The sequence below is a fragment of the Vanessa cardui genome, chromosome 12, assembly GCF_905220365.1.
Source record: "Vanessa cardui chromosome 12, ilVanCard2.1, whole genome shotgun sequence".
In the NCBI taxonomy this organism is placed as follows: Eukaryota; Metazoa; Arthropoda; class Insecta; order Lepidoptera; family Nymphalidae; genus Vanessa; species Vanessa cardui.
The window spans coordinates 9,129,930-9,202,018 of record NC_061134.1 but is presented as its reverse complement, the minus strand read 5'-3'; the positions used below and the strand labels follow the sequence as shown (position 1 = coordinate 9,202,018).

General features: G+C 31.7%; 3 protein-coding genes and 1 non-coding gene across 5 annotated transcripts in view; 2 read left to right on the top strand and 2 right to left on the bottom strand.

Moving 5' to 3' along the window:
* Nucleotides 1-11,601, bottom strand: part of LOC124534398 (alpha-amylase-like) — a 13,503-nt gene extending 1,902 nt beyond the window's left edge. The window contains exons 1-8 of the mRNA XM_047110258.1: nucleotides 11,371-11,601; nucleotides 10,118-10,272; nucleotides 5,634-5,805; nucleotides 5,172-5,287; nucleotides 3,445-3,634; nucleotides 2,385-2,558; nucleotides 1,018-1,149; nucleotides 240-440 (exon numbers count right to left, since the gene is read on the bottom strand). Of these exons, the coding sequence (XP_046966214.1) occupies nucleotides 240-440; nucleotides 1,018-1,149; nucleotides 2,385-2,558; nucleotides 3,445-3,634; nucleotides 5,172-5,287; nucleotides 5,634-5,805; nucleotides 10,118-10,272; nucleotides 11,371-11,535 (1,305 nt within the window). The 5' untranslated portion in view covers nucleotides 11,536-11,601. The remainder of the gene's footprint in view (nucleotides 1-239; nucleotides 441-1,017; nucleotides 1,150-2,384; nucleotides 2,559-3,444; nucleotides 3,635-5,171; nucleotides 5,288-5,633; nucleotides 5,806-10,117; nucleotides 10,273-11,370) is intronic.
* On the top strand, nucleotides 4,041-4,202 carry LOC124534510. The gene has a single exon (XR_006966742.1). It is a non-coding gene; the product is annotated as a U1 spliceosomal RNA (small nuclear RNA).
* Nucleotides 11,602-18,177: 6,576 nt separating the features above from the next.
* LOC124534424 (F-box/LRR-repeat protein 4) lies at nucleotides 18,178-37,808 on the bottom strand. Of its 2 annotated transcripts, none has more exons than XM_047110298.1 (13): nucleotides 37,450-37,808; nucleotides 37,149-37,242; nucleotides 36,840-37,032; nucleotides 35,990-36,150; nucleotides 30,555-30,679; nucleotides 25,096-25,248; nucleotides 24,170-24,267; nucleotides 23,271-23,380; nucleotides 22,217-22,372; nucleotides 21,104-21,269; nucleotides 20,393-20,578; nucleotides 19,549-19,618; nucleotides 18,178-18,572 (listed from the first exon to the last, which is right to left on the bottom strand). In XM_047110298.1, the coding sequence occupies exons 1-13, from the start codon at nucleotides 37,666-37,668 to the stop codon at nucleotides 18,462-18,464; spliced, it is 1,842 nt and encodes a 613-aa protein (XP_046966254.1). In that variant the 5' UTR covers nucleotides 37,669-37,808; the 3' UTR covers nucleotides 18,178-18,461. The 2 variants fall into 2 exon arrangements, with proteins under 2 accessions (XP_046966254.1, XP_046966255.1); XM_047110299.1 differs by having other exon boundaries at nucleotides 37,149-37,307; nucleotides 37,450-37,583.
* A 257-nt stretch (nucleotides 37,809-38,065) lies between these two features.
* LOC124534125 (splicing factor 3B subunit 4) lies at nucleotides 38,066-41,405 on the top strand. Its single transcript, XM_047109820.1, has 6 exons — nucleotides 38,066-38,227; nucleotides 38,358-38,441; nucleotides 38,750-38,847; nucleotides 39,359-39,535; nucleotides 40,500-40,684; nucleotides 40,914-41,405. The coding sequence occupies exons 1-6, from the start codon at nucleotides 38,194-38,196 to the stop codon at nucleotides 41,365-41,367; spliced, it is 1,032 nt and encodes a 343-aa protein (XP_046965776.1). The 5' UTR covers nucleotides 38,066-38,193; the 3' UTR covers nucleotides 41,368-41,405.
* The last annotated feature ends 30,684 nt before the right edge of the window (nucleotides 41,406-72,089 follow it).

The window sequence follows — 72,089 nt, the reverse complement described above, 5'->3', positions numbered from 1 at the left end:
ATTGTTAGTAATAGTAATAAATATTGGGCAACATCACATACATTACTGTGATCCCAATGTAAGTAGCTAAAGAACTTATGTTATGGAAAATCAGAAGTAATGACGGTACCACAACACCCAAACCCAAGACAATATAGAAAACTAAGGAACCCGGGACCTCGGAGTGGCGTACCCATGTAAACCGGTGTACATAACACTCGACCACGGAGGTCGGTTGTTATTGTTGTTATTGTATTTACCTGCAAGGTTTGTTTCAATTCGACGTCATTACCATTGAATACGATAAAACCAAGTCGACCCCTCGCGAAAGCAATTTGCTTGTTTCCATTATCCCACCAATGGCCAATGTTGGCATCACCGACGGCGTTCCTGAAGGATATCATGTTGTATATTTGGCGCCATCGATGCTCGCATACCCAACCGTTACTACACGTATCATCCTGTTAATAGCAATGAGATTCTTAATAAAAACATAAATTATAGCCAGCTAACAAAGCCGTATTTATTCCATACACGTCTTGTACTGGAATTTTGTTGAAAACTAATATAAGGAATATGCAGTATGAAACGTTTTCAATTTATATTTTCGTTTTCATTAGCCAGGGAAAAACGAAAATTCAAGCTCAAAAAATGATATTTTAAACAAGAAAATATTCTTAATTGGATTTTTAAGACTGCAAGAAAATTTCATAAAAAGTTTTATTCAATATGCAATAACTTTAATAATAGTAGCGAAAAACTTTTTTAATCCTCTGGATTGTGAGAAAATTAATTTTTTTATAGTTAAAAAGTTATCTAAACATAAAAGTTAACTGTTTTCATTAGTGAAATCAGATAGCTTTATAAATAAAAATATTAGAGGAGATACGAATAATCACAAAATATTGGCAAATCTGGATCCTTAAATTTACATTATTACAAACTGCGTAATAAAAAAGTCTAGAACGCCAAGTTATACTCGAAACCAACCTATGACGATTGGCATATTAATAATCATAAAATAACAAAAAAACTTACGTCATTAATGTATGGTGTGATAATATTTTCGTTTTCATCAGACGGCGGGCCTTGTTCACTATTATCGAAGAAGTAACTACTCATGACACGAGGTTTTCCATATGGATGTGCTAGTAGGAACGCAATAGCTGCCTAAATAAAAAGACACAAGTTACTAAGATTAAGCGTAAATCATTCAGTTGTTTTCTTAGTTTCCTTGGTGGTTGGGCTTTGTGCAAGCCCGTCTGGGTACCACCCACTAATCAGTCATTCTACCGCCAAACAACAGTAATTAGTATTGTTGTGTTCCGGTTGGTTTGGTGAGTGAGGCAGTGTAACTACAGACACAAGTGACATAACATCTTAGTTCCCAAGATAAGTAGCGCATTGGCGATGTAAGGAATAAATATTTCTTACAGTGCCATTGTTAATAGGCGGTGGTGACCACTTACTATCATTTGATCCAAATGCTCGTTCGCCAGCCTATATAAAAAAATGTCTGAAAATATATGAAGATTTAATAAAATATTTGATATATTACCAAATGTAATACTTATTTTAGCGCAAAGATATTGAGACAAAAATCAAGATAAGTATGAGATTAATAAAAACGTATAAGTACAATAAAGCCATTTAAGACAAAATCGAGAATTCCATGAAAAATCCATCATAACGTAGGAATCCCGGCTATTCTTCATTACTTGTTAAACATAATCTTTATTATTTCTTGGAAATTCTAATGCTATACCTTATTTAGTCTCCCTCCCTTGAAAATAGACCTTAGCTCAGTGTAAGATAATTTCCAGACATTTTTCTGCGATATAAACTCGGAGTGAAAGTACCTATTTTTTGTCAGACACTTCTTAAAAAAAAATGAACATAAGCAATTTTGGTCTACATTGTTACAAAAAGTAGTTCCCGCATATTTGGATAAATTGGATTCGGTATCAGTTTTATGTGTAGCAGTTCAATAATATTTTATTGCAAAAATTTGCATACAGTTCCAAATTTCATCAGAGATAAAAAAGAATTCGACTGTCTGCCGTTTCACCTGATAGTAAGCTTACATGCAGCTTAACGTGGAATTTGTATAAATTAGTCTACTGAATCTACTTATAAAATCTTTCTTTTTCCAATTATGTACAGTACATACCGTACATTTAAATAAAGAAATGAAAAAGCTGTTTTATTACAAAGTTAGTTTAATCCCACATATAAATGAAATCTCATGTGCTTTCTTCCACTTTATAATTCAAATCGTGCGTAAAGAAAAAATTTAAACGAAACTTGCATTTGCCAACGAAAACTTTGAAGACTCGAGGTAAAATAAATATAGAATCTTCCTCGAGGTGAAGAGAGGTGTTTCATAGCCGATTCTTACTCCTTACCTTATAAGCTTTAGATTCCTTATATGTCAGAACATCACTGCTCCTCTGAGTATCATGGTTGTCGATAAAAGTTAAAGCTGATTCACGAGGCAATAGATTCCAATTTTCTCCCCAAGATATTAGCCATTTCATTGCGTTTTTACCGCGGAAAACATTCGTCAGTTCCGAACCAACCTTAAATAGAAGTACATCATTAAAATATTTGGAGACTGTGAATATATTTTCATATTTTTCAAAACAAAGACAGAACTTCAGAAATTAATGTCAATGTGTCGCCGAATGTGAAAATTCCTTGACCTATTTGCAAAAGAATCTCTTACAGAGTTCAAATTAAAAGCAACCTTTGTTAAAAAGCTGGTACGACAGAAGGTACGATAACCTTCCATAAAATACAACATATTATTTTATTTAGGGAAGCTGAGCAAATCATCTACCAGATTTTAAAATACCTTTGTCGTAACTGATATAAACCACTTATACCACCAGTGCCTTTCCCCAAGGATAATGTGTCCCTCGTACCAGTTATAACACTGACCCATTAAATTTTTGGAGACATAACCATAACACAATATTAATAATTATTACTTCATATACTTTGCAAATAAAATTAATCGTTTGATCTGTATTCTGTATCAGAAAATTAATCTCATAAAGGTATGCTGTATTGGAATACTACAAGTTTGATAATTTTAGTATTCCAAAACTAGTTAAATGTAGTAAATTATAATACAAATGATTACATTAAGAAATTTAAATTCTAAATATATATCAGATAAACATAATTCTAGAAACTGAATAAATGTCTTGATTGTGCAATAAGAACTTATTTACCTGCATTATTTCTTTCAAAATGTTTAGCTTCTAAATAATTTGTATAAGCTATATTTACAATAATACCTGATTTGACACAACCTAATATGAAACAGCGTTCAAAATTTACAACTTTTCCTCGATTTCAAAGTAAGAATGAGCTCTTGGTAATTTTTTGAATATAGCATCACTTGGATATTTACAATTGATTTCTTTATTTTAAATTTATATGTATTTACAAACTCCTTACTCTGAATTCTGTGACGTCACCTAAAGGCGTGTACTCCTCGGGATGAATTGGTTCTCCATTGTTGTAAATAACCTCTTGGTAAATATAAGGCCTCGTTCTTGGAACGAATCCATATTCAGGGTTTAAATCATTAAGCCGCTTATAAATCTCTTTGAGATCGCTTGGCCACATGTGCTTGGCTGCGTCGATTCTGAAGACATTATTGACTAAAAGCTTAATAATGAGGTACTAATTTTACTGTAATGTTCTTTTTAAAGCGAACTTAAATAGATAGATCTATGTAGGTTTTAGTGTAGAAATTGAGTGTCATAGTTATATGAGTATACAGAAAAATTAAGTCTTTTGTATAGTTGTTGCAGTGTGTAATAAAAAGGATAACTTAAATAAACTATATCCAGTACTCGGTAGCGTTAGAGCTTAGTTGATATGCAGAGATTACAGAGAGATGACGATGAGAGCGCCAGATGTACTATCACGTGACGCAATTTACAACCGCATTATCTAGATGGCGCTGTACGTTATATGCTGTTTTCTGAATCGCGCTGGCCAGATTTTCGCGTGAACAATGACTAGCCCGGGTTCGGGCCGAATATAGCATACTTACCTGGCGTAGGGGACACCGTGATCATGAAGGCGGTTCCCCCAGAGCGAGGCCTATCCATTGCACTGCGGATGGGTTGACCTCTGCGATTATCCCTAATGCGGATAACTCGGACGCGTAATTTTTGGTAGTGGGGACTGCGTACGCGCTGTCCCCCTTATTAGCTCTCAATAAAATACTAACTAAGAATAGCTATATGGCGAAATATTCATACGCAATAGATTATCTAATCATAGCCCATGTGCGTATAACTACTTTGAGTATAACTCTTGGGGCATGCCAATAATATCAGTTTAGGTTTAGTATCAAAACCGAAACATATTATGCAATGTTTGACAGATAGTATGCTCCGCAGTACTTTGATAATTTAAACAAACCGAGATTAAAGAATTTTTATTAAGCTCATTTTAAGTATCTAAAGCACCAAAATTCTCAACACCAGATCCGGACCCCGGAATCCGGTATTTCCGAATTACAATCCCTACTACTAATGTTATAAAATATTTACATGAATATTTAATTAAAAAAATAATCTAGCAGTCTCTTCGCTTCGCCAATCACTTAATCACCGAACTAAACTAAAATTTCACAAATTAAAACAAGTTATCAAGTTTCATTCAAAGTTTAAAGCACAACGTAAATCCCAGTCCTTATATTACTACATACAACAGAAATATTTAGTTAGTTAAAAAGCGCTAAAAACTTTAACGAAGATCCTGGTTAAACAGTTATATTACATAACTTTATTATTGGTCTAGAGGGTATAATACGCAGCATTTTTATTAATTACATACCTTGAATGCCTTTTTGTCAGTACATTTGTACATGTATATATTTTAACAAAAAATATGTACATTTTTGGTCATAGCAACCTTTATATTTAAATACTTTTATTTAGGTTCACCTGTTAAGTTCAAATGTGGGTCAAATCTTGCAATCGAATTTTGAACCAACCGACAACATTTTGCTCGCATGTATTTTTGGTACTGACAACAAAACAATCAATTTGCAATCGTTTTTATATGATTTTTTTTTGCTTTATTGTCGAATTAAACTGTGTGTATTATTGTTTCTTTGTATCTTAAAAGAATATAGTCCAGGGTATTAAAATATTTTATTATATTACCTAAAACCAGCAACACCGAGTTTGATAAGTTTATTGAAGTAGCGTACTATTTTCTCGCGTACATATTCTTCTGTTTGATTCAAGTCCTTTAATTCCAATAGTTCACAGTTTCGTACCTGAATTAAATGAAATAAATCATTATTTTGTATATTAATTACTATTATAATGCATCAATTTCTATTCGTTGATTCCATTTTTGAATTATTATCATTATTTACCCAAGAGGATAAGTTTGGAGTATGTGGTTATATTTTAATAGATTTAGTTATTTTATTGTAAAGAGTATTTATTGGATTATTGTAATTTCTTCTCAGTTGTACCAAAAGTAAAATGTAACGATGTATGTAATTAAATTTAGATAATCTTGTAAAATGTAATTCAAAAGTTCTTTTACGAGCCTAAATGCATGAAGTCTATTTTGATTTTTATAACTGAATTTAATTAATTATTATATGTACCAACCTCATTGACATCGTAGTAGTTCCTGATTATACAATGCGGATAGTGAAAATGTTTCTCGATGTATGGGACTCCCGTGTAATTATAAGTATTGAAGTCTGCCGTGCTCCCACCGGTGCCGATATTATCTTTGTGCCCGCCCGTCATATGATTAACGACAACATCCGCGTAGATTCTAAAAACAAAGTTTACGAAGTATATTCAATTAACTTTACTAATCAAAGATAATTTCTTGTTCTTGATTGAATTTTTAATTGAAAGAACTACTCTACCAATTTCAATAAAACTTACACCAAAAGATTGTCCGCGTTTCGGAAAACAGTTTTACTATATAACATTATTACAAACTATTTAAAACTGTTATGTAACCAGCATGAATTGTTTGTTTCAGTAAATTATCTATTACATATAATAAAATTGGAGTGTATGTTTGTAATATTAAAATAGCCCTTTCATACTCAACACTACTACTATATATAAGGTACATATACCAAAATATTCTTTTTTACAATTTTTGTTTGTCTGTCTGTCTGTTTGTTCCGGCTAATATCTGGAACGGCTGGACCGATTATGACGGGTCTTTCACTGGCAGATAACTGACATAACAGGGAATAATTTAGGCTACATTTTTTTTTTTGTTAAATTCAAACGCGTATAAGGTCACGGGTACAGCTAGTATTGTATAAATAACAGCGTTATAAGAAACATTAGTACGTATAACATTAACATATGTTAATTCTGTACCAAGTTATCCGATAGATACTGAAACATCAAAAATTGTAACAAATCAAAACTTAAAAAAATATCATAAAAAGCTAGTTATACAAGCCAGCACTAACATTATTTTGTTATCTGTATCTACCGCTATAACAATTATCTTCACGTCTGTACATAACAGGTTGTTTAACATGCAAATGACGCGGTCACAATGTCTATAGAACTCAAATACATATCATAGGAATACAAGAGTACAACTGCGGTATGACATGTTAATATTACCAAATACATCTAGTACATAATGTGTTTAAAGTTACTTCCTACTCTTCATTAACTACTGAATCTTCGCTAAGAAAGAAATTTGAATAATATAAGGAACTTGAAAGGAATTTGATTGGGAAATTTGGCGGACGAGCATATGGCCCATCTGGTGGGAAGTGGTCACCACCGCCCATAGATAATAGCGCTGTAAGAAACCTTAACTATTCCTTTCAACTCAAATGCGCCACCAACCTTGGGAACTAAGTTGTTATGTCCCTTGTGCCTGTAATTAAACTGGCTCATTCACCCTTCAAAACAACAATACCAAATACTGTTGTTTGGCGGTATAATATCTGATGAGTGGGTGATACCTACAAAGACGGGCTTGCACAAAGCCCTACCACCAAGTAGTTTAGTTTGATATTACTAACAATCCTGTTAAGTACTGAGACTTTGGAGTATATCACCATATAATTTGACAGATTACCTAGGTAGTTACGTTGTTGCCGTACGAACTAATTTGGTTTATAGTATATCTAAAGTAATGACACCTTAACTCAATATTTAATTATATCAAAAGTAATGATATTTAAGTAACCAAACAATTACATATCCGACTTAAAATATAAAAATCCAAAGGTGAAAGTACAAATATAACAGTGTGAATTAAAATGGTACGATTATCGTATGATGTGCCCATTAGCGGTCGTTAATAGATTTTGTTATCATATTTAGCTGCTAAGTTTAAGAGATTTAAAGAATATACCTATATCATTCTCTTGATAAAAACGCATTATCAAAATAAGTAAAAATAAATGTAATAATAACAATAAAGTATCTATCATCGTGCTTATTGTATGAATGTTTGGACTAATTATATATTTTTTTAAATGACGATAGTAGATTAAATGTATATATGAAAACTACCCTGCAAGGCTTAGTTGGGTTAGGATATTTGAGGAAGTTTAGAGCTTATTCCACAACGATACTTTATTGTAGGCTGGTTACACATTGCATGCATATGCATTTTTTCATTCGATTCATGCAGGTTTTCTCACGATATTTTTTTGCCACTGGATTACTAACTATGATCTCAAGTACAGCGGATTCCTGTGGTAAGGTATGGTACTAAGGTATTTATTTGTATGTATGTTGATTACTTGCTGATACGCCTGCAAACTTAATACAATTAAATGAAGCGTTTGAAGACAGGACAACTGCTAGTATTCAGATATCATCAATTTCATAAATCATTAATGACTGGTATCAATGCAAATTAAACACGTACTTTAACAAATCAATTGATCAAATCCCAATAAAAATATCTTTGCCTACATATGTAATTATGCATTTTGTTGCTAGAGGATTCTATCTGTCAGAAATTGATAAAATATCATATGATATCGATTATTTATATAAGTTTGTAATTCATTATATTAATATCTTAAAAAAGGATTTGATTATTATTACACCTGTATGATCGATGATTTATCAATCTCGATTATATTTAATCGTTCAGATACAGATACCGTTCCAAAAGAAAATTCACGACTAACTGTAAATTACTTGCCAGAACTCGCTTTTAGGAAGATGTTTAACTAGATTATAAAAGTAGTACCCGTCTATGGAATTATCTAAAGCAGTAGTTCCCAAACGTATTTTCCTCGTGGATCACTTTCAAAATTTTATTGATTTCGGTGGACCCCCTGCTATATTTCTACCTCATTTTTAAAGTCGCCAAAGAATAAAAATTGTGTCGCTTCTGACTTCTGTCCCTATATTCCGAAAGGTCAAATAAAAACGAAAAATAGTAAATTTTCTAACACTTTACTTATTAAAAGAATAGAATTATTTACAAGAAATAATTAATATAAGGGTAATATAACTATGCTTACAATTTTGCTCTTTACTATCAAAAGCAGATAAATTTTCGTGGACCCTTATTAACATCTTATGGACACCCATTTTTTATTCACGCCTACGTAAGCCCCCATCATGACTCCCGTGGTCCCCTGAGTCACCTGGACCACTTTGGGAATCACAGATCTAAAGTCTTATTACAAATTTATACATATAATAAAATTGGAGTATCTGTTTGTAATATCAAAATAGCCATTATCTACTCAATGCATATGTATATTATTTATATACTGTAGGTAAATATACCAAAATATTTTTTTTCCAATTTTTGTCTGTCTGTCTGTCTGTTTGCTCCGGCTAATCTCTGGAACGGCTTGACTGAAATTGACGGGACTTTCACTGGCAGATAACTGATATAATAAGGAGTAACTTAAGCTACAATAATATTTTGTTTTGTTAAATTTAAACGCGTACAATGTCGTGGTACTAGTTTAAAATACATTAGAAGGCAAAAGTATGTGTATCTACACCAGATCACAGTAATAATTACATATAACCTTTTTCAATCACAAGATAACGTAAACCAGATTAACATTTGACAGCGAAATGGCGCGATCATTGGCATCAGAGCTTGATTAATCTGATATTCATTAGGGCTTTGCGAAAAAATGGCGGTTAGAACGTCGACCAAACTGATATCGGAATTTTGTAAGTTAAATTAATGTGGATATAAGTAGTTTTTTAAAATAGTGAGTCGAGTGGTGTGTACACCGGTTTTCATGTTCCACTCCGAGGTCCCGGGTTCGATTCCCGGCTTAGTCGATGTAGATACCGTTTAGTTTTCTATGTTGTCTTGGGTCTGGGTTTTGTGGTACCGTCGTTACTTTTGACTTTCCATAAAACAAGTGCATTAGCTTCTTAAATTGGAATCAGAGTAATGTATGTGATGGTGTCTCATATTTATTTATATTATTACAAGTAATTTTATATTGAATAGGAACTGTTAGTAGCTCACAGTATAGCTGAGCTATTAGCAAATATCATAGATACTATTGACCAAGGTTTGTTTCTTTGTGCCTTCCAGGAGTAGCCTACCTATATGGATATATAATACTTATCGTATTAAGAATCTTCCACGGATACCGTGATGTAGTGAAATAATTTATTAACTTGTATTTAATTTATAACGTGCTTTTATTTAAATGATGAGTGGGCAAATTACATTACAAACACAATGCAGTAGATCTTCGAGAAATTCTCAGAAGCAGCCGAAAGTTTGGGAAAAAGGTAAAACGGCTGGCCTGTGCCTAAAATCTTGTCGGGTTAGAACGATCAATCGGATTAAGAGTTTGCGCACATAATTATGTACTACAATGTATTAAGATGACATTAGCCAAGATAACACTCTCATCAGAGTTAATTATATCCAATAAGTGTGTTTCCATACCTGGTATCAAAGGTGGCTTTAAAAATGGATAATATTTCTTAGTTTCAATGTGTTTGCGCTACGCTGATTCTTTTATTCGTAGGTGACTTACTAATTTTGTTTTTATACATCAATTTTTTTATCATATTACTTACTAAAAAACTATTTATACAATAGTTTAGACAATAGCTTTTTAAGATAAATATGATCATTATAGGCTTACCGTACACCGACATTGTTACATCTTCTAGTCATGTCTAAAAAATCATTTTGGTTACCGGATCTCGTTATCAGCTTGTAGGACATAACTTGGTAGCGTTCGTACCAAGGTCTTTGACCATTCTTGTGGATTATCAAGTTTTCGGAGGGCGGGGATATCTATGAAGCCAAAGTTAGTAATAAATTAAGACAATAATAATGTATATTTACATATCGTAGTAAGATAAGAGAGTATTAATATAAATCTTTACTGCAATATTGAGAGTAAAGGTAAATAAAATATAGTAAATCACATTTTCCTTATAAATATTAACTAATAGCTTTCATGGTTTCACACGGGTAGAATAATGTTGTAAATAAAACATCTGTAGACACATAAAGACAAGTTTTTTATTATTGTCATATGGCGTTTACATTACTCTGCATTAGAAGGACCTAAGCGCCAGTCCGATGATAACAAACCAAAACTTTAACGCAATCGAATTAAAATATAATCAATGACATTTAACCTTTTTTTTCTATTTCAATAACACAAGGGTCCAGTTTCAAATAAAATAAAGTAGAATAAGTCATAATTTACGATTAATCGTAAGTGAGTAATCTGAGTGAGTAATCTGAGTTTAAACTCAGGTTATTTTTTGCGAGGTATCTGTAATAATAATAAGTAACTATCATCAATGTTACAATTTGATAGAATTGGCTTAATCGCATGCATAGATTAAAATCGCATAGAGTACAACACACAAAACTAAATTTTATATTTATTACGAATATCTGTGTATAGTTCGACACACGACGACAAAATTCGTAAAACCGATCACATCCGAATTGAGTACGCTATCCCAAATTATCAAAATTTATTTCTCATGCGAATATGATCTTTACTCAAACGTAATAACTTGTAATATCATATGACCTAATATATTCGTCAATTTGACGCGTCCATTTACATGCACTTACTTTGTCTGACGCGCGAATCTATAGCGACGAATAGCGTCGAATGGCGCGATAGGGAGCTATTTCTATTGGTTGTGTAAATCGACAGTAATCGGTTTTATTTTCATTCCATTGCACTTGATGATGATGCTACATCTAATTTGTGTCGTACTATAATAAAATCTAGATTGCTTTAGCAATAAGACCGCCTTTGCAAGCTCTTATTTTCTTGTCTTTGTTGTAATTGTTCTCTTTATTTGTATGTCCTTTCATTGTGTGTGCAATAAAGTATTAAATAAATAAATAAATAACCTCAATTACCTGTACGCCACCGAAACCTTTAGGTGCAAGAAACCGCTCGCATTCATCTGCAACGTCACGCCATTTCCATTCGAATAGATGAACAATAGTCGATCTATTTTGTAACATGTTCGTTTCATAACTACACACTCCACTCGTTAAAATCAATATATAAAAACACAACATTATTACAAGATCGCAATTTACTAAGATGTTTTAATTTAGTAGCCACATTCGCGTCACATAAATGTATTTTTATGCGATTCAGTATTTCCAGCTCATATACTATTTACCTTTTAAAATAATTTTAATTATAACAATTCGATTCGTTTCTACAATAACACGAATAATCACTTATAATTGTTTGGAACCAATTCATTAATTTGGGGTTCCGTTGTATTTTTTGTAAAACTTTTATATATCTTAAAGAATAACTCTGACGACCTCCGTGGTCGAGTGGTGCGTACACCGGTTTTCATGGGTACGCCACACCGAGGTCCCGGGTTCGATTCCCGGCCGAGTCAATGTAGATTATCATTAGTTTTCTATGTTGTCTTGGGTCTGGGTGTTTGTGGTACCGTCGTTACTTCTGATTTCCATAACACAAGTGCTTTAGCTACTTACATTGCGAACAAAGTAATGTATGTGATGTTGTCTCATATTTATTTATGTGATGTTACAATATTTAAAAAAAAAATAACTGTACGGGTAAATATGAATCAGAGTGTTCTCATATCTAACTTCAAAAAATAAAGACTTTCATACAAAGATACCCATACCACTTCAAAACCGACCCTATTTTATTTTATGTATTATATTTTCAGTAGCATTACCAGTACGTCAACGGTCAGTCAAGCAACACGATTTTATAAGGAATAATCTTATAACAAGTATACGAGAGAAAAGAAAACAAAATTGAGAAGGGTCACTATCTGGTTTTCTATACAATGCGAGTTCTTTGAAAACCCTATTTACAGTCCCAACTGATTTCACTAATGTGATGAGAAACATTTTCCGACAGTTGTAAAAAGGTTTTACTTCAATAAAAAGTAAATAAGTAAACTTATTCGAGTACTGAAGTAATTATTTACATTCGTGAATTGTACCCATTTTGCCCATTAGGTCTACTAACAGGCAGATAGAAAAAAATAAAAATAAAGTGGTATTGGTTTGAGTTACTTGCAAATAGCCATAACTTATAAGATACTAGGGACAAGCCCCGGCTTCGCCCGTGTGCCATACTAATACTAAATATACTACAGAATTTATTTATTTACGACATCGACATTAGAAATTTCTAAGATTATCAATTTTTTCTATACAATATTGTCCATGTATTATATACAAAACCCTCCTCTCAAATCACTCTATCTATTTAAAAAAACCGCATCAAAACCGTTGCGTAATTTTAAAGATCAAAGCATACATAGGGACAGACAAGCAGCAAGCGACTTTGTATACTATTTGTATAATGATGCTATTATTAATACGGAACCTAAACGTTATTAAGCTATTCACGTAATTATGCATGGAATTTAAACTTCATTAAACAAACCTGTTTCCATTTATTGTTTTTAATTCGTAAGTAACGAGTAATTCATTAATGAATAGGTATCTGTTATATTAATAATAATAATAGATTCATGTATAACATATTTCACTTAAAAACATACAAATTACACACTGTGCTGTTCGCCAGTTCTATTGCTATTACTTGGCTTGACACGCTACCGTGTGTCTAGATATGATACACAGATACAGCTTTACAACTTATCCAAACATAAAATAATAAAAACATTTCATTCAAAATACAGTAAAGCTTGTAGGACAAATTATTTTGTTTATATAGTGGTGTTATGACATTTTATTTTATTCTGTATCATAATTCATATCACATTATTATTGCATATTATAAATACAGCAGGGGTTTACTTTATTGTATATAATTGTAATTGTAAATAATTGATCAATAATTTGTAAAACTGTAATTAATATTATTTTATATGGCATACCATTTAATACTGGCATTTAACACTATTTCTTATTTTAAATATGATAGAGCTGTTATTAGAAAACAATTGGACGATAGCGTGGCATTGTAAAAAAAGATAGAGAGATACTACTGAAATTACAATAGACAATTCTGAAAATAAACATTGCGTATGTAATATTTAAGATCAAAATAAACATACAGACATAAAACATAATATTGATTGCCTTTTATTATATAAGTTGTGCAAAAATATTATGAGTTCAAAAAAAAACAAATAATTTATTTCAATATTTATTAAATCGAATAGTTCATTACAACTAATCATAAGTACTTACTTAAACTATGACTGAGAGTAAAATATGCGTCACCATCATATTTCGTACTAAGAAAGAAATGGATACAATTTAAATAGAACAAAAGAAAGACGTGCTTGTTAAAGTATTAGAGGCTGGTATTGGCATAGTATTACCCAAAAATAAAAATAACATTGGTTAGTTACATATTCAGTGCCTCGATGACACTTTACTCGTGAATATAGAATTAACGATTTACAAGTGTAGGCTTCGTCAGAGATTGGTACCGGCAGTCCTATTCTGTAAGAGCTCATTTCGTATCTCACTCGTGAATTGTTGAAAACCGAATTACCACGATACGCTATTTTGATGACGCATCCGTTAATCGTTATGATTGACATTTCACGACAATGTTCTACAGTGAGTTTGCTATTACAGAAACGCTCTACAGGCCTTTGAAATATACACCGAACATTAAACAGAATATATGAAATAAAATTGAGAATAAATCAGTCCATTTTTAACAATAAAATTATATAATTTAGAAGAATTAATTGCACCTCCTCCCGTAGAGCCGGATAATCTAAACTACAATTATGCAGACTTTTAACGCTCATAACTAAAAATAAAAACATACAATAGTTGAATTAATATTATTATCGCCTTATTATATTATCATATCAAAAATATAATTATACAAAGTTGCCAGACGAAAATAAGAAATATATTTATCCATCAAGATCATCTTATTTCCTTGTCATGGTTTTAATAAAATTATTAAACTTTTTATTTATCAATGTGGCAACATTATATATATTTATAGTTCATTCCACCAGTAGAAATCCTACAGAACAAATGACCTCATTTGTCGATGAGCACAGCTAGAGGTAAGCGAGACGAATTGGGTGAGTCAGACTATGTCAAGAAATATTTTGGTCACTAAAAGTCACACATATAGTCTAGGAGCTCGTCTCGTGGAATGAACTTTAATAGCACCGCGCGAGGTGTTTTTATCGCAGTCACTAAAAAGCGTCAGCAGCGATAAATAGGTTTATATAAATATATACATCAAGTACGCAATTAACTCAAGTAATGACATACATATGCAATAAATGTATTAACACCAAACATTGATTCAATATAATAGAAATGGAAACTATATATAAGATTTAGATATAGTATTAATTAAATGAATCAGCTGTTAGTTTTACTGGGTAGTGGGTACTATGAACAAGTTTAAATTAATCTATGGTATATAACTAAGTTGAATACATTTCTTGTTTTTTATCAAAGTGACATATAACAATGAATATAGAAAAAATAACCATCTCTTGAAGTATCAATAATGTATACATACATATGTTTCTTAGAAAATTTGAGAATTTATTAAACTTGTATACTTTCTTTAACAAAATATAAATATATAACAGACGCTACATTTATACATTTTTTTATTATACATTAAGTAATATCATATGTAAATATTTAATATTTATATTTAAATTCTAATTTGACTCTGGCAGGCTTTATATATCAAATATATAAACGCTTATACAATATAAATTGACTTTTGAAAAATTTTACCTATAAAATAACAGCAAATAGTTAAAACTATTAAGTACCATTTTTGAATAGATTAATGAACACTTTACAAATGTCATTGTTAATGCTTAGATTATAAGATTTATAATGTAATAGCACATCCCTGCGTATTGAGACAGCTCTATCTTTTTTATTATCTATTACAGTTGATAAGAAAGAAAAAGAAGAAAATATGTTTTTTTACAAGTTTATATTGCATACAAGGATATTGATGATGAATCTGTTGCACACAATCATATTCGACCAGACAAAAACATGCTATCCCTTTCTTACCCAAAATACGAGAAAGAGAGCAAAACTTTAAGATATTTAATTTGTGTTCCACTAAATTTAATGCTTACGTATCTATGTCCTTATACTATATCTTTTTTTTTATTACGAATTGACGTATTAATATTGACTATTTGTATTGAAATTTATCAAATTTACAAAAAAAACTAATTCATTCTCACCGAAACATTGGTTTTGACAACAAAAAATCTTTACAAAAATTAGACATAGTCAATTATAATATGCTTTCATTATAATGATGTTTTATTTATAGTACATTTATAAAGTACTACAATTTAATAGGAATTTCAGACGATTTACATTTATGTAACGGTAAAATTTTGTTCAGTCTTCATGTAAGAAAAGATTCTAGAATTTGTATCAATCAGAAATTCACCACAATGAATAAAATTTGCTATATTCCAAGTATTTATATTTTAATTAGATTATCACATTATCTTAAACAGATATAAATAATGCCAACCATATGGGTGGGAATATTAATTAATGCTTCGTAGGTTTTAAAAGATAGATAAACCACATCCAAATTGACTCATGGGAACAGATAAAATAAACAATAGCGAACGATTAGAGTTCCACTGTAATACAATTTTTTTTTCTATAACATTATTTATTGGACATTACAGCACGAACGTAAGCTAGGTTGCGAATAGCAATCATATGGATTTAATTTAATGTTTCATCATATAAAATACTTGAATTTATTTCATTTATTTCCATTCATTATAACAGCTGCTTACCGCGCATTTATAGCAATACTATCAGTTTTAGCATGTGTTTAAAATTTCATTATAAATCCGTCACTTAAAAATGACTCCACAGATAATAAAAAGGTCTTAAAACATTCCAATTGAGATAAGAATAATGTTGTTAAAACAGCATTACTATTAATGTATGATGGGCTTTCTTATGCCTGTCGTTATACAGTCAGTGAATTAACATATACATATATCCCTTTCCAATCAACGAAGAGGAAAGAAACAAACCTTAAATTTACATATGCCATGTGACTTATATATCTTTAATTATAACACCATTCCACTTCTATATTTCTGTTGATAAACTTATAATTTTACTTATACATTTCGGATAACAACTTAGCTAGTGAAACGCCCTTCTTTCTAGAATCCATGGTGAATATCGTAGATAATTCAAAATGTCGATTATATCACATCAATTGAAAGGCAAAATATTTAATTTCTTGGTTCATTCCTCATGTGATTGGAATAAGCAATTTCTTTTAAATATTTTGTTTAAGTTTTGAATATATATTGTTGGTAAAAATATTTTAATTTATTAATTGTTTCCTACATACAGAGTAGAAATTTAGCTGAGATATCGCGCCTTGGGGAAAATGACATATGTCGTGACGGAAACACGCATGGCACTCTAATATGCCGCGACGGGAAAAGTCATAACGCATTTATATGCCATGCTCTTATCCCTTCTATACAAGAAGGTTGTTTATTATATACTTCAATACTACACGTTATCATTGTTACAAAAATACGTTTATTTTATTAATGGAACTATGTGTTTTTATTTACTTTACTCAACAATTTATCTATTATCTTTACTTATAAAAATAAAATCTTTCAATAACTATCAATTTCGATGTTTCATAAGCTTTCGGTATAGTACGACACAAGTTAGATGTAGCATCGGCAAAATTTGTAAAACCGATCAAATCGATTAAGCACGCTATCCCAAATTATCAATATTTATTTCTTACGTGAATATGATCTTTACATAAACGTAATTACTTCTTGTTATATCATATGACCTAATATACATAGGCTGTTTCTATTGGTTGTGTGAATCCGCAGTAATCGGTTTCATTGCATTTTCCGATGCTACAGTTGCTAAGTTGTGTCGTAGTATACCTTTTTTATCAATCTTCTTTGTATAGATAGATTACCAGTGTTACCAGTGTTACCAAATTATATGAATCGTATTCAAAACGCATTAAATGCATTGACACCACTAAATAGAAAATGCATGTTAATTGTGTAGACGATTGAGTCTAAATTGTCATTGATGAATATGGCCTGTTCCAATCGAAGGAATAAAGATAAACCAAACTCGTATATGTATGTATATAAGTACAGTCCGGGTAAGAAAAGGTTCGTCACCTTAAGATCTATTTTCGTGTGCTCAGTATGAGCGATAATCTGCTTTACCGATCGAGCATATATGACACTGACAGACATATTTTGACAATTCAGTAGAAGATAAAATATCTAATTTAAATTTGGAATGACTAAAAGATTTCATGTATATGTAAAGCTAGACGCAGTCCAAAGATGTTACACTATTTTGAACCAAGTTAACATACTGTGTAAGTTTAATTTTATATGTACATTAATTTAAATAATTGTATTAACTATCATACGTAGAATCTACTTCCCGAACCGGTGGTAGCTTCACTTAATTGTTAAATGACGATTCAAAAGCACTTGTAAAAGCCCACTTTAATAAAGTTTATTTTGATTTTGATTTTATGCAGTTGTCAGTTTAGTGCTTTAGATTCAAAAGGTACTAAGAGTATACGACTTGATAAAGGAATGAATTTGAAAACTGACGAAGGTTTTCTTACTCTGACTGTACATGTAAAACATATAATACATTCGCTAATATCTCTGCTATATGATACACTAGAAACAGTTCTTGTTTGTAGTGTATCGTGTTCTTTCCATATATTTATTTAATAATTCGAGTATTAGCTAGTTTTTCACAAATCCATTCTGAATACCATACGATATTAGATATCGACCAATAATATAATTTCAAAGATGACCAAGATGTTTACTTTTCCATGTGTTTTCTTTAATTTTCCTAAGATTGGAATAGGATATAAAAGTCTTTAAACAGTATGGCATATGTGCCATATTGATATGGCGTATATAGCATAGGCTTTTCTTAAGTATACGTTTTTATTCCAAGCTCGGAACTAGGAACAATGCGTTTGGTGCCGTATTGAGATTGGCCGCTTGGAAGGAACGTTTTATACTAACTTGGGGGTACTGTCTTCTCCATTCGTGTACCTGAAAACATATTACGTTGTTAGTTTAGGTTAGGTAAAGGTATTCGTAAAAAAAGGTCCCTCTGAGTTTCTTTCGCCGGTTCTTCTCAGGTCTGAGGTATTATATTCCGAACCGGTGGTAGATTTTCGACAATCAATAAGAAAGTGTAAACACTTCTATTTCGAATAAAGGTTTTTGACTTTGACTTTGAATGCCAACGATACGGACACAGTACATATTTTATTCCTTACACCTACAGGCTAACCTCTAAAATGTAAAACTCGGATTGCAATATTTTTTATATACTTCTATTTCGAATAAAGGTTCTTGACTTTGATTTTGACATTGACTTTAAGATAATTACCATTAAGACATATTGAGTTAAACGATTATGGCGGACATTATTTTTAAATGTCATTAATCTAATGTAATTTCATGTTTCGCTTAAAATTTATGTCATTTACACGAATATAAATTTAGTAGTAATGATTACAGTATTTTAATATTTATTTATGATTTACAATTTTATATTTCATTTATCATGAAAGTAAATTATGTAAAAATATACCATGAATTTTAAATATACAGCCATAAGTTTAACGTATGGCAACACTAACACTAGCAAAAACAACGTGGCTTTTTTGCTCAGAAAAGAAAGATGATTTATTAAGAACTCGAAAACAACGCAAGTCTAAAATATCTGATTCATTTTTTTAATACTTAAGTAACATACCTGTGAATAAGAATCTAATTTTATTTCACTCAAGTAAACGTTCAAAAGCCGTTTTGAATAGTCCTTTTACAATGATGTTTCTAGAATAAGTTTTATTTTAACATTATCATCATTCAATTTCACTCATTTAGAATTGTTAATAACAACATTACGAAAATATGACCACTGCGCTACTTATCTGGACCTAGCATTATAAGTCATGATTTCTGAAAGGATATGGTCACAGTCAGTCAATTATATATAATAATATAAAAAATTTAATACCTGAAATTCTTGTATTTGATCACAGAAACTGACATCTAACAACTTGAGCTCCCGGCATTCGGCAAGAATGCTGTAAACAAATAATGAATAGTTAATTATCTTGACAATAAATATCAATAATATGTTTTGTTAACATTTTAATACGATTACTAGATAAACAGTATTGAATTATATGAAACTTTAACTTTAGATATCAAATTTATAGCAAATAATACTACACATACGAAAATTTGTGAGCATGGATGGTTGTATATTTGTTACTCTGTCACGAAAAAAATACTGGATGGATTTGGATGAAATTTTACAATAATATAGGAATCATCAGAATAGCACATAACAATTTATAATTATTTTATGTAATTTCGTCATAATATAACGATACAAATAAAGTACCCGTGCGAAGCTTTGGGGTAGCTAGTAGGTCATAAAAATATGATTAGTTGGTGGAAACTGATAGGTTAACTATGTTGCTCGTCTGTCTTCTTGTTTAATAATAATAGATAAAAATCAATACTTACTCGAGCTGAGATGGCTCAGTGGTTAGAACGCGTTCATCTTAACCGATGATTGCGGGTTCAAACCCAGGCAAGCACCACTTTATATATGTGCTTAATTTGTGTTATAATTCATCTCGTGCTCGGCGGTGAAGGAAAACATCGTGAGGAAACCTGCATGTGTCTAATTTCATCGAAATTCAGCCACATGTGCATTCCACCAACGCGCATTGGAACAGCGTTGTGGAATATGTTCCAAGCCCTCTCCTTAATGGAAGAGGAGGCCTTATCTCAGCAGTGGGAAATTTACAGGCTGTTACCTAGGTAGGTAACAGCCTACCAATACTTACTCAGAGCATATATCGGGAGTAACAGCACGAACTCCTAATAGGTCGAGTTGAGCCAACTTAGTCGCTTTCGGTAACAGTACGCGAAGATCTCTATCGCAGACTCCTCTTAACGCGCCAAGAAACAACTTGCGTAGTTCTCCTCCTGAGAGCGAAGCCAGCCACTCACCTGAGCCACCGGCTTGTAAGCTGAAAACAACAAAAAAACAAAATGTTATGCTAACTGTACCTCATAAAAAAAACCGTCAGCAAAAATAGGTATTAAATTCTTGTGTTGTCCGTTTAGGGTAAATATACAAATAAGTACTTCAAATACATGACAGTTGGTTAATTAAATTCAGTCAGTTTCTAAAATGCTGATTGGTTACATTTACTCCACTTAATCAAAATACTTAAAGCTCATTGGTCATTTATTGGTCCCCCTTTTGCGTTATCGTTTTCTACGCCAACGATAAGACTCGTGACGGCCCAGTTTCTTTTTATTTTATAGGTTGGCGGAGGAGCATATGGGCCACCTGATGGTAAGTGGTCACCATCACCCATAGACAATGACGCTGTAAGAAATATTAACTATTCCTTAAATCGTCATGTATTGTGCATGTAGTTACACTGGCTCACTCACCCTTCAAACCGGAACACAACAATACTGAGTACTGTTATTTGGCCAGTGGAAGATAAAAGGTAATATAAAAGTCGTGTTGTTAGTTAACTTACCACCATCCGACGTCTAATTCTTGTAAGTTCCTACAATTGCCCAACGCTCGGATGCCGACCGCCGTCAGCGAATACGACTTCCAAAAGTCCACTGACATCAAGTCTGGACAATTCGAACCTAAAGCGATCGCTACTTCATCCATCGCTGATATCATTTTACATGAACCTGCAATTAATATTTATTGTAATTATAATTAATTTAAAACTTGTAATAACTATAATTATAAAATATCTAAAGTCTGTTCGCGTTAAGAATGCAGTGAGTTGTCATTGTTTACCGGCCTGACTCTGAAAGTCAAGTTCACATTTAATTAATTATTAACTGATATTTTTATTTTTATAATTTAAATTTTGTTTATTTATATATTTATATTTAATTTATTCAAGCTATACACGTAATAATTAATGTAACCTATAGCTACTAGATGACGTTATGTCAAAATATGTAAATTTCTACATCGCGATGGGAAAATTCGCAAACGATTGTATATAGTGTTAAGAATTTTGTTGATTAAACACCCCGATTCGATTTTTTATTTTAATGTGTATTTTTTAAATTCATTATACTTAGTCTTTAAAACAAATACAATTTGTTAGAATTTTAACACAAATATGCATACACCTTTACCCTGCTGTTAAAAAAGATTTAATTGGTCAGGGGGCGGAATAAAGCCAGTAAACAATGACACCTCACTGCATTCTTAACGCGTACAAAGTATAGTACCCTCGGATGACTTAATCTCTCGTCTGAATTATTAATCAGCTTTAAATCTGTGCAATAGAACGAACCCATAATATTTTTTATCTTGTGAGTATAGAAATTATAATAGGGTTAATATATATAATTCCTTTATATAATAATTCCCTTTTTGGCAGAAAGGGAATTTCACTTGTAGTCATACAAAATACTGTCACTGGCAAAAGTAGTCATTTACTTTTCATAAAATTAATTTCAAAAACTAAAATGATATCACAAACCATTATCGCAAGAAATTAAATATAGTCAATTTAAATATTATTATTCTAAAAACTAATATCAGGCCAATATTCTCGAACATAATCTGTTAAACAAAAACAAATCTTAACCCATAAAAATAATGTATAAATTCGTACCAACATTAAGGTGCTGTAATCCCGGATTCGACCACACGATAGCGACTGCCGCTGAAGTAGTTATATGAGTTCGGTACAGATCCAAACGTTTCAACTTTGTCAGAGACGACAAACACGACCATTCTGAACAGCTTATCACTGACCGGAGACAAAGTTCTGAAAATATAACAATATTGAAAATCCTTTAAATACAAATTGGCCCAGTGGTTAGAACGCGTGCATCTTAACCGATGATTGCGGGTTCAAACCCAGGTAAGCACCACTATATATGTGCTTAATTTGTGTTTATAATTCATCTCGCGCTCGGCGGTGAAGCACCAATCCGCATTGGAACAGCGTGGTGGAACATGTTACAAACCCTCTCCTTAATGGAAGAGGAGAACTTATCCCAGCAGTGGGAAATGTACATTTTGTTATTTTACTCTTACTTTACTACTTCAAATACAAATCAAAAAGCAAATACAATGTGTGACAATCTATGAAGAATCATTGAAAACTATGTCAATTATTTTCAATTAGTTACCTTATAGTTATATTATTTGGTAGCATTTATTCTATTTGAACCGTTTAACTGGGTTTCAGTAAACAAAATAGGTACTACGAATGTTATCGAAAAAAAGGTTTCGAAGGCTGGTGACGCTTTGGCTATGTAGGGATTTGTTTATATTTCTTATAACTCCAATGACACGTGTCTATCCCATAGCTTACCATTAGTTGATACATACGTTCGTCCACCTTCGTATATAATAAAAAAGAAAATCTTTTTGAGGACCGTCATAACTTGATCACCATTGAACTTTATACTTAACAAAAATGACATTTTTGTTTTCATTTCGTCATAAGTTTTCTGAGTAATTTTGTAACTTCATATATTATTTGTCATGAAGCTGTCTGCATATATCCTTTTCCTTCTAACAGATAAAGCGTCATACTAAACTCTGATTTTTAAATTGTATATATTGAAGTATGAATACAAAATATTCTCATAGAGGTATGAAACCTTTATGAGAATATTATACGAGATGAAATAATAAAACAAACAAATGTTACATACCTTGTAAATTAGACGATGTGTCAACTATAGCTCTTAGCACTGAATTGTCAACAAATTTACAGCAGTTCATACGTAAATGTGTCAACTCAGCCCCGCTGTCTCTCAGGAAACTAGAAATAACAGATAAAATATAATATTATAGATGCGACCTTGAAACTAAGGTATTTGATGAACAACTTTAGAAAATTATTGTATAAAATATATATTACATTTCATTATATAATATTTCACTATTATTCCTGACTAGGTGTACCCGCGACCTTCAAATTCCTCTTTATTATATCAATTATCTGCAAGTGAAAATCCCATCAAAATCGGTCCAGCCGTTTCAGAGATAAGCCAGAACAAACAGACAAACAAAACTTGTAAAAATTGTTATTTTTTGTATAGATACCGTGTATACATATATGCATTGAGTAATAACTCATCACTCCAATTTTATTATATCTATAGATATCCTGTCTTTGATATCATTGGTTTGTTGATCTATTGACCGTAATATTCTTTCTGCTCATGTTAAATAAATTCAAAAATTCCTATGATGGGAGATATCTCTATACACTAAAAAACGTCACTTCCCACAGTATGTGCGCTTTGATCTTTTAAATTATTTGATATTGATATAATTAAATTAGTTATTGCGGCTTTTCCTATAAAACAGAGTGATTCAAATGAAAAAGATAAATGTAGATATGCATATTATAGTAGAGAACAGAGTATTTCAATTTTGCACATCATAAAAAGTTTTGTATTTCTCTTTTTACTTTAATTATTCAATCTAAAAGTCGCATATAGAACCTTTTTGTATATGTGTGAAACAGTAATGTACCAAGTATCAAGAATATTTGTATGGAATACTAAATAATACTTCAATACAGACTAATGTATTTCATACTCACTTGACTACATAATGGGGCTGTATCATACAATGACTGCCGCACCATGATAGATCTAGTTTTTGAAGGAATTTGCACCTCATGGACAGCGTTAAGAGTACCTTAAAAAAAAAGGAATATTATTATACACACAGGGTCAAAGTCGCTCAATCACACTATACTAAGCTAAACTATCAAATAAAAAACTGTTTTCTATTTTAAGTCGTTTTAAAACTGATACTGTTACTCAAGGCAACCTTCAGTTGTTTCAGCAGCTGTATGCAAAGTAATTCAATATTACCGATAGCATGAAGGTCATATAAACAAAACTATAAATATAACCTTAAGCATATTAATTTTACACAACATATAGCTAGTATATATTTTAAATATGACAAAATTAATTATTATGTATGGCAGGATTCCAAACATGGTAAGTCCTTCACATAATAACACAGAATACAAGACATATGTATATCTCTTTGTATATTATTAATAGTTTTAACCTGCGACTTCATCCGAGTTATATTTTTTCCCAAAAACATAGTTGATGTTTTCAAAGTTTGAAATAAATTTATAAGTACAAGTATATGTATTAAACAACTGATTTACAAAAAATACAAAATATAATCTATCGATATTAATATTTTAAATGTGAAAGTAACTTTGTCGCTCTTTCATGACCAAACCGCTGAAGCGAATTTGATGAGATTTGATAAGAAGAAGAACTTGTACTCCAAGAAAAGACATAGACTACTTTTTTGCCTAACTCATGACAACTAACACCCAAAAAAGCAAGCGAAGCCGCGGGCGACTACTAGTAGGTATACATCCTTTTGAATCGATATGGGCGAAGTCACATGCATAAAAGAATGCAAAAAGCATTACCAGTATAATTAACATATGACTAATAATTTTTAGCAAAACGTTATAAGGTCATATATACACACCTGAGATCTCACGCAGTGCCAATAAGGACGAAGATCAATGCTCCGATAGAGTATGGCATCAGATGCAAGCCGGCTGAAGTGCTTATTGACTTGAGCACAGCGACATAACGACTGCATATCCAAATATTTCATCACTGATAGAATAGTTTCATCCTGAAAGACAAAAATGTTGATTGAAAATAAATACCAATGTTTAGAAGTATTGATGGTTGTTACTCAATCAAGCCAGGACGGTTTAGAATGAAACTTTGCACAAGGATAAGGTATGGTATGATAGCACATAGGGTACTTTTTTAACCAACCCCACGCGGGAGTTAGTTAATTCTGCTACATTTAATTAGTTTCACGCAAGGATTTGTCTAATGGAACATATAACCTTAATGGAAGAGAAGGCCTTATCCCAGCAGTGGGAAATTTACAGGCTGTTACTTTACTAACTTATTTGTGTAATATCTATTATAAATTATAAGTTATTATCGATTCTAATAAAGACATTTTAGATTTCATTAGCTACTTTCCCAAGATAATAAAATCTTAAATCCACTGCGGGGCATTTTTGAAAAGTCTTTATAATAATATATATTCACAGGTTTTTATGTAACGATTTTGTTCAGGCGTTGTTGTAAATGATTACGTTTGTCACCTTGGTACGGAAATTAAATACACGGTATCCGGGTCTTTTCTTCTGTAATAGACCGTCGTTGTGGACTTCCTTTATAGTAAAATAGTTTTTTGCCTACACAACACAGCTCGTACCAATTGATGAATACTAAAAGTTTTTTTTATACTAAGTGAGAAGAACATAGAGTCGAGATGGCCCAGTGGTTAGAACGCGTGCATCTTAACCGATGATTGCGGTTTCAAACCCAGGCAAGCACCGCTGATTCATGTGCTTAATTTGTCTTTATAATTCATCTCGTGCTCAGCGGTGAAGGAAAACATCGTGAGGAAACCTGCATATGACAAATTTCATAGAAGTTCTGCCACATGTGTATTCCACCAACCCGCATTGGAACAGCGTGGTGGAATATGTTCCAAAACCTTCTCCTCAAAGGGAGAGGAGGCCTTTAGCCCAGCAGTGGGAATTTACAGGCTGTTGTTGTTGTTGAGAAGAACATTTACAGTATACCATTACGCAATGTCCAAAATATAAAACACAAAAGCGTCTTTTTCCTGTATCACTCCACCATCAAATTGTACCAAAGCATAGCAATGCGTAAGATTATTAAAAGTAGAAAAATCAATCGTTGAGGTGTCTACGTATATGAGTCTGTCAGACGAGCCTTGAAAATATTGTATACTTCTATCTCGATTATCCGAACGACTTAGTTTATCCGAACATTGGCGCGTTCCAGCCGTTCGTCAATTAGGAATTGTCAATTTAAAAAAGTAATATAAACATAGCAAGCAATTCAGTCAAATACTATTTTTAATTTTTTTTAGGTGATTTATATAACAACGTTTTATATTTTAAAATGTACGTCAAATTTTATCAAAATATACTGTTTTTATGAGAAAATGCTTTTTTTCGATTTTATCCCAAAGCACTCATATACCGATTATCCGAACTAGTCTCGGTCCCAATAAGTTCGGATAATCGATGTTCTACTGCTGTACACCTTTACTACAATATTTCTTTTTTTCCGCAAAAAGCAAGAAAAGTCTAATTTACTTCATAAAAACTCAGTAGGGCTTGTCCGGAATTACTTAGACCCAATGGACCTTCCCGGTAAAGAAGTCGATCCAACCCTCAAATAAAATACACAATGAAACAGTTCGAATGGAGTTTCAAATCGCATTATTTACATAATAAGGAATCCTTAAACAAAAGAACTCGCCATGTCGAAAGAATATGATATTGGTATTAAACCCAAGTATAAGAGTATTATTTTATCGTATCATTGTCATATTTCAAGACACGTTTAATATCAATTGAATAATTTACACCGTCTATTGTGATAAGTGACTCACAAACGCCTAGGTCAGGTTGTATTGTTATGCTATGATATACTCGTATATATAATCGTTCGTATATACGATGTTGACCTAATGAAATGATTACACTTTGCTACTTCAGTAGTAGTAATTGATGTAATTATTTTCTTTATCGCTCTATATCTCGTTTGACCTTTATTGCGAAAATGCTATTTTCATCATTGAGGCATAACAAACCCATGTATATTTTCCGCTTTTTATTATATTTCGGTTTGAAAAACAATCATTATTTTATCGTACTCTGTTGATTGCAACTGAGCAAAATAAATATAATATATGTATAAACCTTCGTTTGTTTTAAGCAATAATTAGGTGACGGAAAATAATAACATCTACTTTTATATAGAAATACAGTAAATAAAATCCCTGAAAAACGCTGCGATTAATATTTAACGTCTAGTAATAAAATTACTGGTAACTTAAATTTGTTTCGATTTATTTATTTGTTTTTATTTTATTATTTTTATGTTTTTTAGGCTCTCCAGACTTTTATATTAGTAAGTAATTATTAAACATTGCCGTTACAAATCGAACATTGTTTAATATGAAACTATTGTAATCGACATAGTTTTTGCTAAGATGTCTTGACTATGTTTTATGAAAATATAATAACTATAGTAAAAATTTTAATTCGAGTCAGTAAAATGACATTTCCAGTGTTGCAGGTTTTTAATCTCAAATAAATAGTGATGTGATAGAATCTCGACTATAATTTTGGGAATTTCGACTAAAGCACTATTACTAATTCCAGTCAGTAAAATAACAAGTGCAACTGTCACTGATACTGTTCGACAATCAATAGACATAGACATTTAGTCATGCTTTATTTTATTAAGTATCAAAGCGTTTTTTTTATTATAAATATTTAATACATATTGTATTAAATAATACGATCTTAGAAATATGGACCTTACCAGCGTATTAAAATTTCTCATTACAATATTATTACAAAGCTGGTAAAAAATATATAAAGAGGTTCAGAGGAATAAACACTAAAAGGTCAGGAAAATACAAGTAACTTTACACGATTTTATTCATTACGGTTGTTATTGATTCCGACTCCGATTTTGAATCGGTATATTCAGAATCGGAATCGATATTAGTTACATTTATAACAAATGAATATTCGTCTATGATGTGGTCGAGTTGACACATTTTGTCTTCGACTTTTATGGCATGGTTGCTGTCTCCAATTTTCAGATGTCACTTCCTTCAGGCCTTCTTCAAATAATTTTTTCACGTCATTTATTTTAAAAGTTTTATTGTTCCTGGCGACGTACCCCTTTGCTTGAGCCCAAATTAACTCTATCGGGTTGAGCTCACAGTCATTGAGAGAAATTTTAATACACTGGTAAGGTCCATATTTCTAAAATCGTATTATTTAATACGGTATGTAATAATTTACAATAAAAAAAAACGCTTTGATACCTAATAAAATAAAGCATGACTAAATGTCGAAGTCTATTGATTGCCGAACATCACTATTGTAGCGGGTAACCCTTTTTTGTATCAGTGACAGTTGCACTTGTCATTTTACTGACTCGAATTAAAAATCGTACTATATGTGAATATTTTAAGTTGCCAGTGGAAATACTCCGCAAAGTAAATAATTTTTTTAAGCATTATATACATGTATAATTATATTAACTAACATAATAAAAGAGTACATTCCGGTAGCAGCTTCACTTAATATTGTTTGTTAAATGGCAATTCAAAAGTGCTTGTAAAAGCCTACTTGAATAAAGTATATTTTGGTTTAGATTTCAGATATTCCTATCTCGCCTGTACCCACTACTATCTTCTTATACGACGTCATTAGTTATAGTGACGTCATATTTATCTATGGTATTACTTATAAACTATGTTCGCGAGTGTTTATCATGATTGATTTATGATTCAAAAAATGGCACAGCATTGCTTAAGTTGTCACCTTATAAGAAATATTTATAGGTGAAGCTGCTATGTATGTGTTGTTAATTTCTATGCGTAACGTAGCGTAAACTTATGATTAGATAAGCACCTACTATACAATTATGCATGTGATTGAAATAGCTTGGAGTAAACATCGTTTGAAGTAACAGCAGATGATATTTACTTCAAACTATTGAAATTTAAAAGAAAACTTTCTCGAAGAAATACTTGAGATCATTTTATTTTAGAACGATTGCATTGTTTTATTGAAATTCAAATACGAATTTTATATTCAGAAGGGTCTATAGCTGGAACACGTGATTCTTAGTTTTAGATTATGAAGATATATTCAAAGAGGTTTTATATTGGCAATTGTTTTCCACAAATTTTGGGACAGGGTGATGAAATATGTTCCAAAACTTATCCTCAAAGGCAGAGGACGCCTTAGTCCAGAAGTGGGAAATTTACAGGCTGTTTTTGTTTGTTGTTGTACCACTGATATGGTTTATTTGTATTTATTTATAATAAATATACTCAAAATTGAGGACCATTCGAATCACCGATTAGAGCATTTTGGATTAGCTCTATACCCTGTATCCAAGAGAATAACAAGCGTTAGTCCAGCAGTGGGCTAACTTCATAGTCATCCTAACGTGAGGATTAACAAATAACGTCATCTGTTTTATCTATCTCAAGTAGATAGATCGTGTTGTAATATCGATTTAATTAACAATTCTGGGATAATCTTTATACTCTAACACATCGTTGAAATAGTTTTCGCTCATTAACACAATTAAAAACTATTTAACAAGCAATGATAGTTTCATTATAGTATTTTTTATATTATAAGACTTTTTTATACACTGTACTCCCTAGTGAAACGAGCCTTAAAATATTTACGAAGTATTCAAAACTTTTTAATGGCTTAAAACGGAAATACACACATTCTTATCGAGAGTCCGTATCCGAAGTAATTACAAAAGTAAAATCGATAAGACCAGCATTTTGTTTACAAATTTATTTCGTATATTCACTTGAATGAAACAAATTATATGTGTTCGGTAATCTGTAAGAAGAAAGTCGATGCACACTGCAGGTCACGTGCGTGAAATGTCAGAAAGTGATATACGATTATTACTTTAATCATTTTTATACGTTTAATAATTATGATACGCCATTTTGATGTAATCCAGTATCAAAATGGCGTATCGTCGTAAATAGGTTGTCAACGTTGCAAGAGTTAGGTACGAAGTCAATTGTTATTGCCGTGCTGTTAATCATAATCATAATTGTCATAGAGGATTTTTGAGTAAAATTAAAGCTAAATATTGCCATAAAAATTTTTTTTTTTTTTTGGTGAAAGCATACTAATACCTTACACAAAAATCCACATGTTTATATAACAAAGAACATTGTTATTATAAATTTATCGTTTCTATTCTGAATAACAAATGTTAGATTCATTGATATTTGCCCTTTTAGCCATAAAGAAAAACACAACATTTCACATGAAGAAAAATAATACTAAACAACTATATAAATACAGTACTTACTGGCAATCTCTGGAAGTCACCGAGGGGCGGACCCCTGTCTATAAGTTTGTCATTTTGAGATAGAACTGTTCGATTCAAAACATTTTCGTGCAAGTTTGAAGCTATAACTCTGTTGAGAAGCGAACCTAAAACAATATAAAACATTCGGAATCATTTAATATTCATTCAATCATTCATTCAAACATTAGTCGCTGTGCTCTAAATGCGATACAGAAATTAAACCTCTTTTCCGTAGAATGAGCGTACTTCTTACTGAGGATTATCTTGTTAATTAAGTAATAATATAGTTATTATTTAAATTTTTGGGTTTCTTTTTTTATGGTATAAGTTGGCGGACAAGCATATGGGCCTACCCGATGGTAAGTGGTCACCATCACCCATAGACAATGACGCTGTAAGAAATAACTATTCCTTACATCGTCAATGTGCCACCAACCTTGGGAACTAAGATGTTATGTCTTTGTACCTGTAGTTACACTGGCTCACTCACCCTTCAAACTGGAACACTGAGTACTGTTATTTGGCGGTAGAATAACTGATTAGTGGGTGGTACTTACCCAGACGGGCTTGCACAAAGCCCTACCACCAAGTGAATCATGATAGTCTTTTTAATTCAAATAGATCAGCTAATATAAATGGACATCTGATGGTAAAAATTCACAACTACTTTATTGAAAGATAAGCCAAGGCTTATATCGCCAATATGGCACCACCCTTTGTGCACAGTATGTTATATCGGACTTTATTAAATTAAGCTGTTTGGTCATAGAATAACATAACATATGAGTGTGTGGTACCTCCCTAGGTTAAGAAACAGCCTAATCACCAGTGCCGGATTTACAAATCTGCCGCTAGTAGGCTATTAAATTTTTGCCTCCCCTTGCTTTTTTGCCAACATTTATGGTTTGTGTTCTATCTTCATCACATCGGCGTTATTAGTATGACTATAAACTAGGTGATATCTCTGTGAGTTACTAGATTATTTTTCCAACCCACTATGTACGGATGTAATATGCATACATATAATTATATTTTTTTTTAATTTCTGTAAGATAATAACAAATTTGACTAAATTTGCCGCCCCTCTAAATCTGCCGCCCTAGGCTCCAGCCTACTTAGCCTATTGGTTAATCCGCCACTGCTAATCACCAACTATTTAAAGTATCACAAAATAAACAGATTCGTATAACAAATAGCTGACAAATCAATAATTTTAATATATCAGTCAATGTTTATTTAACTTTCCCGATGTGACCTTAGACGTGTTTACGAAAACGACAGCGCTGTATATCTGTCAAACTGATGATATGATAATATTATTTTGATTTCATGTTTTAAACAGAATATATATCCAATGCGTCGATTTGTGTGGAATATATTTATAAGACTTCTAGCACAATTGACTGCATTTATACCAAAAAAACAATTCCGAAAACGTAGTTTATTCGATTAGTCTCTAGGCAAAGTCAAAAGTTTGGAATAGGATTTCAGAAGGTCATTTCGCATTATTTGGCGAATGCTGTGTCGTTAGAAGCGTCTTGATCGCCCGCTAGTTAAAGTCACGATGTCACACTGGATATGGGAACCTTAGGGCATGATTCTATGCGAAAACGGCTAACATCACCATGGTGATGTGTTAAAATGAAATATATCAATAAGAAATTGTCGTTAGGTAAGAAATTTGGCCAAAATTATTTTCTTCTTGTATAGTTTTCAAAGAGAGTTTTTCGTAGTAGTATACACCATAGATATATTAATTCATTATTTATACTTTAATTTTGTACATATTTTTATCATGTTTTACAAATAAAAGTTAAGTAAGTTTGTATTAAAAAAATGATAAGTAAATAACATTGTTATACGATAATTTCACAATATAAAGAGGAAAATAATTTAATAGGCAATTAATCGCCGGTAATAATAGGTCTTAACTAATCTACACTTAAGAGAGTCATGGTCAAGGTAAATTTTAACGCGATATTGCTAATCCTATTTTCGCGTGATTTTATAGCTAATGTTTACAATTTTTACGACACCTCGAGGCTATTTATGAGGCTCTCAATCTATTTCTAGCATCCTTAACATTTTAATTAACATTAAAGCAATTTTTGATGATTTGGGCGCCAATTCTACGAATTATGGCGTCATCGTAATCGAATTGTTATCTTCGACGTTCAATTGTTTTCTTATTCTATTAATTCTTATTCTATTAACACTAAACATGCATTTGCATTTTGGTAGAATATAATGGGAACCGCATAATCTATATAAATTAAAGCGAAATACGCACACACTGATTACCCACGAAATATCAGAAACTGTAATACCTACAAACTTGAAAGTCGGGAGGTAGGTTCCCTTTTTTAGCGGATGTAGTACACCTTTTTTAGCGGATGGAGTTTCATAAAATCCGTTTTTAGCGGATGTAGTACACCCTGTACTACATCACGGTACATCATCTACATCATCAAAAACGGATTTTATGAAACTCCATCCCTAAGGGGGTAATAAGGGTGCCTTGTATTTTATAAATTTTGCGCGGTTAAAGCCGGGAGTATGGTTAGCAACTGATAATTAAGTAACCAATAAAATGAGTTGTATTTGAACGAAAAATAGTCGAATATCGGACGAAGTGTGTACAAACAACTGTTAAAATAATGTTATAAATTAATAACTGTTATCATAATATTTTGTCAGTAAAATTGGCTGAACAAACAAAGGAGGTGTGCTTCGTTTGTTCAGCTGTTGCGGCGTCATAGGTGCGTATTATGTAACCGATTCTGCTTCGGGGAAGTTACCGCTGTGCTTAATGTTAGTAGGGAAAATTCACTTCATAATATATCTTAGCCAAAAGCAAAAGGGCAAATCTACTCCTTATTAAAATTGAATCATATTTATGGAAATTAGTGGTTACATATTTTTTTAAAACTTTTTTAGATTTATTTTTTCATGGTATAGGTTGGTGAACGGGAATATAGGCCACCTGATGGTAAGTCGCCGTCGCCAAAAGGCAATGGCGCTGTAAGAAATATTAACCGTTCCCCACATCGTCAATGCGCCACCAACCTTGGATACAAACACGTTATGTGTGCCTGTAATTAAACTGGCTCATTCACCCTTCAAACCGGAACACAACAATACTGAATACTGTTGTTTGGCGATAAAATATCTGATGAGTGGGTGGTATCTACTCAGACGGGTTTGTTCAAAGCCCTACCAGCAAGTAGAGTTTTTATATTATCATTTATATAATGGATTTAGGATGTTGATGGGACTGCCGCGATTATACAATGCGACAGGTATGTTCGCGACAGCTGATGTTTCTGACTTCTATGCCATTATCAGACATAAATACACCTTGTTGAAGAGTACGAACCAGCTCCTTCCATCCTATAGACAATAGCTAAGAGGAATGATTCTTCAATTGTGCGTCATTTTGTTCATTTATGTACGACCGGCAACGAACTTCTGACCAAATATTAATTACTAATAAAAAAATCACTAACATATACCTACTGTAAGCTTTTAATTCTTTTTGCTAACCCACTTTGGACTCTACTTGTCCGAAATAAAGTTTATTTTACTTTTATTTATTTATGTATTCAACTAAGTCTAAACGAAAAATGGAATCAGTTCATATCTAGTAACATCTAGAAGCTGTTCCGTAAACATGAGACGGAAAATATGTTCCATAAAACATACATAATGTATGTAATATTTCGTATTAGATCTCTCGAAGGATCGAATCATTGATATTCGACATGACACAAACGATTTAGAAATTTCAAAATCGATTATTTTACAAAAAACAAAAACACGACTAAAATTTTGTAGGGATATCGTGAAAATCGTATTCGTGCTCTATAAAAATCGAGATAAATCGGAATAAATGAATTAATTGATCGATGTGTATCAAGCAAAACATGAGTAAAACGATTAGACCCTTACGTCTTCACCGTTCTAATAATAACTCGCTAGTCACGTGCAAACGTGCTTGTAGTATTATTTGTACTTTAAGATTGCATAATTATAACATGATACTGTGACTCGAATAATGTTTTTTTTTATAGGGTTATGGACGATGATAGATCTCCTTAGGGATGAAATAAGCTCAATAATATAAAGATGTAAGTTATATTTATGTTTTTCCGTATTAATGTAAAAAATAGTACACAAATTTAATATGGAACTTTTTATGATACTTTTTATATTCATGACGATATACAGTTTAGTTACATGCTGCATATATATTTAAAGTTTGTTATATCAATATAGTTGAACAATTACATGCCAATCTTTCAATCGATAATGATTCAAGATCAATAAAATTAAATAAAAACTATTTAATCTCTATACTTAGTAAACCGATTTTTTTCTCTGAACTATGTAAACGAAAATGGTCAGGTTTTTATAGTGTATTTAGGCGTTCTAGCAAATTGAACGTCTTGATGGTAAGTGATCACCGCAATGGTGACCATTTAGCTTAGACATCACTTGCATTGATAATGCGCCACTAACCAACCTTGGAAACTGAGATATGATGTACCATTTGATACACTGGCCCACTCATCCTTCATACAGGAACACAACAATCGTAAGTATTGGTGCTTGCTAGTAAATTATATGATCAGTGGTATCACATACAGACCATTCACATTCCCACCCAACTCAATCAAGTCAATCAAGGAATAAATACTTTTGATTTTAAATGTTTGTTTTTTTCAGGCTTACTTAACTATCGCAATTGGATTCCAGCAGTGGAAAAGAAACTAGTAAAAACAACGATAAAACAAATCCATCCAAGATGAAGATAGGAATTGTTAAGGCGAGCGGTCAGCCGTAAATTAACTCAAACAAATGAATACGACAAAAACAACCTAACCAATTTGATATCACGAGATGGAAACAGCCGTTGAATGAAAAGATCTACTTTTGCCACGACTGGCAAAGACTGGCTGACATGTCAGCGAGACCGAAAAACTTTTAAGCCCCGAAGTGCCCCGAAGTGTCCAGATCAGTGTCCAGTCACTTCAATTAGGCGATTTCTTAAATACTTAATTACGAGATCATTATCACGAGTTACGTAAAAAAAAAAAAAAATATTCGAACGTATCAGATTTCCGTCTCATCTTCCTAAATATGTGTAAGCACGCCTGTTTACGCACTCACTAACCCACCTCACTATTACATTTGCACAGGTGGCTTTTTATTTGCACAGCAAGTAAGATTGTCGAAGTATCCAAAATTCATTAACAATGTAATAACCTAATTTTAAGGTATTGTGCTCAATTCGATATTACATCTCCTAATATTTAACGATTTGAAATTCGAATGGAATTTACCATAGAGTCACATTTGATTTTTTTTTCATTAGACATAAATTAAAAAAATAACTAATATACAACAAATTACAGTGTGTATGTATAATCACTTACCTTTTTCTATAGTTGGTTGACTTTTCTTATAGAACAGGGTAGTGTATGCAAAGTTATTCTTCATTTTGACTAAATTCGGTGGCTCTTTACCTCTCAACAGAACTGCATCTAGTTCAGTGTAGTACGGAAGTAGTCTATGATTAAATTCCAGTCTTAATATTCTGTTGAAAACACAAGAAACACTATTATTATTATATCAAAATTGTTTAACATATATTTTTATACACACATTTATATACAAAATTGTATATTACATTTTCATTTAACATACTAATTCTCAATACAACATTAAAAACAAAAATATTATGTTATTATATCTTTCATATTACTTCAATGAAATAGAATACTTAATATTAACACCTTTACTGTTAAAGTTTTAGTAATTTAATATAAATGTATTTCAACTGTACATAGGTTTGATAAAATCAGAATAATTATATTCACTCTTAAATGCAGCTTTAAAGCAAAAAAATAAATTGAAGATTATCTATTCTTAATATTATCCTTGTTACCTTATTATTCTGACATCTATAGGACAATATAGAAAAATATTTTTTCTTACACTTTGGGTCAAATTTGAAGAATAAATATAACAAAAATAAAATATTTTATACATAGACACAAGATATATATATATATGTATTTTTGTATTGTGTATTAATATTACTATTAATTAACTTGAAAGTTTTAAATTGTATACTGATATACCAAGCCGAAGTTACATTTAATATATTGATAACTATTTTAAAATAACAAAATAATTACTGTGAGAAAATCCTTACTATTCATCTAATGAGTTAACTGTTTTTTCAATATATTTACTAATGTGTGGAAAAATTAAAATATATACCTTGTAGGGAAGTTTATTTGTCTAATTGGTGGGCTGAAAATCCTAGTTGTATCACCGGCATACTCTGGCTCTCCTTCCCATAGTAACATCCACGACGTTGGCCCCAAAGCCCATATCCTAACCAGAGCACCAGGATTATAAGTTTCAAATATTGCCACTTCTAGTGGATATACTGCTCTCTCAAATGACACTTCTGTTAAGAAATTCTTAACTTTAATTTTTATTGATTTTTTTTTTAATATTATTATAAAGGTTTCCTTATACATATAATACAGTTATTAAATAAAATAGGAATATGAATATACAAACCTACAAAATCTTGACTCGGTATTAAGCTGCTATTTTGTGGCATATAATCTTTTTGGACCGACGGTGCTTCATCCCACCACGTCCCATAAGTTCTCTGAACAGAAATATCTACTTTATCAAAGTATCTTATATAAATCTAGGTTTTTCCATTACGCATCACTAAAATCCCATAAAAACATAAATATAAAAAGAACTTTTACGTATTATTCAGCTGTACCATAGTAATATAAATAATAATGATAGAAATATATAAATAATTTCTTACGCAGATATATACTACACTAAAAATTAATTAGCTCACCATAACAAAGGCTTGTGGATAGTCTCCATAATCTGGAAAATTCGAAGGCGGGCCTCGGAGATTGAATGCTGTATACGACACACTTATTTCACTTCCATACTGAGAGCTAAAATCTTCAACGTTTTGTACAAATTGCTCGATTATTTGGACATCTTTCTCATCATCCGTATAAGAATCGTCTTTGAACCATGAAGATATTAAATCTGATGCACTCTGCATTTCAGCTTAGAGTTCTATTTTATTTTTTATCAATTATAACAACACAAACAACTCTTCTCAACATCGAAACGAAACGAAATGATGAATGAAAATAAACAAACAGCGCTTCGCGCTAGAACCAAAATATTAGAACATTCAAGTTTCAAACTGTCAACAGATAAGAAATTATTATAGTAAATATATTATCTATCTTTACTATTATTCCCTACTATTATTCTCTAGTCTATTATTAATTATAATAATTCAAATACTAAGCGTAGTAATAATTAAAAAATAATTTATCTATTATCTTCAAATTAATATAATTTCTGTAAATGTTTGTAATAAGAAATTTTTGTAATCTGATCACAGAGTACTATAGTACATTATACTTGATTTATCCACAGAGCTCATAACCACTACGTTTATTTATCGTTGTCTATGACTAATTATATTTTAGCAAGCGTCAGCCCGGTTGTTTGCTGTCATGTCAATACCTCAATAAAAGTTTCCTTGTGAATATTAGTAAATAAATAAATAAGGATCATGGCTGCGGGACCTATAGCCGAAAGGAACCAAGGTAATATATACATTTTATTTAATCGTAATTTATTTCAAGTATTGTTTTTAGTATTTGAGGTTATAATCTCATCGTTCATTATGATTAAATCTCTTGTATTTTACTATTCAGTTCTATGTTAAATTTTCAGATGCCACTATTTATGTCGGTGGGTTGGATGACAGGGTCACGGAAAGCTTGTTATGGGAATTGTTTGTTCAAGCAGGACCCGTTGGTAAGTTGAGCTCAAAGCTCTGTTCACACAAGTATAAAAGAATATTTAACACTTAATCCATTATCAGTTTATAACTAAGATGTAAGATATACACATACGTAATTAAATTTTTGTTGAATATCACTCTTATATTATTATTTTTATTTAGCAAAATCTCCCAACTAAGATGGAAGGAAGTATACCAAATTGTATTAGATAACTGGACACGTAACTTATCTTCTTAAACTTTTATAAATAATATATTATACAATGTTTCAGTATTCTTGTTTTTATGGTTACAATTTGATACCTGTATGTTTTTCTTTCAGTCAATGTGCATATGCCAAAGGATCGGGTGACACAAACTCATCAAGGTTATGGATTTGTAGAGTTTATGGGAGAAGAGGATGCAGATTATGCTATTAAGGTATATCTCTACTTATAATATTGTTTGGGCTGACTGGCTATAAATTTGTACATCCTATAATTTGGTATGTAACATTTATGCTTAGTATAGATTTTTTTTTTCTTAAAAAGCAGATGGTTAGAACACTATTCCTAAGTGGGGCATAGAGTAGCTTTTATATTATCTTATTTAAATATTTTAAATTAATACATTGCATTATTTTTATTCATCAATAAGATAATTTAGATAAAATAATATGATTAAAACATTGTGCCCACTTTTTTTTCAAAATGTTTCATCTTTTACGTTATATCTGTGCATATAAATTAAATAATAAAATAAAGACAATTTTTTTTTTCTTATTTCATTTTTCCTCATAGTATGTTTTATTTAAATTTGTTAGAATGTTTAAAATATTTTATTTTTAAAATAAAGATTATTATTATCTAGAAATGATTAAAGAGATGTCATGAAGGTTAAATTTTGGAATTGTTGCAGCATTTTAAACATGTAATTGTATTATACTTTTCAGGTGATGAATATGATAAAACTCTATGGTAAACCAGTAAGAGTAAATAAAGCTTCAGCACATCAGAAGAATCTTGATGTCGGTGCTAATGTGTTCATTGGTAATTTGGATCCAGAAGTTGATGAGAAGTTGTTGTATGATACATTCTCGGCATTTGGAGTTATTTTACAAACACCAAAGGTAAGTTTAACTGTTTTGTTATATCTGTTATTGCATAATGAATTGTTAAATTTAGTAAAAGTGTATTGGAAATTAGGGATGACTTTTTTGTTTAAGAAACTTGTTTTTTAACTTTTTTATCACATTATTAATATTATTCTATTGATATATAATTTACGATTTATAAGACATGACAAGATTATCATTAAATTAAAAATTTTAATGTATTTTATTTACTACTCAAATTTGAATTAGTAGATATATTGTACTTTTGTTTGGATTGCATTCCAGACAGGCAGGTTTTGAGATAAATTCAATAGCTATAATAAATTCAATTCCGTATTACTGTACTATGTTCATTAATCAACATTGACCATTGGTTCCTTAACTTTAAAAAAAATTAATCATCTGTTACCATATAATTCATCATGTATTTCAAAATTTGTCAGAAGTATTATAATAAACTATTGAGTTACTTAACCTGAGATGGCTGAGTGGTTAGAACAGGTGCATCCTTACCGATGATATCGGATTCAAACCCATGCAAGCACCACTATGTATATGTGCTTAATTTGTGTTTATAATTCATCTCGTGCTCGGCGGTGAAGGAAAACATTGTGAGGAAACCTGCTTGTGTCTAATTTCATAGAAATTCTGCCACATGTGCATTCCACCAACCTGCATTGGAACAGCGTGGTGGAATATGTTTCAAACTCTCTCCTTAATAGGAGAGGAGGCCTTAACCCAGCAGTGGGAAATTTACGGGCTGTTACTTACTTACTAACTTATTTATTTATTTATTCTTTATTGCATCCAATCTTACAACTAAAAAATAACATTTTTGATACATAAAAGTTGCATGAGGTGCAACAGGTACTTACTATTGAGTTGCTTGACAGTTCTTCTCAATAGAACCTACAACCCAAACAAAGCTCGTAATTTTATTCTCGAATGTATTCTATATTTTTATTGTTTATTGTTCTAGGTTATGAGAGACCCAGAAACGGGTAACTCTAAAGCATTTGCCTTTATTAACTTTGCTTCATTTGAAGCATCTGATGCAGCGATAGAGGCTATGAATAACCAATATTTGTGCAATAGGCCTATTTCTGTGTCATATGCCTTTAAGAAAGATGTCAAGGGAGAGAGACACGGTTCTGCAGCTGAGAGGTGAGATTTTTAATAATTAAATCTTCTTTACATAGTATAAAAGTGTCTTACCGCTGTTTGTCCATTTGTATGCTTAAATCTTTGAAATTACACAACTAATTTTAGTTTTACTAAAATCAATGCGCTAATCTTAAAAAAAAAAATGTGTTTTCATTGAAGTTCTTTTACATAATTATAGAACCAAATATGATTGAGTTATTTAATAAATAAATTTATATTTTGTTTCCAGATTGTTAGCCGCACAAAATCCACTGTCACATGCAGATCGTCCGCATCAACTGTTTGCAGACGCACCACCTACAATGATGGGTCCAATTCTAATGGCACCACCGCCACCACCCACGCCTTCCCCAATGCCGCCACCAGGACCACCAATGAATGCAAGACCACCTCCTCCTCTACCAATGTCGGCACCTCCACCTCCACCAACCTCAATGCCCCCTCCAGGTCCTCCGCCACCACCCGGCCCCCCACCACCGCCGCCGCCATTCCATCACTTTCCACCACCGCCATTTGGACCCCCTGGCTTTGGGCCCCCACCTCCCCCGGGTGCGAGGCCCCCTCCACCGTGGAGACCACCACCTCCTTCCTTCAGGCCTCAGTTTCCTCCACGTGGACCTCCACCGTTTGGACATCCTCCGTTCCCCCCCCACCATCCGCCTGAACCGAATTATAACTACTGAATGTATTTAATTTTAAGAAATATAGGATAATTTTTTCATGAACTTGTTTTATTATTAACCTAAAAATGTATACATGTATATTTATTATAAATTTTAACCATTCCTTACATAGCCAATGCGTCAAAAACATTGAGAACTAAGGTGTGTCAGACTGTAGTTCAAATCGCTCACTACTTTTTAATTAAATATCAAGTGTTTTTGCATAGCTGTAAAATATCTGACAAATGGATGGTATATAGACAAGACGAGTCTGAACAAAGCCGAACCCAAGCGAATTTAATATTAGAACCCTAGAAGTCGTGTAGTATAGCATATGAGTATCATTTATAATAGATAATGAACAAAAATATAAATAAATGTATGGTGTACAATGCATTCACTGGATTATTACGTTTATTAAAGTTATTACTACTACTAATTTGAGGTTATCGTAGTAAAAAATTCAACATTCATTTGGGATAATTAAAATGGGAGTTGAGATTGTTAAAGCAGACTCCAGGTTTTAGCAAACCACTTTTATCTAAATTTTGTGTCAGAAGGTCCAGTCAAAATTTATTTGAAAACTTTATTGAAGTAGAATATTGGCTCAAACATCAAACAACATCAACAAAGCTTTTTTCGGAGTATCGTCCTTAAATTTTTACATTAAAATATCTCAAAGATCGAGAAAAATACGTAAGTGTGAAAGCCAGCGAAGACAAGTAAGATAATTGGGCCAGTGACAGACAGCAGTGACGTCATACGACATATAGGTAGATCCGTTTTTGCGCGAAAATTGAAATTGACATTTTGAAACCGCTTTTTTCAGTAAATTAAAGTGTTTTAGATTTTTATTATACTTGTGGTCTATCCTATTTGAAGTCCCTTAAAATAAACACAAAAATAAAAATATCGCATCTTCCCTATATTTAACGTAAAACAAATACCTACTGTTACTACATAAGTAGACAAGATTCGGGAGCTTCAATTTAAAAATAATTACAATTTATTTAAACATTAAATATAGTAGGTAGTCGGAAACCTTGTATGTGATTAGGTCGTTTGTGGGATTTTTATCCCCAAAACCAATTAACCTTTAAGTGGGTACTGACGTGGGTGTCTCACAGACGGTGACAAAACATATCGAGCCATTACCGCCAAATTATCGTAAGCGACACTTTTGTCGAAAAATCGTTTTTTATTGATACTAATATTTTAAACCGTAACGGACCGATACCTGTTGATAATTTCCTCAGAAAAAAAACCGTTACAAAGTTATAGCAAATGCTAAAATTATCGTGAACACATACGTTTTTAAAGTCTTAACGTAAGCGACAATAGGTATTTTTATCTTATTTGACTAATGACCGTTTTTTTTTAGCGTAAGCGACCCTACTTATTATAGCAACCGACATTAGTCCTTGATCGTAAGGCGCTTACTATAAAGAAACCTGTCGTGACATATTTATTTCCGCGAACGTTATTAGGATGCAACTAACAGCGTTCCAAAGGGAACGATGTTGTTGTTCTCCCATTTTAGTTGTTGGTGTGTTAGATTAGTATTGGTTAAAAAAATAGTTAAGTTAGGCCATTCTCGTTGATACGAGAATGGTCTCTATTTTGCCTAAGTTTAATTAAAGAAACAAAGAGTGGATGACAGAAAATTCCTTAACGATCTCTCAAAGACGGGTTCTTAATAGGTTAGTGAGCACACTTTTTTTACTACAACTTTGTCCGTCCGTTTATATGTTTTACATCATGCGATTCTTTTTAAGATATCTCTTATTTGTTATAGCTAATATCCCCGCAGAAAAAAAGCTATAATGAAACTGCTTTTCCCGAGAACATACAGCAAGATGCAGAGGCTTTCGTTCTTGATCCATTCTTTCCTAACAGGCAGCAACAACGATATTAATATAGACCCTACACTAACTGTGACGACATCACGGTCTGATACCGTTTTAAATTCTGAGCAAAATACCAATCCACGTATAACAATAACTCTAAATAAACTTGTTGATTATAGTGATTCTGACACTGAAAATTCTTATACTTTAATGGATTTAGATAATCAAAAAGAAATTGCACAAGTAGATATAATAAATTATGATCAAACTAATTTAGGGGATCCTGATTGCATTGATCAAATCAAAATAAACTTTATTCAAGTAGGCTTTTACAAGCACTTTTACAATTAAGTGAAGCTACCATCGGAAAATAGATTCTTCCGACAAGAACGGGCAAGAAAATCAGTAGTTACTCTTTTTTAAAATTTAAAAAATACAAAGTCATGTTAGTCAAATACAATTATTTAAATTAATATATCCTGCTTGGAAGTCAACAAGTATTAACTCCACGCTTTTTTGTCATCTATAAAATCTTGTATCGAATAATACGCTTTTTCTAGCAATGTATTTCTTACAAACGATTTGAATTTACGAAACGGCAAAGTTAAAAATGTCTGCGGAATTTTATTATAGTAACGGATACCTTGCCCCAAGAAGGATTTATTGACTTTGCGGAGTCGGAAGCTTGGCGTTATAAGCTTATCCTTACTCCTAGTGCACATACAATGATTATCACTGAAAGTGATCAATGTTATTGTGAATATACATAATATTGTTGTAAATATACTGTGACGCAACAGTGAGTATTCCTACTTTGTTAAGAACATCCCGAAGAGAGTCTCTTATTAATACAGCCTAGCACCAGTTCATTTTTGACCAAGAAGAACTAAACGGGAAGTCTTTGGATATCTACGACAATAATTCCTGCATTGATAGTGAATACTCATGGAAGCCCGCCTCACCTCAAGAGACGAGTGTTGGTCAAAGAGGATACAGAAAAATAAAACCTTTAGTGGAACGTCTTTTATCAAAAAAAAATCGCAAAGCTGCTGTAGGGAAATCTGAGCAACCTCATCCTTGTATGAATAAAAGATGTGGTAGCTCATGTTCAAATAAATTTACTGAAGATGATCAGGCTAATATCCTTGAATACTATTGGGGATTAGGTTGTGACAAAAGACACAAAAGGTTTCCTACTGTCATGTGCTAAAGAGAGGCCGATTGGCAGAAAAAGAGCTAGTAGTAATGTTGGTAAAATATCATACGATTATTTTATAAACTATAATGGACAGCCTATTAAAATATGCCAACAACTTTTGCTTAAGACCCTAAACTTATCTCAAATGTCTTTAAATTACGCTATCGAAAATGCCAATAATTTTCTGAATACCGCTTGGGAAAGCAAAAAAGCTCTTCATACTCATAATAAATCTGGTGAAGTAGAAGTCGCAGAGTTAAAATCGTTCATTGAGATGTTGCCTGCTGTTCCATCCCAGTATTGTCGCAATAAGAGCACAAAAGTATAATTACCTCAAGAATTTCAAAACATATCGTTTCTATACACACTGTATGTTGTCACTTGAAAGAAAAGAATCTAGAATGATGATTCCATCAAGAATATTTAAGTATGCGGCAGAATGAAACCATACGTGATGCTTTAGCTGAAACGAAGTATGATGCAAATAATGAGAATTATAATACTTTATTTAATTTTATATAAGTACGTTGTTATATGTATAATTTGCTTGATCTCATTATTCCAAATGATTAACATAAATATATTTTTAATGATACAAAATTTATTTTGTTTAGGCGAATCGGATCACTTTTTCTTTGAGGTTGAGCAAATCATACTAAATTGTTATATAGTGCTATTTTTATTAATAAAAATGTTAAAAGTAACAATCAGCTATAAAATAAACATTTGAAAACTTATATCATACATATATTCTCTTAATTAGATACTAAAAAGCAAAAAAACAAAAATATCCGAATCGCCCCAATTTTCGGGGTGAATCGGATCGTACACATTAGTTACTAAAACTTTTAGGTTTCTTAACACTACAGCTTTGGAATCAGTAGAAAATTAATAATGGGATCAATTTTAATTATAGACATAAAATTCACATAAATGTGGTCCTTATATCCCCCCCATATCAGCACATTTTTCGTGACACCATTCTTCGCCGGCATTGCACTGAATCCAATCCTCTGAGGGTGGATTCACGAATATTTTGGAACAGTTAATGCACTGCCAGTCTCTCTGCTTTGCAGATGAACTCTTAATTTTTATATTTTGCTTTGCTTTATTCTTCATCTTCTTCAAAGTATTTTCTTTGCCCACAAACTTTTCCTTATTTTCCTTGGTTTTATTGTCTACTTTAAATTTCTTTTTTGTTTCTCTTTCGAGAAGAAAAGTCTTAACTTAACTTAACTTTAAAACTTTAAAAAATCTTTGAGAAGCAATTGAAGACTTTAAAGATGATGGAAAAATTTCTATAATTATTTCAGCACAGATAGAAGGCTGGGCTTCGTCAAATTGTTGTGAATTTATGGATGGCACTATACTATCAAGTGGTTTTGTATTTGTGGCTTGGACACTTGAGGATTGGGCTTGTGGCTGCACCTTTTGGGAACTCGTAGATTTAACTTGGGGTACTCGACACTCTCTGTATTCTCTGATGAATTCTAAATTTTTAACCCAGGCGTTGCTTTATTCTTCATCTTATTTTGTCCTACACCTGCACAGGTGGAAGACTGGAGTTTGTCAGATTGTTGTGAACTTTCAGATGACACTGTTACAGCTACTGTTTGGGTATTTGTGGTTTTCACTTGTTGGGAACCTGGGGACTGAACTGGGGACTCTAAAATGTCTGACTCTAGATCGCCGATGAACTTGTAGTCAGACATTGCATTGGCGTTTAATGGAAATATTCCAGTTTTTTCGAAGCCTTTTGTAGCATTCCCAGCAGTGGCAGAGTTTTGAAACTTTCTTTTGAACATGCGAAGCATCTACAATGAATAAAAAATTAATCAATAATACCTTAAACATTTAATAAATCAGTTTAAAACTGTTATTCAATTCGCCCCCGATGATAAGATCCGATTAGCCCCATACTTAAGACTTTTGAAATAAATATTTTAGTCGTTAACCTCTAAGATTACACTTAAAAGAAAATTGGTTCTATAATATAGACACCCTGCTTAATAATATAAACCAATGTAGTTGAGTTTTAACACAAATCTGTAATATAGCACAAATAATTCGTAAGTACGTACCTTAGATGAGGGCCAAATTTGCGACACACACAAACGACCGAGTCACTAACGAGAGGCTTCGACATTGATCCACAAGCGGGATCGAAATTCTGCCTATGCCGGGAGGTGCAGGGTGAGAGGAGGGACGAAAAACGCCGGTTGAGTGCTTTCTATGTGAATGCGATCTTTGAATTATCAAAAAAAAACTTATTTTGATCCGATTCGCCCTGTGATCCGATTCGCCTCGGTCTACCCTAGATTCGTACCACAAGAAATACTTTATTTTATTTTAAATACGTTGATTGATCTCATTATTTTAAATGTTTGATATGAATAAATATATTTTCAATTATATATGTGACTATTTCATTTAAAAAACTTTTAAAATGCTTAATTATTTATTTACAGTTATACTTACTTGGAAATAGTCATTTTAATAGACATTTTTATCGTAAACGCCAAAATCACTATCGATTATGACAGCAAAAATAATGTAAGCGCCATAAATGGCATAAATACTTATAATTTTCGTTTTATTTTCAATTATATATTTAAATGTTTAAAAAATATTAAAGTATGCGAAATTTTTATTTCCTAGCACGCTTCTGTATAAAAATATTTAAAAAAAATCGTCTCCTGTAAAATTTGGTTTTTGTCGGTTACGCTAAAATGGCGGTAAAGGCTCGATATATGAGCCTTATTTTGGCGCCTTTAAAGTTACCCCCGCGCTCTTCTCTGTAGCTTCGGGATCCAACGCAACGATTGATCAGTCGAGCCAGATTACAGCATATGTGTATTACCTATGTTTCGAGCGAAGTCACAATATTGTTGAAAACCCTCGACGTCAAACCAAAACATTCAACGACTCAGAATCTTTATGACTTGAACTATTTGACACGACGATGATTAACACAATTGTTGAATCAAAAACTTTTACAATGTCCAAATAAAGTTGAACTAAAACCCATCGACCGAGAAGAAATGAAAGCTTTCTTAAAAAGAGCGGAATATTAGCTTTTTGATTAGTACCTAATAAATGTTGATACGAAAATGTTGTTGTTTTTTAAATTCTGATACGAAAATGTTGTTGTTTTTTAAATTCTCTTAGTAAATTAATAATAAACGGATCATATGGCGAATTTTGGTGAATATTAAGTACCCATTTCAGTTTTTTAAATAACCATCTGATAGACGTCACGTCATCATTTATAATCTGATTAAACCACGCCAGTACATAAAGGTTAAAATAAATTTTTGCTTCGTATGTTATCTATCATCAGTATTAGATGTTTTAATATATAACATACATAGATACTTCTCATTCGTAACAAAGTGAATTTTATTATTTATTTTATTAAATAATTCGGATTACGAAACATACCACACGATTTCACGAAACTTCAGTTTAATCCGTTCATTCGTTGCATTGCGATCAGCGAGCGATAATAGCCGGTCAGAGTGAGGATTAAAAACATCGTTAACTCGCAAAATGAAACACAAATATTTGTGTACGTTTGCACTTCCGACGGATTATACGTTCGAATTTATGCGATCTCTGAACGGTCATTTCATTCGGCCAGTGTCGAATCTACAAAATACAACAAAATAGTTTTACACTTTGTTAGTTATCCCTGTTGTATCTACAGCTTCATTCGATAACTAAACTAGCTTGTACGTAAAATTATCTTACTGTAGATGTATTTTTGTTTACTAGACAGCAAATAATTAATGAACCATTAAACGAATGGAATTAATGATATTTTAGGTTAACCAACAAAAAATAAATCAAAAACTATCATCCAACTCCACATAACGAGACACTGTTGAGGTTAGTCTTATGTAAATTAATAGAAAATAATACTTAAGCGGTAAATGTGAAACCTGTGTCTATGACACATAATAAAAATATTTAATACAAATAAATATATAAAAAAAACGATAAAAACTGACCAAAAGTAAAGCAAAAGCAGTTACGCAAGATCTTTAAAAAAATCTTTATGTATTTAAAATTACCAATTAATTTATACATATTGTATAAGCTTCATTCGCTTTAAATCCAAATATTGTAAAGTTATTAAAATCCATTCAGTAGATTTTTTATGACAACATTTTTAATATTGTATTTTATAACATTTTTGTTAAATTCAATTAACTACGTCATTTTAATTCAGCAGAAAATTACTTTATAGTATCGTTAAACGAAACGAAATGCTTATTCGACATCAAGTTTCGGAACATCTATTATTCCACAGATATACGTGAATAGTGTATTAAGATCGGTTTTCTTTTGTGAGCCTCACAATGATAATATCGGATCGGATCTCATCTTCAAATGGGGGATTACTTATAGGTATCTCTCGATTCGGATAAAATATTTGATACTAAGTATAACTAGCTATTTTCCTTTGTTATATTCACTTCTGGCAACATTATGAATTTTAATGTATTACTTATAATGTACCCTGAATTATTTATTCAATTTTATGGGTAGCGCTAAGTTTCATTTTATATCTGATAACGCTTTATATAATCAATATAATAAAAATATTTGTTCTTTACTTAAACGGGGTCTAAAGAATTATCAATAAAATCGCTTAAAATTACCATCGTTCGAAATTTATATTCCATTAAAAGGACCGTCAAGAAACACAAATGAATAGCGGGCTAGTTAATAATAATAATACGGTTTTAATAAGATGCATAAATTAACAAAACCATATAAATGGCGCAAGAGTAGATGCTGTAGTTATATTCGCGTGCGTACTGACTTCAACTAATATTTGTCCCTTCACGGTAACGGGCCGACTAGTATACCGGCAGGTAGGTTTCTGAGTCATTTTAAAATGACGTTCGCTTTAAATATAAAAATTAAATCAATAAATTAGTTGACAATTAGTAAATCAAGAGCGCTAGTCCTTGCCTTGGAAATCTAACACGACTGGAAAGTTTCCGAGCAAGACCAACGACATTCCGTGGCATGAGAATGTACAATTTTTCAATTTCCAAATGCAACACTCTTATTGAGGTTTTTCTCAACAGAAGAACCCAATAACTTCATCATTGGTCTAACTCAGGGTTTCAAACCAGAACATTCGTATATATCACCTAATAAGAATCGATTAGACTAGCAAGATAGTTCCATTGATATAGACACCCCATTAAACAAATTCCTTTGATAAAATTAAATCTTTTTTTTTTTCATTTAAATCATTGTCATTTTTACTTAAACAAATATTGTAAACATTTTCATTTACGTTACAAAATAAACAGACAACTGAAGTCAGTATACATGTATATACTGATTTCAATACTGCTGATTTGTAAAACGTACCTTATGTAGGTAATGTGGATACGAATAAACCTGAAGGAATCGTGAGGGAAATTGGTAATATGAAATACAATACTCGATCTTTCATTTCGAGCAATTTGACGATACCTCGCCGCTTGAATAGCGAGGGTTGGTAAAAAATAATTGTATTTGTTTATTATGCTTCCAATAATGTTGCCATTTGAGAAATAACAGTAAATATTTTGATGGTAAATAATAAATTGCGAGGGGCTGTGTAGTTAGAAATTTGGATATAAGTGCCCGTATTCTCAGACTCTTTTTCGTTGAAGTGGTAATTGTATGTGATTGTAATTATCACAGGAACTATCTTAATGTGTTTAGTGTACTCTGTGCATGCTTTAGCAAAAAGGACTCCATACAGATGTTAAATATCAAATCTGAGGGTAGAATTAACATTGACTACATTTATAATCAAAGAAAATTAATTAATAAATAAGGTAGAACAAAATAGAGTTCTATTGAAAAAAACTATTTATTTTTTTAATATTATTATAGTATATGGCAACGAATTTAATAATAAATAGGATACGCGCCCTGGCACTAATCAGATAATAGTGCGGTGATAGGATTACGGCATTGGAGAGTTTTCGTCGTCGCCATCGTAATCGTTATCGCCGGCCGTTTGACTTCACGGCGTACGTGTCGCTTTCACTGGTAAAGAAAGCGCAATAATAGATATTCACAAAACGATATCGAACCCTAAGTCGTGTTCGAAGGAATAATCTCGTTTCCAATGCGCTAAGTAATTTTTAAAACTAAAATGAACTTTGACGGCTTTGGCACAGCATACGTATATATAACTAAATAGAAAAGACAAAACCATCCCAATATTTTATGTATTCAATGGCAGACTGTTCTAAATTAAGCACATTTATAACTCTAATCTCAACATTACGACTATTGGCGTCGAAGATAGGAGGGAATGGACACTTTATCTATATCATATTTGAACGTTAAAACTTTTTCATTGGCCAGTCAGATGACACATCGTTCCGACATCAGCGATTTAGTTGTGGAAATATAGCAAAAGGCGAGCGCTGAAAATGTTTTGAGACAAAACTTGCCTTTGTGAAAGGTCACCGAACTTTAAAATCGTTCGAAAATTTGTCTTTTTTATACTTTACTATTTTTTATAAGGAATGAATAATTACGTTATAGATTTGGGTATTGTGAGATTAAATTGAAAGTGAAAAGAAAGTGTTCCTTTTAAAAGAACTGAGTTTTCTGATAAGACTCATTCTTTAATCAAATTTTACTTATTATTTCTAGAAAAGATTTGTCTCTTTGATCTATTGATTATATATTAGATATTGATACCGAGGTCTTGGAATTAAATTTGAGATGGCAAAATTTAAATCTTGCTAGAATGAAAAGATTCTGCGCTTGTGGAGTATTATGATATAAGATTGCATTAAGTTCAATTGTTTCCATTCATAATGTGGAAGTAAATCATTGTCATCATTTAAATTATTTGTTTAGTGTTGCCAGCACAGTATATATTTTTTTATTTAATTTGTGCAATTCAACTGCGTAGGTTGTATGTGGGCGACCACTTACCCTTTGGGTGTCAAAATTTGGCCGTCAAATATTAAAAATAAAAGTATATTTACGTTTTTAAAACAAGATAACATAACGTTTTTGTCCGACTATTATGACAAGAAGTTTACATGTACGTATGTAAGTTTACATGTAAGAAAAGGTTAATTACAAACGTAATTAACATTTTTAAATTAATTTATGATGAAAAATAAAATGTTATTCAAATCAAATCAAATCAAAATAAATTTATTCAAGTGGGCTTTTACAAGTACTTTTGAATCGTCATTTAACAATTAAGTAAAGCTACCGCCGGTTCGGAAAGTAGATTCTACCGAGAAGAACCGGCAAGAAAGTCAGTAGTTACTCTTTTTCAACATTTAAAAAATACAAAGTCATGTTAGTTAATACAATTATTCAAATAAATATAGTGCCTGGAAGTCAACAGGTAGGTATTAATTCCACACTTTTTATCATCTACAAAATCTTGTATCGAATAATACACCTTTTTTACCCATGTATTTTTATAAAAGATTTGAATTTACGAAACGGCAAAGTTAAAAATTTTCATACGTCCATGAGGCATACATGTAAAATTATAAATATATAGTATATATACAGTTACATAGTTATGCATATTGACGATACGGGACGCCTCAATAACATTCAAGTATAATATACAATATATCGTTACCTTTTTATTGAAGATATCTTTCTGATAGATCTCGGTCCAATCGTTAAGAAATAATTAATAATAATACGCTTCGTGACGACTTAAGCCCAAGCAGGATTTAATTTTCACGTGCTTGATTTATGTTTATATTTCATGTCTTGTTCGACAAGGAAAGAATACATCGTAAGGAACGTAAATTTCATCTGACTGACACTAATCTGTTAAATCTTCGCAATGGAACCAATCTTAGAAAAATTGACTATATAATAATCGTTTTCTAAACTAAGGAAGTTGCTGTTATGACGAAGATTATTCATCTCTTCACTTTGAGGCACTTTTGATACGAGCCCATTAATAAGGAAACTTTTTTCATTACCTTCACATTTCGTCTTCAGATACTTTGAAAATTTTTGTTTCAAATAATGTTTTAGCTAAGTACTCGGAATTTTTTAAAGTAGGTTGGTAGGTATTTAATTATAGCTCGGTTGATAGGTATTTAATTGTAGAGATTCCTCGATGGAAAAAATATTCTGTCTGTTTGTTCTGGCTAACCTCTGGAACGGCGGGACCGATTTTGACGGGACTTTCACTGGCAGATAACAATATTTTTTTTGTTAAATTCAAACGCGAACAACGTCGCGGGCATAGGCTGTGTCAAATAATAATATAATAATAATATATTAAAAAAAATAATAGAACTACTAACAATATTTATTATAAACAATGTATAATTTTAATATAAATCGAAGGAACGTAGGCGTTATATACGGTGAGATGTCGAATTTATGTTCTAAGGACCGTTTACACTTTACTTCGTTTTAATTAAACTTACGCATTACAACTTTGTTAACACAATGAAAGACAACACATTATCACGCCATTAGCCCCTCGGGACCCTGCAGCTTGTGGTAATTACCATTAGTATTGTATCCCTCGGCCCAGGGTCTATACAACAGACGAAGAATAGGTTTCGTCGGAGAAAATTAGGGTCTTATTGAAAACACCCTCGCTAAGACTCCAACGAATGTATTTTATGTGTAATTATTTTTGTATACAAGTATAACATGTATAATACAATCGTTCGATCCTTATTAAGTTTTAACAAGAAAACCTTACCTTTTTATTCGTTATTTATTCTGTAATTTGGTATCCTTGTTATAGTTAGTATATTTATTTTAATCTTCTATATTTTTTTTACAAGAAACAGCGTTTACCCTTTTTTAAATTTTAATAGGTAGGCAGCCTGGGGAATGGACTAAGTTTTGGTGACTAAATCACCACAGACCACATAATGCTCATATTTTCATCAGCCTTGGTAATTACTACCTGTAACAATTTTCATTAGAAGGTTAAAGTGCTTCACCCATAGTCCAAGATTTGGGCATCATCAGTGAAGCGCCCTCCAAGTCTCCAAAACAGTTTTATGTCCCCACTGAACACTGATCCTATCCACTACTCTCTAAGCTAAGTGTACATACAATATATATTTTCAAAAAAATGGTATTTAATAATTACATATTCAGACAACGAGAATTAATTGGTTCGAACTAGCCATTGTCTTCCGAGCAATAAAGGCAAGACAAGAGACTACAATAAAATCTGCATACGCTTGATTTATCATTGAAAATTTGTGTTTTAGAAATCTCGTTCGGTAGTTATTCGTAGGGGACGCGAGATGACGTCACAAATTCGTTACAAAGACGTACTATTAGACCGAAGGGCGTTTCGGATTCAACAGCAAATTGGGCCGAACGAGAGTTAGTGTTATTTTATTCATTGAGAAATTTCAGATCGACGAATTTCTATTTCGGTGGCATTGGATGATGATATGTCATCGATTTTGAAAATGGAATACGTGATTAACTATATTCCATTTACACTTAAAATTTTTATCAGATTTTTATATAAAAATCGTCGGTTACTTAAAATACCGTGAAATTGAACGTTTTACGCATTTTATTCCAAACGAATTAAATTACAACATAAAAGCGTACTTCCATAAAATATTATTATATTTCAATAACATTGAAACCATACTATTTCTAGCAATTCTTAATTTCGTTATACATTGCGAGCAAATATTATATTACAGAATTTCCAAGACTTTAATTTACAAGTATGATTTACCTATGTTCCCATATCGAAAACGATACTTTTTGCTCGCATAAATCACTTGTTCCCAGAGGATACCTCAAAATAAGTCGAGCGAAACTGAGCGAGGAACATAAATTACGAAAAATTACACTTTTGGACGTTATGGTCAGTTTCGCGATGTAAATAAAAACCACGTGTGTTTTAAAGTAAAAAGAATATTTTTTTGTTTCAATTTATCTAAAAATATTTGAATAGTTAGCGAAATATTCGCTAAAATAAATAAAATTAGCAATACAGATTATAATAATATATATAATACACAGCAAGACGTACTTTATATTTGTAAATTTTTTAGGCAGAATCTTTTTTTTAAGAGTATTATGTACATATGAGCATTATTACTTAGACAGTAGTCGTGTATCAAATGGGATATCTTATCTATGTATCTTTTAGTGCATTACATTTACAACAACAGCCTGTATATTTCCCACTCCTGGTCTAAGGCCTCCTCTCCCTTTGAGGAGAAGGAATCGAACATATTCCACAACGCTGATCCAATACAGGTTTGGTGCACATGTGGCAGAATTTTGCAGAAATTAGTCACATGCAGGTTTCCTCACGATGTTTTTCTTTTCCGCCGGGCTCGAGATGAATTATAAACACAAATTAAGCACATGAAAATTCGGTGCTCGAACCCTCAATCATCGGCTAAGATGCATGCTGATTTAGTGAATTGTTGCAAAACAAATGTCATACATGATTAATTGCATATTATGGCATAAGGAATTTAAAGTTACGGTTTATTTTTATCATTTTATTATTATCTTTGATTGGTGAATGATAACTAAGGACGTTCTAATACGAGTACACATTCTAGTGAATAACGCGAATGATAATTGAATGATATAAACTAGATAGTAAAGAAGGAATAATAAAGATATTATAGAGCAGTGACATTTTATAATCTATCAAGGCACCGGCAGACTATATAAAGCTTCATGTAATGACTCGAGCTGTCATTAGCCCGGCTCTAGGAGATTGAAAATTTAACGAGCATCATTTCCTTTATGCAGACATCGCATCGTTGAAAATTAAAAAATAAACACGGAGCGTCGAGTTCGTTTTGACGTTTTCTTTTTGAATTCGATGTTAATTATGTTTTTATTACTTTTAATGCGTGAATATTTTAAAAATGGAATTGTTTCATAACGTCCTGATAACTCTCTAGTTTGATAATTTATATGAACCCGTATTCTGTTGACCTTTCAATGTTATGTATGTATGATACTAATGTGAATAAAGATTTTTTGTTATGCAGAAAGCAAATTGCGGAACCACAATTATTTTTCAAATGTACATGCAGATCTGTTAGGTTATAGATATTTAATTTTGAATCTAGATATGGATACGGATATATGAATTACATTTTACCGGATTCAGATACAGTTATACGGATACGAAATTATTTCGGACTATTATTATGGAGTGTTTCCGTATAGGGAAAATTACATTACACACTGTAAAAAAATCCTTTTTAATTTTTTGGTCAACCCTATTGAACCTGCAAGAAGTCACGAATAAAAATGTTAGCTCGTAGTTTTTTGATTCTTTTTTAAAAAATTGGAAAGGGCTGGCGTTTAAATTAAGATATATTTTTATGCTTAGAAATATTTGTGTGTAAATATAAGTACGAACTCTTCTTATTACTAGTGATACTCTATTATTGTTAATAGAATTAATTTAAAACACTTAATACATTAAACTTATGACGTATAACTTAAATTCCTATGAACAAAAAAGAATATACCTTTTCACTCTTCCTTGAGTCTGCTTAATATCGATTCTTAATGAAAGCTTAAAAGAAATACACGGCTCGCTAAGCCATTGAGTCTAAGAAATTAATAATATTCTTTCAATGTCCCATAAAGGCTTGGCACTGTTCCACCATAACATATGCGTTTAAGGGTGCTTCTTAGTAAAAGGATATTTCCGCAAAATTGGTGCATAATTTTTACATTCGAGCACTCTAGAGTCGATGGTCGTGAAGAGGTCGGTCACAGACGAACGAAATTCCATTAGTGAGTTTTGGACCATCGCCAAAGCAGCCACGGAAGGATTTTTAATTTTTAAAGACTTGAAAATGGGTGAAAGGTGCAACTTTATACGACGTTTTACTTAATTGTTATTGATTCGTTTATTTTTATAACTTGATGTATGTTGTTACCATGCCTGTTTTTTGGAAAATTTGTAGTCCAAAATCGCTCAGAAAACTAAACTCCATATATTATGACTTTTTTAATGTTTTTTACTTTGGTTTTGAGATGTATTTAAAACATAATATCTCGGCGGACGTTTAGAGTGGTGTTCGCCTAAAAATAATCCTCTAAAAAAAAACAATCTTGTAATAATTTTTGTCGTATGATATTAAATTTGGTGTCCCTTGACCTAAGCTTCGCCTACGTCTATAGTCAGTAATTAAAACTGTCTCTCGTCCGTCCACTTCTTATAACAACGTAGTTTTGTAAATAAAGGAAAAAAAATGAACTTTCAAACGAGTATTTGAAAATAAAACGCTGAGTCACACTCGTTGCGCCTACCGGCAACTTTGTCCGTCCTCAAATTTAATTCCACATGAACTTCTACAAAAGGCAAAATGACCACGAGATTTTTTGGCAACGAATTGTGGACGAAAATAACTGGTTTGCAACACGAATGCGTGCGCTATCCGTTTGCGGACGCCAGCGGACTTAAAAAATTATACAAGCGTATTTCATTGCTAAGTTTTGATATACGTATCCTCATTCGTGCATCGTGCAAGTTTGTTATCGCTACAAGTATAAACGGGGCACTTTATTTTCTAAATTTTAACAATATTTTTTACGAATGTTTTCATATAGCATTGACACAATTTTTGCACATAATTATGTATGTTTTATTGCCTCAGTTGTCTAGTGGTACTTTATAAGACCACTGGTTCTGGTTTTGAAAAGAGGTTCGGGCAAATAAAAACTTTCTGGTTGTTGTGTCGGGATGTTCTCATTTGTAGCCTGGACACTAGATGTAGCCATAAAACCTCGAAAATCACCGAAAAGTCAGCTCCTCAGGGTCTTCGGTATCATAGGAATAAATTAACGCCACCATAAAATTTTAAATGTAAAAAAAAGAATAATAGCTTAATTGCGCTCATGCTAATACGGGACGCTAAGCTTGCCTAAAGAAACTAAAGCAGTTTTTACAAGCTATTAAAAATATATTTTAAATGTAATGTGTCGCAGAGATTATTTAATATTTTGTTATATCCAATATGCCTCTAGCATAGTATTCACAAGAACACATACCGCAAAAACAAAGCCGAATGATTTACATATATACTAACGGAGAATATAACATTATAATATCCCGTGATAAAAGAACTGGTTCATTTTAGTCCAAAGAATCAAAATGCGATTTAAATTCTTGTCTCCATTCTATAACGTCTATTATTTACACAATATTATTTAAATTATCATTTCTGAGTACTTAAGTCTTCAATGTTACCGATTCTTATTTAAAGAAGATAATATCTTCTATCATGATCATGACATATGTATCATGACATAATATTGTCAGGCTATCTAGCAACAGGACAAACATTACCAAATAATAGAGATCTCGAGAGTTTTATTAGAGAATCTAGATTAATAGTACAAATAACAATAGAAAGTTTTATTAAATAGTAGCAGATAACATATTCTGAGCGAAACTGAGTCGTGCCATTAGTTTATGTTAAGCGTAATTGGCTATACAAGTGGTAGAGAGAATAGCTGGATAGCACGCAGAGCTGAATTTACTGCTATGGCTCTATTAACAGAGTAATTGCTAAGTAACCCATTGGATTTAATACGCATTCGATTCAGCAAAATCTATGAAACTACTGAGACAAAATTCTATGATCAATTTATCTAAATCAGTTACTCTTGTTGCTTTTTCCATTTGTCCAAAAGAAATGCCAGCTTTTGGGTACCCTACGTGCATTTCTGTATACCTCTGACAACTTGCATGCATAATTTAAGTTGATCAATATATTGGTTGACACCTGAAAGCTTAACAAATAAACAAACTCGCTTCGACTCACTTTGCTGTGACCTAGATATTTGTATAATTATATATTTACAATAAACATATATATATATATATATATATATATATATATAATGTATTGCTACGATTTTAATTTTACGATTTGATTTTACGATTAATTGACTCGAATCGACAATTCAGTAGTGATTTGTATATAATTTATAGCGATACCAAGTTTTAACCAGTCGTTATAATCCTATCAACTATTTCTTTAATTTCATTTAATAAAATCAATTATAAATGCATGGTGTTCATAAAACAAATGTATTTATAGTTATGACATTCCTGAAGATAACCTGACAAGCGACATAAATACATAAAAACGTTACCACCCGTGGTTTCGCTCACATTTTAAATGTACTTTTCAGGTGTAAGGAATAAAGTATGTACTGTGTCCTTGGAATTCAATCATCGTATCCTATCCAATAATATTATTAGTATAGTATAGATGGCTCAGTGGTTGGAACGCGTGCATCTTTTCATCGTCGTCATCTCATTTAACCGTCGACCTGTACCAGAAAAGATGAATTGACTTGAAATTAAAAAACTTGCTTTCCAATTCCTCGTGTTTGTGCCTTATGTCTTTTTGTTCTATAAAAATTATAGTTCGCTTATTAAATAATGTTTATACATATACAATATAATTGCATTTATAATATCTCTATATAAAGTCCTTACTTAATCCGTACATTATCGAGAATAATCCGAAAACAGCGAAATTAATTTGTTAATGTGTTTATTTGACTAATAATATTGTATGGAAATCAGTAACAATGAGATTGAACATCTAATTATAAAAAAATGTACGAGATTCATTCTAACCATTGAGCACGTGACAAAACGAGTGTCTGTCATTTTACTCTTCCATTCATTTCAAAATTGAACTATCATCATATTTTTTTTTATTCAAAACTTCGTCAGCTTTACTACGGAGCAACAAACACAATGTTTTTAACTGTTAAAAAGTAAAAATATCCAATCGTGTCAAAACTTCTATATTCCGTATAATATTTATAAACTTTAAATATAACTTTCGCAAACTTTACGTTTCGTGTGGTAAACAAATATTCATTTATTCTTTGCAATCTTTCACGTATAGTCGGAGGAATGCATTCAAAAATAATACAAACGAATTCAATTCTGGTTCTTATGTCTAAGTAAATAAATGTCATAATAGAATAAAGTACAATGAGGTGCAATGTACGATGGTAATATCGCGATTCAAACTTTGTTTGTGAATTAAACATGAGAACAGATACTCTCAATCTGTCAAGAGAGTCATCCAAACTACCTCGACCTTCCTCGTCCTTTTCAATAAATAATACCTGTGTGAGTTCGGAGGTATTTTAAGGTTGTCGAAGGGTCAAATTATAACGGTCGAATGTAACTCGTATTTTTGTGAGTGAAGAAAGTTTGACAAATAGCTTGTTGTGCAGCTCTCGTCATCAGAGATATAAGCTGATATGTCTACGTAAACAAGCGCTTTCATTGTAATCTTTCAACGTTATTACACGTTATCTCTTCGTTATTTGTTGCGGTGAATTTATAGTAGAATTATTTATAAAGATTATATGCATTGCGTTACTTGAGTTTTTATGCTACCAAATAACGAAGGCAATAAAAACATTTCGTTTAATATAAACACATTAGATGTTTTATTTTCTCGTTAGCATTCCCTCTATGTAATCCGATTAAAATTGGGAGTTAAATGGTCGTACATGCAAACTGTGCGGCGTTTGTTCATTACATGCATTATTTGATAAAGCCTCATATTAAAAGCGCCTTGTTAAAATTTCGAATGTATACAATTATCTGTAAAACTAGTAAACATCAACAGACTAACGGGAAATGAGTAAAATGGGATAATTAATATTTTGCATATTTATATTTGACGTTTAGGCTTCTACATTAATCATAGAATAAGTTATTACTTAAGATGAACGCGCCTATGCATGTATTTATAAATATTAAAAAAAGAAAACTTTCCCTTTTAAGGCTATTTTTTTTAATCAACGTTTTAATATAATGAAATAAACTTATTCAGTCTACAAGAAATTAAGAAAAAAATATATATAAAAAATTTAAGACACATATATATTTAAAATATTCTTTTGAGTATTCTATACTTTTTACACAAAGATGTCCTGCAAATACTCTTAGGTACTGTCGTCACGAAAATTTCATTTTAAAAATTTTCCAAAGGTGATTTTTTTAGTGCTCAGAATGACGATGATAATCAAGAGAACAGTCAAACTTAATAGCGCTCGAATAAATTAGGATCTTTGACAATAAAAGCGAAGAGACAAAAATAAAGAAATTTTAATTTCATTTTCGACTCTTCCGCTAATCGTCTACGAAAATGAGGGGGAACCTCTGTGACATTTGAGGGGACCGAAATTAATGAAGTTGTTCATTAAGCTTAAGAGGTATTGCCGCTATTGTTGCCAATGAATAAAAAAATAATATTGACGTACTGAAAGCCTATTAGGATATTAATTAATAATTTACCGCTTTCATACCCTGTTCGTAAACAAGATGAGAAATTTATGTAATATTATATTATTATTTGATTTATATTTTCTATTTAGAAAAATGATCGTCATATAAAAAATATCAAGTTAACTATACGATAACACTATATGTTAATATATTTATATAATTTTATAATTTCGCATTGTTACTTAATCGATCATAAAAAAAATACATGATAAATACAATAATTTCTTTATTGTTACTGATTTTTTTTAATGTGAAGTCGTAAATAAATAAATTCTGTAGTATATTTAGTAACAGCATTACAACTGTGCGTTGTGTGTCCGGGGCGGGTTGCTAGTTATAAAATAAAAGCGTTGTGTCTATTATTCATACTTTTTTTTTTGCTTGCAGAAATATACTGGCGCCATCATATTGCAGCTTAAAATATTTACGCGAATATTACACAATATTAGGACATATAACTGCCGTAAAAATAAAACGATCTCTTCGTACAATATTAATAGCAATAACTTATAGTCGACCGAACCATTGAGAGGTGATTCCCATTAAAGGTCATTTAATAATGGCAATATGTTCTGAAGGGATAATAGGGACCGACATAAATGGGACTTAGTGACCTTTCTGTTGAGTTCCCGCTGTCCTAAACTGTAATAAGGATTTGGCTTTGGATTCACAATTAAGGGGCGAACTTTTAATAACCAAGACCAATTTTATAGGCGATGCGAGTAAGTTGCTTGATTTATGGTTACGAGTTTTCAAAGTCTGATATCATTGGTTGAGGCTGATGCTATAACTCTGGTTCTATTTTAAAATAATTCAATTGTAAAAAAAATCACAAATTTGTGTACGTTATTGGATTATACGAATCAGTATAATTTTCTATTTTGTATAATAAATGAATATTAATATTATATTTATATATATTATATTTTACATAAACACACGTCTTTATTTTTTACTAATATACGTATATATTTGCTAAACCTGACTTTTTGGAATTATAGTATATTTATTTTCAATTTTGAGATTAGTCTTCTAAAAGGTTGAAAAAATTCAACAACATTGTATCTATGTCTGCCAAATTTTATCCTTAATAAATTTCAATCGAAAAAGGAATAAAGAACTTTAAATTCGATTATATATTACTTGATTGATATATCTTTGTGTTTATAATTCATCTCGTGCTCGGCGGTGAAGGAAAACATCGTGAGGAAACCTGCATGTGTCTAATTTCATCGAAATTCTGCCACATGTGCATTCCACCAACTCGCATTGGAACAGCGCGGTGGAATATGTTCCAAACCCTCTCCTTAATGGGAGAGGAGGCCATTAGCCCAGCAGTGGGAAATTTACAGGCTGTTACTTTACTTTACTTTTATATCTTTAGATATATAATGTGAAACTATTAGAATTCGCTACTTTAGTCTTATTTAATTTTATAGTCAAAGTTTCCGTAACAAATTTGCTGAAATCCAATGCAATTTAGTTTTTCATGAATTCGTAAAGAATATCGTAGATAATTCAAAATCAACCAATGAGATCGCGTCAATTCAACAAAATGAGTTTATTAATTTACTTATTTCTTAGTTAGTATGAACCATACTAACTTCGAAATAAGTATAGTAGTAGAAGTAAATAAAAAATATATGTCACTTTTTATTTTCACTTAAAATAAAAACTAATGAAGTGTTTTTAGCATAATATTTTCGAACTAATTGGCAGATATTTGTTATATCATATTTATTATATTTATGTTTTATTATATTTGTTATCTTCATATTATCATTTCATTCGTTACAAAAATTAATAATTTAATTCGTGTTATAAAATTCAAAGAATATTCAATGGAGACGTTTCTATAATAATCAAGTAGTTGATTTATTCATTTCCAAACAGAGTTAAGTTTGCTAAAGGCGAGTGGATCGTTAAATTTATATTAAACGTTGTACTAATGCTCAACTTTAGTGTAAAGTCACGCTGACGAACGAAAGTTTAATAACGCCATCTTAGGATTATGTAGCTTCTTAGAGATTGTTGTAAAACGATAATAATATAATTAAAATTTTAATCTTTACTACAGTATACTTCCACTTAATAATAAAATGAATTTATAATGAGTTTAATGGAGCTTGCATAGAAAAACTATATAGAGAAACGTTTTCTTAGCTAAGGTAATGTTATATATTAATTATAAAATATTGAATTTGGAGTATCTTTTTATTATATCTTTCGTAAGTCTTACAGTTCGTATACGGGATATTTACCATGTTTTTTTATTGTAAGTTGGTATGTTTTGGTCTCGTGAACTACACGATTTTTTCACGACAAAATGAAATGAAATGAAAAGATCTAAGAGTATTATTTTTCAATTTATTATACACTTTGTTTATGCAATGTAGACTACAAAAATTACGTTTAGATTACTTATGTGTTGTCTTAGTCAAAGCTATTGCTCATCAGTCTCGTGAACGAGAAATTCGTAGATAAAGTCGAAATATCCATGTTAATTTAATATCTTATAAATAATATCTGAGATGGCCCAGTGGTTAGAACGCGTGCATCTTAACCGATGATTGCGGGTTAACCCAGGCAAGCACTACTGTCTATATGTGCTTAATTTGTGTTAATAATTCATCTTGTGCTCGGCGGTGAAGGAAAACATAGTTAGGAAACCTGAATGTGTCTAACTTCATCGAAATTCTGCCACATGTGCATTCCACCAATCCGCATTGGAACAGCGTGGTTTAATATATTCCAAAACCCTCTCCTTGAAGAGGAGGCTTTATCCCAGCAGTGGGAAATTTACAGGCTGTTACTTTACTTTTTTTTACTTTTTAATATCTTATAAAGTGTTTGCTGTTTGTACTTCATAATTAATGATAAAATAATGGATTACCTTCAATTTAATGAGAGACAATTTGAATTTGTATTTCGAGTTTTATTTGTTTGTCAAATCCACACATTAATAGCTTTACATACCGGTGTTTGACATAAAACAGAGTCAAGTGTTTCTATCAACAAGGCCCGTGTCATTCGCAACGCGGCGCTAATTAGGTCACCTCGTCAGGGTATTGGAACCAAATAGAGCTGGAATGAACGGGAATTTCGTGTCCAATCTGTAGTTAACATCACCTGCAATCTGTTACACACACCAGCGATGAAATAGCATGCTAATTAGTTAAAGGTTTTTTAAAAAATGTACGTGTTTATGATGTATCAAAATTATATTTTAAAATGTTTATAATTAGGTAAGTTATTTTTTTTTGGCGCTTTGTAACTATTCAGAGAATAGTTATTCTCTGCAATGACGAATTTTGTGAGACTGAAAAATGAATTTTAGAAAATGTTTTAGTATATACCTTTCAATTGCAAATAGTAAATACTTTCCGCATTCTGCGATCCTTTCAATTCAAATCCCAGTTGGGCGCAATAAACAAATTGGGCGCAAAATGAGGCTGAAGGAATAAAGTGTTCATGTGTATTTGCACACACAATGTTGCATTATATTTATAATAATTTTCATAAAGTGGTTTATTGTCAAAACAAACGAATAATCTCTCGCATAAATGTATGATAATAATAAGTTTATGTAGCAAAGTAGTAACTTTAAAGTAATTTAAAAAAATCTGTTTAACAAAAACTGACAAAACTCACATCTATGGGAAAGTTTACTCGTAATTCCCATTTCCGTAGTAAAACCACGAGTGTAAACTCTTTTCTAAGATAAAAATATAAGAAAAGTACGTTCTATATATAATATGGAATTTACATAAATTATTTAATATGAATGCATTGGAACTTTGATTCTGAACAGTTACTTAAAACTTAATCATCAAACAGGGGCTTGAAGACGAGAATGAATGAAAATAGTTGTAATTTATATTGAGTTTGAAGTTATATTGCAATTTATTTAAATCTAACAAGCAAATAGAATTACTAGCAACAAGTAAACTTTGGCTGTATAAAGTTCTTTATTCAATTTGTTTCTAAAATAAAAAAAAGTCGCTTGAAAGGATGTTTGGTTTTGTGTATCCTGTTGCTTTAATCTTTGTATCAAAGTAACAGCGTCGGATAAAGCCCAATCTGCAAAGCTAAGCACTATATTGCTTTTTGAGTAACATTTAAACTGTGTTTATAAGAGTTTCTTTGTTACAGTTATAAACTGCCTTGTAAAACATTTTATAATACACAAAACTGTTTAAATTACAAACATATATTTAGATGTTTTGCTTTTTATTTCAAATTACTAATAACAGAAATCTTTATATATGAAATTGATAACAATTTATTACGTAAAACCATTTTAACATTGTGATTAGCTTAATTATTTTTTATTGTTGAATGAAATTAAAAAAATAAATTTTCGAGAAGGAACAAAAGCGATAGTTTAAAATAAAATTATGTCCGAAATACGGCTAGCTTTGTCAGTCTGAGTGAGAGAGGAAGAGTCTGTTACCGCTGTCGTCTGCGTGAAAGAAAGAGAAACCAAAAATCTAGCGCCGTAACGCGTTACGTAACGAAGCGTTTTACCCTCCCATAAGAAGTTATCATTTCAATAAACATTTATTTATTAAAGTGCTATTATAATATTCATAGGAAGATAAATGAAATGAAAAGAATAAAAAAATAAGTTAGAAGCATGATAAGATTGCGTTAAAAGAAAATAAATCAATTTTAAACTGAGAATAAGTACAGCGAACAATGGAGTAATATAGAAACAGTCTATTGAATATTTACTTCAGAAAATTTCTATACTAGCGCTCCTCGCGTATAATAAGAAAAATATAAACAGAAAAGTTTTATCAAGTTGAATGAAATCTCAGTTTGTTTTCTATTATGATATTATCCTTCTAAGAAATCTGACCAAAGTACAAAGTAAAGAGGTAAGTTTTCTTTTGTTATTTCCGGATTCAAGTTAGTCTAATCCGATTGATATGGAACTTTGATGTTACCTTTTATACATAGCTTATTATGCCAATGGAGCTGAACACTGATTATATTGTAATGAATTCGTTGATCGCGGTTTCGCTTTTGGGGTTGTTAGGAGTTAGGTATTAAAGTACATTTTTATTCATCCAGCGAATTCATTCGCTGGGGCTCAAGTTTGTTTCATATCGAATTTCATCAAAAATGGTTCAGTGGCTTGGCCGTGACAGAATAACAGTATTAGTAGTAGTGTAATATTATTATCTATACATAATAAATAAAATTAGAGTGTCTGTTTGTCATATTAAAATTACCGCTTATGAACTGTTACTATATGCACATGTATATATACACAATACATATAATAGTTGTATGTGTGTCTGTTTGTTCCAGCTAACGTGGAAGGGCTGAATCGATTTTCATGGATTTTATGAACTACACAACTAAAAGAGTAAAATTGGGGTTGCAAATTAGTGTTTTTCTAAATTTAGCGCGGGTATAGAAGCAGGTTCAGCTAGTATGTGTATGGGGGTACGGAAGGTTTTTGGGAGTGAATACTAGAAAGGGATGACGTATAAATGTAAAGATTAAAAACAAAACCGATTCGAGTGTTTAATTGTTTTTCGTCAGTAAATGTGTTAGTATTATAGAATATTTTAATTGTAAATTTCCAAAATATCTATGCAAATTCACTGACAGCGTGAAATCCGTCCGATCGAGTTCGGTCACAGCGGCAATCCTCTATGGAGACTGGACGATCTGCACATTAGATATCAATAGCGTTGATGTTTGTACAAACAGAGTCGGTCAGACTCTCGATTGCCTTTCTCGCAGCGACCTCTGTCCGACGAGACGACAATTTTAACGTATAGAAGGATTAAGGGCATTAAATGAACGAGGTTTGGGAGTACGACATATAAAAACTTAGCTCGACCGGGGTTCGAACCAAAAATCATGTTTTGCAACCGTATAAACTGGCTAACGGACAAATTAAGTATTTAATACGTTAATATTAGAAGTCAATAATACGTATTGCCAACATAAGAAATATTAAAATTAGGTCTAATTAAAATATATACTATAAGCCGAACTTATTGCGGGTAGTTGGCGTACTTTCCGACTCGTATAAAAACGACCGCTCGATAGACTGCAGGTCCACTAGGCCTGAGCATATAGCTCGCCTACCCCACCCGGTGACGCTGTAGAGGCCAATAGGGCCAACAGCAATACACATTTCGAAAAAAAAAAAAAAAACTGCAGGTCACTTTCTCATCAGTCGTCGGTCGGTAAGAGTGTCGGTACTTTCACTACTTAGCAGTAAAATCGTTTATTTATAATTGTGGTTTTATGTTTATTTATGTGTTTGTCATATCTAAAATTAACGGTTATTTTTGATTGCTCAAAATTTGAATTATTGTTAAAAATTAAGATTATTTTCAAACAAATTAGCTATAGGTTGTTTCAATTTTTTTTTTTCAATTATTTTTCCTTCTGATTGCTAAAAATACAAATATGAAATAAAATGAGTTACTGTATTGACCGCGTGAAATGGTGGCAAGAATGCTAGATGTATTTTCCCGTTGCGTCGTAAAGATATGCGCTATCTTATAGCATATATTTTCAGTATCATTATCATCGTCATTACATAGTATAAACAAAGTCGCTGTCTGTTCCTATGTGCTTAGATCTTTATAAATACCCAGCGAATTTTGATGTGGTTTTTATAATAGATAGATTTATTCAAGAGGAAAGTATATATGTATAATATATGCACAATATAGTTTAGAAACACATGTAATTTTAGTTTTAAAAGTAACACGTAACCTAGCGGTTTGTATTGTCTAATGAATGGAAAACTGTGAACATTGTAAGACAATCTGTAGTATATTTAGTATCAGCATTGCACCCGTGCGAAGAAGGGGCTTGTCGCTAGTTAATAGATAAATGTCAGTCGACAGATCTATAAAAATGGTTCCAACATAAAAGATGACTTCGGTAAATTGTATTTCCGTAATCTGTATCATTTCTAAATTTTCTTCATCAGAATGAGTAGGAAATATCACTAACGGTTAGGAAAACCACTACGGAAATCAGGCAGAAAAATCATAAGATTTCTATCTAATGCAAAGAAAACGCAAAAAAAAATGCGTTAGTTGAGCCGTATGTTGTATTATTAATTTATCACGAAGTTCCTAGGGATCGTTTGAATTGATGCTAATTGTAATATAAAGTCTCATTTGTGTGCAACGTGTGTGCTATATTTACATATTTTAGTCTATACTAATATTATAATGTGGTCAATTTTGTTTATTTGTATTTAGGAGGTATACAGAAGGAATCTCTGAAGGAAGGAATATGAGTATACCTGTTAGAAAACTACATTATTCTTAAGTGGTATAGAATATTTGTTTTTATTTCCTCTTTTTTTACTCCAATTTAATTAAGGAATACCTAATAGTTATATATATATAGTACCTTGTTTTAGGAGTGAGGGTGACAATAGCCCAAGGGGTCAGGATCCATCCTGTTACCTTTTATGTATATTGACGTTATAATACAAAATACATATATAATGGTAAATGATAATCAATCAAATCGTTTCATTTATTAACAAATTGCAACCTCGCTATGACAGATTGCTAGTTGATTGAAAAAAAGAAACTAAAAGAGTCTATTAAACGCCGTGAGGAGATCAGTTGTGAGTGTGTGTGACCATAAGAGTATACGTACTCTTACACATATATACATAAATATTATTTGTGTAAATAAATGACTATAACACTTCTACTGTTGGTTATAGGTCATCATAACTGTAGCGATGAAAAAAAAAATGAAAATTTTCCACCATATAATATTAATAAATTTTTTAATTCATTTCTTATCAAAATGTATATTCAGTTAAAATATATAAAGGCTCAACTCACAAGCCATATCAAAATCATAATTATATTAATACCTTAAGTCGCAATTAAAATAACAATTACTAGGCGGTTAGAATTGCAGACATCTGTTAATTACGTAGCAACCATAAACAGCCTGTACCAGATGATATTGACGATAAAATCCCCAGGAATAGGTAGGTTGGTTGGTCCAGGATGTGTATGTATTTTATTATTATAAATTAAAACATCGTTCGGAAATTACTGTTCAGAAATTTAAAGAGCCTACTTGAATAAGGTTTTTTCATTTGTTGATACAAAAATATATTTAAATGATATATTTTACAAAAAAAATAATATTGAATACCAGCATCCTGTTCGGAAATAAAATTAAAAATCATTGGTGTTGTATTTATTTAAAATAATTAATAACGTAAGTAAAATATTTCTTTCAAAGAAATTTAATCTTAATAATTAATAGCAAACGGTATAAATTTCGTTGACAAATATATTTATTATGTATGAACGTATTGCAGTAAATAAAGGCTAATCGCTAACAATAGTGCAAACGATTTGTTTGAATTTCGAACGGATGCAATGTTAGCAAAGGTATAAATCCTTTCAAAATCTCTTTTAATCCATCTACGGCGCTGTATATTGTGTAATAACGAAATGTGAGGCGAAGGCAATATGACCATAAAGATTTTCCGATTAACAGCGAGTAAGAATACAAAGTGCATCAGCTAGAGGCTATCATGACGTCATAAAATGTTGTATAATAGCGACGATATTTATTGACTAAATAAAAACATTGTGTGTTATCTGTGGTACAAGTTTGTTTATTATTAGTATTCTATCACTATTTGTATATAAATGGGTGATGTAGATTACCATAAGGTATCTATGTTGTCTTGGGTCTGGGTGTTTGTGGTACCTTCGTTACTTCCGATTTTCCATAACACAAGTGCTTTAGCTACTTACATTGGGATCAGAGTAATGTATGTGATGTGGTCTCATATTTATTTATTTATAATAATATGTGAAAGCTCAGTAAACCTAAGTTGGACCTATCGCTAATTCGCCAAAGGTTAGTGATCTAGTGTAAATTCACATGAGGCTTGACTCAATAATTTCCTACAACAGTACAATCAAATATTTCCATTTTTTTTTCAAAAGTCGTTTAGTCAAATTAACATAACTGATTGCTGAACCGAGTATAGAACAAATAAAATTTATCCGAAGATCGAGGATTTAAATTCGGACAAACACTTTTTGTATTGACCCGCGAAAATTCAGTGCTTAATTTGTATTTATAATTCACGCCGTGGACGGTTTTTGAGGCACACATCGGAGGCAGACACACGTGTTTCAATGAGATTTTGTTACGTTTACATAATTTATTTTTATGAGGTAAGTTTTTCGAGAGAGAGTCGAGATGGCCCAGTGGTTAGAACGCGTGCATCTTAACCGATGATTGCGGGTTCAAGCCCAGGCAAGCACCGCTGTTTCATGTGCTTAATTTGTCTTTATAATTCATCTCGTGCTCAGAGGTGAAGGAAAACATCGTGACAAATTTCATAGAAATTCTGCCACATATGCATTCCACCAACCCGAATTGGAACAGCATGGTGGAATATGTTCCAAACCTTCTCCTCAAAGGGAGAGGAGGCCTTTAGCCCAACAGTGGGAATTTACAGGCTGTTGTTGTTGTTATTGTTGAAGTTTTTCAAAAGGCTGGTATGGGATAGCGACTGAAAATCTGGCAATGGCTACGTTCTATACAGGATGGAGAGGTGAGTTCGATTTCAAACGCACACTGCCTTTCGTTTCTCTTTGATCTACTTATGGCGTGGTGGAGCTCTTGTCTGGAACTGAGCTATCTTGCTAGCTGATACTTATCGCTTTAATAATCAATGGCAGCGCGATGCTATTCCACCTTCCATAACTGTCGTCCGCCTTCTGAAACAATTTCCTAGGGTCACGCCATATCTTTAAAACTCAATAAATTCCTCATTATTACATAATTATTTTAGCGATGATACGTAATTATTAATTATTATATCTACCATAATATCCATAACACTTTAATGAAAATAATTTTAAAATATTTTTAATCATTCTTTGAATAATATACATAGTTTTAAAAGTTATTTGCAAATACAATAATTTTTATTTTTATTTATTTATTTTCGGGAAACAAACAGTACAATAGAACAGTAATATGAAAACATAAAAAAATAATACATAAACCAATCAAGTTTCCACTGATATCTATTACAAATTAGAAGCAGTAAGTAATAAAGTTATGTTTAATACATATATTACAAGATATTTTAATAAAACGCATATGAGGATAATGCGTTTGGCGTTGGGTATGACATCGGAATATCTAATGACCGTCAATGAAGCGGAGGTCAACTTAAAGAGGTTAAATATTCTGTTGAGTAATTTGACAAAAGAATATGATCAGATTGCATCCAATTTAAAATACAACAATTTAAAAGAAAAATCCCGATTCATGCATCTCAACGTCATCCTGTAAATTTAAATGCTCGGCTAAGTCCTCATCTCCCATTGAAGAGAATGATTGGAGCATATTCCACCCCGCTGCTCCAATGCGGGTTGGTGGAATACACATGTGAGAGAATTTCTATGAAATTAATCACGTGCAGGTTTCCTCATGATGTTTTCCTTCACCGCCGAGCATGGAATGAATTATAAGGACATGAATATTCAGTGGTGCTCGCCTGGATTTAAACTCGCAATTATCGGTTAAGATGCACGCGTTCTAACCACTGGGCTATCTCGACTTCCACTGGGCTCTCTCGGCATCTCAACAGTTATTCACTTTACTGTGGTAAATTGAAAAGTTAACGAGCCTATTTCACCTTGCTCGCGTTTCACTAACCACCTTTTGTTTGGTGCCGGAACTATTGTTATTAGGGGAAATTACCTCAAGAAACGTGTTAGCCCAGATATCCGATGACCTAATTTGCTTTACCTATGAAACTATTGAAGTTTGATACAGGTTCAACACATAATATTAGCATAGAAGTCGTTTGAATATAAAGCAGTTCGTATGCTTTAGAATCAAACGACTTTTGTGATCGTTATCTGAATATTTAAATTTAATTTTATCCCTTTCAATCAGAATTTAAATAACACATATTTTTAGATTTTATTCTTGCATATAATAAATACTCTTTCGTTATTATGTAAGGTATTCTTACTAAAAATATTTTTGTAAATGTGAGTTTGATTTGCATAGAAAAGGATATAGTATCTAACGTGAAGTGAAACTAGTATTAATATTAAACTAGCGACCCGTATGGGCTTCGTACGGGAGCGATGCTGATACTAAGTATACTACAATTATTTTCTCGTTTCTTGACTGCATTGAGTATTACAAAAAGCCTCCTCTCAAATCAGTGTCTGTTAAAAAAATCGCATCAAAATCTGTTGCGTAATTTTAAAGGGCGAAGCATACACAAGGAAAGCCAGCAGTAAGCTACTTTATTTTATGATTTTGACGATAAGAGTAATGAAAAAAAAATTATTCAACCAGG

Coding starts and splice junctions, on each gene's coding strand:
- LOC124534424 (XM_047110298.1), bottom strand. CDS start 37,668: ATGCAGAGTGCATCAGATTTAATATCTTCATGGTTCAAAGACGATTCT. Junction 30,680..35,989: donor TCAACCAACTATAGAAAAAG/GTAAGTGATTAT, acceptor ATATTGTTTTAG/GTTCGCTTCTCAACAGAGTT. Junction 24,268..25,095: donor GGCACTGCGTGAGATCTCAG/GTGTGTATATAT, acceptor TTTTTTTTTAAG/GTACTCTTAACGCTGTCCAT.
- LOC124534125 (XM_047109820.1), top strand. CDS start 38,194: ATGGCTGCGGGACCTATAGCCGAAAGGAACCAAG. Junction 38,442..38,749: donor TGTTCAAGCAGGACCCGTTG/GTAAGTTGAGCT, acceptor TTTTTCTTTCAG/TCAATGTGCATATGCCAAAG. Junction 38,848..39,358: donor ATGCAGATTATGCTATTAAG/GTATATCTCTAC, acceptor TATACTTTTCAG/GTGATGAATATGATAAAACT.